At 48.8% G+C, this 70,230-nt stretch overlaps 2 protein-coding genes across 2 annotated transcripts in view; both read left to right on the top strand.

Moving 5' to 3' along the window:
* The first annotated feature begins 30,867 nt into the window (after positions 1-30,867).
* LOC128791869 (uncharacterized) lies at positions 30,868-37,407 on the top strand. Its single transcript, XM_053949785.1, has 13 exons — positions 30,868-33,008; positions 33,270-33,334; positions 33,449-33,634; positions 33,818-33,966; positions 34,224-34,371; positions 34,579-34,763; positions 34,846-34,983; positions 35,254-35,368; positions 35,541-35,678; positions 35,911-36,087; positions 36,213-36,368; positions 36,517-36,618; positions 36,980-37,407. The coding sequence occupies exons 1-13, from the start codon at positions 32,891-32,893 to the stop codon at positions 37,217-37,219; spliced, it is 1,917 nt and encodes a 638-aa protein (XP_053805760.1). The 5' UTR covers positions 30,868-32,890; the 3' UTR covers positions 37,220-37,407.
* Positions 37,408-66,826: 29,419 nt separating this feature from the next.
* LOC128791868 (uncharacterized) overlaps positions 66,827-70,230 on the top strand; it is a 4,830-nt gene continuing 1,426 nt past the window's right edge. The window contains exons 1-10 of the mRNA XM_053949784.1: positions 66,827-67,257; positions 67,519-67,583; positions 67,698-67,883; positions 68,067-68,215; positions 68,473-68,620; positions 68,828-69,012; positions 69,095-69,232; positions 69,503-69,617; positions 69,790-69,927; positions 70,160-70,230. The exon at positions 70,160-70,230 is cut by the window's right edge and continues 106 nt beyond it. Of these exons, the coding sequence (XP_053805759.1) occupies positions 67,140-67,257; positions 67,519-67,583; positions 67,698-67,883; positions 68,067-68,215; positions 68,473-68,620; positions 68,828-69,012; positions 69,095-69,232; positions 69,503-69,617; positions 69,790-69,927; positions 70,160-70,230 (1,313 nt within the window). The 5' untranslated portion in view covers positions 66,827-67,139. The remainder of the gene's footprint in view (positions 67,258-67,518; positions 67,584-67,697; positions 67,884-68,066; positions 68,216-68,472; positions 68,621-68,827; positions 69,013-69,094; positions 69,233-69,502; positions 69,618-69,789; positions 69,928-70,159) is intronic.

The raw sequence follows: 70,230 nt of genomic DNA, 5'->3' as shown, positions 1-70,230 counted from the left end.
AATTCACATCCCAGCAGAGAGCACTGCCTGCCCCATCTCAGCCTTGGCTGTCAGATGGTGCTGGATCCAAAGGGAAAAGATCCTCTGAAAGCTGGATATGAGGAAGAACCTCAAACCATCCTGAGTCTGACCATATGTTTCATTTTCTCCATGGCAGAAGCTCTCACTTCACCACTGAAATGTTTTTGAGGTTTGTTGGGTTTCTTCCCTGGTAACACCAAGTTCAAAACCCAATTTGGAATCTAAAGAAGTTTCACGTGCAACTGCTGATCCGGGACATTTTGCTTTGCAGCAATCCTGATGGATTGGCGTGCTTGAATTCAAAACTAATTTGGAATCAAAGCATCCCTGGGATGTATTTACACCCGGAGCACGAGTGCCAACAAGCACCGACCCGTGGAGGCTTTCGTCAACCAGGGCATGGATACAGTAGGGTTAGGGTAACTAGCTGCAGGTCTTGCACAAGCTGACACAAATAGCAGTGGAGAGGGTGTTCTGGAGCAGAGTCAGCTTCCATCTCCATCGCTGGCAGAGCTGGGATACTTCTTGCTCCCTCAAACCTTCAGCACTCCTTGGAGATGCTCAGGCAGCATCTCCACCTTATCCATCAGCCATGGCTTCTGCTCTTTTCCATCCTGTGCTGTCAGACCAGTCTGCTCAGGGGATGTGAGACCTCTGCGAAAGGTTGGGAAAGATGAGATTCAACAGAATCTTTGCTTGGAGACACCAAGCAAAAAGCCTCCTCACATGATTGCCGAGTGATCCTCAAGGAAAAAAATCCCATCGGGACCACACGGCTTCCATTTGCACTTCATGGAGTGTAATAGTTTCAAAATGAAACACCGATTCTCATTTCAAATGTTACTTCTTTTGAAGGGCTGACTCCTCTGTAAAGCATTGAAATGAGGCAGGCTGCCAGGGGATTTCAAAAAGAAGCAAGTTCTTCCAAAATAAAGCTCCAAAAGGGCACAGAACTTTTTGAGAGCATGCACATCCTGAGAGCATCTGGTCTCCAGCTCTCTCCCAGCATCCACCAGCAGTATCTGCAGGGAAAGCTGGGGAGAGCTGCTGTGGCTTTCAGAACCCAGCAGGACATACCCATTTTGTGCTCTCCAGCAAAATTTCTTCACCTCTCCCACTGATCCTAGCAAGGGGCTTTTAATCTCCCACCAAAGGTGCTCACTTCCCCTTCTCTCAAACACAGAGCAGTCCATTTCTGCAGAACTGAGCTCAGAAATCCTCCAGAATCTGTCTCCCATGGGACACACGTGACCCAGGGAGAAGGTCTGGAGCATGGAGAGAGCGGAGGAAACTCAAAGAGATATTGTCTGCCACCAAGGGACTGGTGGTGTGGAGCAGCTGGTGGTCACATCCAGCCCAGTCCTCACCATCCACAGCCAGGGGCCATGCTGTTGCTGTGGCTCTCCTCCTCCAAAGAGATCTCTGAACTCATCCTCACTCAAACTGCCAAGAACCGTTGGGACTGGGAGCAATCCCAAGAGAAAGCCAAGCACTTCCAGGTAGAGGACTCCAGGCCCATGCAACTGAAATGAGCAGGGCTAATGCCTTTATTAATGTTCAGCTCTTTATTAAAAAGATCAGCTGGGCACGGGGCTCGACGCAGAACTCGCCCCCGCGGTCGTAGCTTTCCCAGGCAGCCAAAAGGAAGGAGGCGTGCAGAGTCTGTCACTGGAGTCCTGAGCAGCAGCTGTCCTTTCTTCTTTCCTTGTGGCACAACGGTGGCCCAAGGACGAGGAGGCGTGGCGTGCAGAGTCTGTTGCTGAAGTCCAGAACAACAGCCGTCCCCGCTCCTTCCATGGTGGCAGCACCAGGGCTCTCTGTCTCTATCTCCCTGCTTCTCAGAGCCTAATATAGTCTGTTCTTTCTTAGGTGATGGAGACGGTTAAAAGTCAATCAGGGGATGTGTTTCCCTCTTCCTCAGCTAGGGCATTTGTCTAGACTCCTCTATTGTGTTCAGTTTTTTATTTTATCTCCTAAAAATACTCCCGTAATCCTAAGGGGTTTTTATTTGCATGTTAGTCCCAGAATGGCAGCGTGGAGGGGTGGAAGGCCAGTTATCTCCAGGTAGTTTAGAGAAAACAAACAGAGCAATTAGCTAATTAGCATTTCAATATCGGTACTTAGCTAGAGTTAGTAGGTTTTTTTTAGTGTTGCCATGGGAACTAGGAAGGCCCTGCCCGCGTCTCTGGGGAACACGTGGAAACTGTTCATTACAAATCCCTCCTCTATTTCTTTGATCGGGCTTAAGCCCGCATCAACTTACAGTCTTTGGCTTTTGAGGCCTAACTTCTTTTGGCTTTTTTATGCTTTTACTCATGTCTGATGGTAATTCTCGTGTCCTTTAGAAACCAAGTAAGACTTAATAATATTCTAATTAAATTTTTTTCAGTTAACTCCTTTGGCTAAAGGACACTTAGTCTTATTAAACAATTACCAAGTACTTAAGCCTTGACTACGGTACTTTAACTCAGAAACAGTTATTAACACCTTACTGTATATCAGCCTCTAGCAAGTCTTCTTTAAAGTTAATTTTAAGTCCTCTGGTTTCTTAATTACTGTCCATGCACAAGAGGAGGCGGGTGACACTGTTGTGTCTGGTCTGGCGTCTGGGGATGGCACTGGTCCTTTAACTCTGGTGACACAGGTCCAGCCTTTTTCTTGGGTCCGTACCACAGTGTGTGTGGTGAGTAGTACCTGGAAAGGTCCTTCGAATTTGGGGGTTAATGATGTCACAATGGTCTCTTTGATTCTGGAGGGTAACATTGGAGCCTCGGTTCCATGAGGTTCCATGATGTCACAATGGCCTCCTTGGTTATGGACGGTAACAATGGAGGCTTGGTTCCACGAGCTTCCATGATGTCACAATGGTGTCCGCGGTTCTGGACGGTAACACTGGAGCCTTGGTTCCACGAGGTTCCATGATGTCACATTGTTCTCCTTGGTTCTGGACGGTAACAATGGAGCCTTGGTCCCATGAGGTTCCATGATGTCACAGTGGTCTCCTAGATTTTGGAAAGTATCAATGGAGTCTTGATTCCACGAGGTTCCATGATGTCACAATGGTGTCCGTGGTTATGGACTGGAACAATGGAGCCTTGGTTCCACGAGGTTCCATGATGTCACAATGGTCTCCTTGGTTCAGGACGGTAACAATGGAGCCTTGGTTCCACGAGGTTCCCTGATGTCACAATGGTCTCCTAGGTTTTGGACGGTAACAATGGAGACTTGGTTCCACGAGGTTCCATTATGTCACAATGGTCTCCGCGATTATGGATTGGAACTATAGAGCCTTGGTTCCACAAGGTTCCATGATGTCACAATGGTTTCCGTGGTTCTGGACGGTAACAACGGAGCCTTGGTTCCATAAGGTTCCATGATATCACAATGGTCTCTTTGATTCTGGAGGTAACACTGGAGCCTCGGTTCCATGAGGTGCCATGATGTCACAATGGTCTCTGCGGTTATGGACGGTAACAATGGAGGCTTGGTTCCACGAGGTTCCATGATGTTACCGTGGTCTCTATGATTACGGACAGAAAGAATGGAGCCTTGGTTCCGCGAGGTTCCATGATGTCACAATGGTGTCCTAGATTTTGGACGGTAGCAATGGAGCCTTGATTCCATGAGGTTCCATGATGTCACAATGGTGTCCGCGGTTCTGGATGGTAACACTGGAGCCTTGGTTCCACGAGGTTCCATGATGTCACAATGGTCTCTTTGGTTCTGGACGGTAACAATGGAGCCTTGGTCCCATGAGGTCCCATGATGTCACAGTGGTCTCCGCGGTTATGGACTGGAACAATGGAGCCTTGGTTCCACAAGGTTCCATGATGTCACAATGGTCTCCTTGGATCCGGATGGTAACAATGGAGCTATGGTTTCACGAGGTTCCATGATGTCACAATTGTTTCCTCGGGTCGGGAGAGTAACAATGGAGCCTTGGTTCCATGAGGTTCCATGAAGTCACACAGGACTCCTTCGTTCTGGAGGGTAAAATGCAGCGCTGGTTCCACGCGGTTCCATGATGTCACAATGGTCTCTTTGGTTCTGGAGGGTAAAATGGAGCCTCGGTTCCATGAGGTTCCATGATGTCACAATGGTCTCCTTAGTTATGGACGGTAACAATGGAGCCTTGGTTCCACGAGCTTCCATGAGGTCAGAATGGCCTCTTTGGTTCTGGACGGTAACAATGGAGAATTGGTTACATGAGGTTCCATGATGTCACAATGGTCTCCTAGATTTTGAACGGTAACAATGGAGCCTTGGTTCCACGATGTTCCATGATGTCACAATGGTCTCTTTGTTTTTGGAGGGTAACTGTGGAGGCTTGGTTCCACGAGGTTCCATGATGTCACAATTGTTTCCTCAGTCCTGGAGAGTGACAATGGAGCCTTGGTTCCACGAGGTTCCGTGATGTCAGAATGGTCTCTTTTGATCTGGACTGTAACAATGGAGCCTTCGTTCCACGAGGTTCCATGATGTCACGATGGTCTCCTTGGTTCTGTCGGGTAACAATGCAGGGCTGGTTCCACAAAGTTCCATGATGTCACAATGGTCTCCTTGGATCTGGTTGGTAACAATGGAGCCTTGGTTCCACGAGGTTCCATGATGTCACAATGCTCTCCTCGGTTCTGGACGGTAACAATAGAGCCTTGGTTCCACGAGGTTCCATGATGTCACAATGGCCACCTTGATTTTGTACAGTAGCAATGGAGCCTTGGTTCCACGACGTTCCATGATGTCACAGTGGTCTCCACGGTTATGGACTGGAACAATGGAGCCGTGGTTCCACGAGGTTCCATGATGTCACAATGGTCTCCTTGGTTATGGAGGGTAACAATGGAGCCTTGGTTCCATGAGGTTCCCTGATGTCACAATGGTCTCCTTGGTTATGGACTGGAACAATGGAGCCTTGGTTCCACGAGGTTCCATGATGTCACAATGGTTTCCTTGGTTCTGGACGGTAACAATGGAGCCTTGGTTCCACAAGGTTCCATGATGTCACAATGGTTTCCGTGGTTCTGGACGGTAACAATGGAGCCTTGGTTCCACGAGGTTCCATGATGTCACAATGGTCTCTTTGATTCTGGAGGTAACACTGGAGCCTTGGTTCCACGAGGTTCCATGATGTCACAATGGTCTCTGCGGTTATGGACGGTAACAATGGAGGCTTGGTTCCACGAGGTTCCATGATGTCACAATGGTCTCTATGATTACGGACAGAAAGAATGGAGCCTTGGTTCCACGAGGTTCCATGATGTCACAATGGTCTCCTAGATTTTGGACGGTAGCAATGGAGCCTTGATTCCATGAGGTTCCATGATGTCACAATGGTCTCCGCGGTTCTGGATGGTAACAATGGAGCCTTGGTTCCACGAGGTTCCATGATGTCACAATGGTCTCTTTGGTTCTGGACGGTAACAATGGAGCCTTGGTCCCATGAGGTCCCATGATGTCACAGTGGTCTCCGCGGTTATGGACTGGAACAATGGAGCCTTGGTTCCACAAGGTTCCATGATGTCACAATGGTCTCCTTGGATCCGGATGGTAACAATGGAGCTATGGTTTCACGAGGTTCCATGATGTCACAATTGTTTCCTCGGGTCGGGAGAGTAACAATGGAGCCTTGGTTCCATGAGGTTCCATGAAGTCACACAGAACTTCTTCGTTCTGGAGGGTAAAATGCAGCGCTGGTTCCACGCGGTTCCATGATGTCACAATGGTCTCTTTGGTTCTGGAGGGTAAAATGGAGCCTCGGTTCCATGAGGTTCCATGATGTCACAATGGTCTCCTTAGTTATGGACGGTAACAATGGAGCCTTGGTTCCACGAGCTTCCATGATGTCACAATGGCCTCTTTGGTTCTGGACGGCAACAATGGAGAATTGGTTACATGAGGTTCCATGATGTCACAATGGTCTCCTAGATTTTGAACGGTAACAATGGAGCCTTGGTTCCACGATGTTCCATGATGTCACAATGGTCTCTTTGTTTTTGGAGGGTAACTGTGGAGGCTTGGTTCCACGAGGTTCCATGATGTCACAATTGTTTCCTCAGTCCTGGAGAGTGACAATGGAGCCTTGGTTCCACGAGGTTCCGTGATGTCACAATGGTCTCTTTTGATCTGGACTGTAACAATGGAGCCTTCGTTCCACGAGGTTCCATGATGTCACGATGGTCTCCTTGGTTCTGTCGGGTAACAATGCAGGGCTGGTTCCACAAAGTTCCATGATGTCACAATGGTCTCCTTGGATCTGGTTGGTAACAATGGAGCCTTGGTTCCACGAGGTTCCATGATGTCACAATGCTCTCCTCGGTTCTGGACGGTAACAATAGAGCCTTGGTTCCACGAGGTTCCATGATGTCACAATGGTCTGTCTAGTTCTGGACGGTAACAATGGAGGCTTGGTTCCACGAGGTTCCATGATGTCACAAAGGTCTCTATGATTCCGGAGGGAAAGAATGGAGCCTTGGTTCCACGAGGTTCCATGATGTCACAATGGCCACCTTGATTTTGTACAGTAGCAATGGAGCCTTGGTTCCACGAGGTTCCATGATGTCACAGTGGTCTCCGCGGTTATGGACTGGAACAATGGAGCCGTGGTTCCACGAGGTTCCATGATGTCACAATGGTCTCCTTGGTTATGGAGGGTAACAATGGAGCCCTGGTTCCATGAGGTTCCCTGATGTCACAATGGTCTCCTTGGTTATGGACTGGAACAATGGAGACTTAGTTCCACGAGGTTCCATTATGTCACAATGGTTTCCATGGTTCTGGACGGTAACAATGGAGCCTTGGTTCCACGTGGTTCCATGATGTCACAATGGTCTCTTTGGTTCTGGACCATAATAATGGAGTCTTGGTTCCATGAGGTTCCATCATGTCACAATGCTCTCCAAGATTCCGGACAGAAAGAATGGAGCCTTGGTTCCACGAGGTTCCATGATGTCACAATAGTCTCCTAGATTTTGGACGGTAGCAATGCAGACTTCGTTCCATGAGCTTCCATGATGTCACAATGGTCTCCTTGGTTATGGAGGGTAACAATGGAGGCTTGGTTCCATGAGGTTCCTTGATGTCACAATGGTCTCCATGATTCCAGATGGAAAGAATGGAGCCTTGGTTCCACGAGGTTCCATGATGTCACAAGAGACTCCTTCGTTTAGAGGGTAACAATGCAGCCCGGGTTCCATGAGGTTCCATGATGTCTCAATGGTCTCTTTGGTTGTGGAGGGTAACAATGGAGCATTGGTTCCATGAGGTTCCATGATGTTACAATGGTCTCCTTGGTTCTGGACGGTAACAATGGAGCCTTGGATACCCGAGCTTCCTTGATGTCACAATGGTTTCTTCGGTTATGGACGGTAACAATGGAGGATTGGTTCCATGAGGTTCCAGGATGTTCCAATGGTCTCCTTTGTTCCTGATGGTAACAATGGAGCCTTGGTTCCATGAGGTTCCATGATGTCACAATTGTTTCCTCGTTTCTGGAGAGTAACAATGGAGCCTTGCTTCCACGAGGTTCCATGATGTCACAATGGCCTCCTGGGTTCTGGACGGTAGGAATTGACCTCGGTTCCATGAGGTTCCATGGTGTCACAATGTTCTCCTTGGATCTGGATGGTGACAATGGAGCCTTGGTTCCACGAGGTTCCGTGATGTCACAATGGTCTCCTTTGATCTGGACTGTAAAGAATGGAGCCTTGGTTCCATGAGCTTCCATGATATCACAATTGTTTCCTCGTTTCTGGAGAGTAACAATGCAGCCTCGGTTCCACGAGGTTCCATGATGTCACAATGGCCTCCACGGTTCTGGATGGAAACAATGGAGCCTTGGTTCCACGAGGTTCCGTGATGTCACAATGGTCTCCTTTGGTCTGGACTGTAAGCAATGGAGCCTTGGTTCCGCGAGGTTCCATGATGTCACACGGGACTCCTTTGTTCTGGAGGGTAACAATGCAGCACTGGATCCACGAGGTTCCATGATGTCACAATGGTCTCCTTGGATCCGGGTGGTAACAACGGAGCCTTGGTTCCATGAGGTTCCATGATGTCACAATGCTCTCCTCAGTTCTGGACCGGTAAAAAGGGAGCCTTGGTTCCACGACATCCTGTGATGTCACAATGGCCTCCTCGGTTCTGGACGGTGGGAATGGAGCCTTGGTTCCATGAGGTTCCATGATGTCACAGTGGTCTCCTAGGTTCTGGATGGTAACAATGGAGCCTTGGTTCCATGCGGTTCCGTGATGTCACAAGGCTCTCCTTTGGACAGTAAACAATGGAGTCTTGGTTCCACGAGGTTCCATGATGTCACAATGGTCTCCTTGGATCCAGATGGTAACAATGGAGCCTTGGTTCCACGAGGTTCCATGATGTCACAATGGTCTCCTTGGTTATGGATGGTAACAATGGAGCCTTAGTTCCACAAGGTTCCATGATGTCACAATGGTCTCTTTGGTTCTCGAGGGTAAAATGGAGGCTCAGTTCCATGAGGTTCCATGATGTCACAATCGTCTCCTTGGTTATGGAGGGTAACAATGGCGCCTTGGTTCCATGAGGTTCCATGATGTCACAATGGTCTCCATGATTCCAGACGGAATGAATGGAGCCTTGGTTCCACGATGTTCCATGGTGTCACAATGATCTCTTTGGTTCTGGACAGTAAAAATGGAGCCTTGGTTCCATGAGGTTCCATGATGTCACAATGGTCTCCATGGTTCCGGACGGAACTAATGAAGCCTTGGTTCCACGACGTTCCATGATGTCACACGGGACTCCTTTGTTTTTGGAGGGTAACAATGGAGCCATGGTTCCACGAGGTTCCATGATGTCACAATTGTTTCCTTGGTTGTGGAGAGTAACAATGGAGGCTTGGTTCGACGAGGTTCCGTGATGTCACAATGGCCTCCTCTATTCTGGACGGTAGGAATGGAGTCTTGGTTCCACGAGGTTCCATGATGTCACAATGGCCTCCTCAGTTCTGGCTGGTAACAATGGAGCCTTGGTTCCGCGAGGTTCCATGATGTCACACGGGACTCCTTCGTTCTGGAGGGAAACAAGGCAGCGCTGGTTCCACGAGGTTCCATGGTGTCACAATGGTCTCCTTGGATCTGGACGGTAACAATGGAGCCGTAGTTCCACGAGTTTCCATGCTGTCTCAATGGTCTCTGTGATTCTGGACAGAAAGAATGGAGCCTTGGTTACACGCGGTTCCATGATGTCACAATGGTCTCTTTGGTTCTGGACGGTAACAATGGAGCCTTGGTTCCACGAGGTTCCAGGATGTCACATTGGCCTCCTCAGGCAGGGATGGTAACAATGCAGCCTTGGTTCCCCGAGGTCCCGTGATGTCACAATGGCCTCCTCGGTTCTGGATGGTAACAATGGAGCCTTGATTCCACGAGGTTCTGTGATGTCACAATGGTCTCCTTTGATCTGGACTGTAAACAAAGGAGGCTTGGTTCCACGAGGTTCCATGATGTCACAATGGTCTCCTAGATTTTGGAGAGTATCAATGGAGCCTTGATTCCACGAGGTTCCATGATGTCACAATGGTCTCCTGGGTTCTGGACAGTAACAATAGTGCCTTGGTTCCACAAGGTTCCATGATGTCACAATGTTTTCCTTGGTTGTGGACGGTAACAATGGAGCCTTGGTTCCACAAGGATCCATGATGTCACAATGGTTTCTTAGATTTTGGACAGTAGCAATGCAGCCTTGGTTCCATGAGGTTCCATGATGTCACAATGGTATCCGCGGTTATGGACTGGAACAATGCAGCGTTGGTTCCACAAACTTCCATGATGTCCCAATTGTCTCCTTGGCTCTGGACGGTAACAATGGAAACTTGGTTCCACAAGGTTCCATGATGTCACAATGGTCTCCGCGGTTCTGGACGGTAACAATGGAGCCTTGTTTCCACGAGGTTCAATGGTGTCACTATGTTCTCCTTGGCTCCGGACGGTAATAATGGAGCCTTGGTTCCACGAGGTTCCATGATGTCACTATCTTCTCGTTGGATCTGAACTGTAAACAATGGAGCCTTGGTTCCACGAGTTTCCATGATGTCACAATGCTCTCCTCAGTTCTGGACCGTAACAATGGAGTCTTGGTTCCATGAGGTTCCATGATGTCACAATGGTCTCCCCGGTTCTGGACGGTAACAATGGAGCCTTGGTTCCGCGAGGTTCCATGATGTCACAATGCTCTCCTAGATTTTGGACGGTAACAATGGAGCCTTGGTTCCACAAGGTTCCAAGATGTCACAATGGTCTCCTAGGTTATGGACGGTAATAATGGAGCCTTGGTTCCACGAGCTTCCATGATGTCATAATGGTCTCTTTGTTTCTGGACAGTAGGAAGGGAGGCTTTGTTCCACGAGGTTCCATGATGTAAAAAATTGTCTCTCTGATTCCGGACGGAAAGAATGGAGCCTTGATTTCACGAGGTTCCATGATGTCACAATGGTGTCCTAGATTTTGGACGGTAGCAATGGAGCCTTGATTCCACGAAGATCCATGATGTCACAATGGTGTCCGCAGTTATGGACTGGAACAATGGAGCCTTGGTTCCATGAGGTTCCATGATGTCACAATGGTCTCCTTGGTTCTGGACGGTAACAATGGAACCTTGTTTCCACTGGGTTCCGTGATGTCACAGTGGTCTCCGCGGTTATGGACTGGAACAATGGAGCCTTGGTTCCACAAGGTTCAATGATATCTCAGTGGTCTTCTCGGTTTCTAGACGGTAACAATGGAGGTTTGGTTCCACGAGGTTCCATGATATTACAATGGTCTCCTAGGTTATGGAACCTTGGTTCCACGAGGTTCCATGGTGTCACTATGTTCTCCTTGGTTCTGGACGGTAATAATGGAGCCTTGTTTCCACTGGGTTCCGTGATGTCACAGTGGTCTCCGCGGTTCTGGACGGTAACAATGGAGCCTTGTTTCCACAAGGTTCAATGGTGTCACTATGTTCTCCTTGGCTCCGGACGGTAATAATGGAGCTTTGGTTCCATGAGGTTCCATGATGTCACAATGGTCTCCATGCTTCCGGACGGAAAGAATGGAGCCTTGGTTCCACGAGGTTCCATGATGTCACATCGGTCTCCTAGATTTTGGACGGTAGCAATGCAGCCTTGGTTCCGTGTGATTCCATGATGTCACAATGACCTCCTTGGTTCTGGACGGTACGAATGGAGCCTTGGTTCCACGAGGTTTCATGATGTCACAATGGTCTCTGCGGTTATGGACCGTAATAATGGAGTCTTGGTTCCACGATGTTCCATGATGTCACAATGGTCTCCCCGGTTCTGGACAGTAACAATGGAGTCCTGGTTCCACAAGGTTCCATGATGTCACAATGGTCTCTTAGATTTTGGACAGTAGCAATGCAGCCTTGGTTCCATGAGGTTCCATGATGTCACAATGGTTTCCGCGGTTATGGACTGGAACAATGCAGCGTTGGTTCCACAAACTTCCATGATGTCCCAATTGTCTCCCTGGCTCTGGACGGTAACAATGGAAACTTGGTTCCACAAGGTTCCATGATGTCACAATGGTCTCCGCAGTTCTGGACGGTAACAATGGAGCCTTGTTTCCACGAGGTTCAATGGTGTCACTACGTTCTCCTTGGCTCCGGACGGTAATAATGGAGCCTGGGTTCCACGAGGTTCCATGATGTCACTATCTTCTCGTTGGATCTGAACTGTAAACAATGGAGCCTTGGTTCCACGTGGTTCCATGATGTCACAATGGTCGCTTTGGTAGTGGAGGGTAACGATGAAGCCTTGGTTCCACGAGTTTCCATGATGTCACAATGCTCTCCTCAGTTCTGGACGGTAACAATGGAGTCTTGGTTCCATGAGGTTCCATGATGTCACAATGGTCTCCCCGGTTCTGGACGGTAACAATGGAGCCTTGGTTCCGCGAGGTTCCATGATGTCACAATGCTCTCCTAGATTTTGGACGGTAACAATGGAGCCTTGGTTCCACAAGGTTCCATGATGTCACAATGGTCTCCTTGGTTATGGACGGTAATAATGGAGCCTTGGTTCCACGAGCTTCCATGATGTCACAATGGTCTCTTTGTTTTTGGACAGTAGGAAGGGAGGCTTTGTTCCACGAGGTTCCATGATGTAAAAAATTGTCTCTCTGATTCCGGACGGAAAGAATGGAGCCTTGATTTCACGAGGTTCCATGATGTCACAATGGTGTCCTAGATTTTGGACGGTAGCAATGGAGCCTTGATTCCACGAAGATCCATGATGTCACAATGGTGTCCGCAGTTATGGACTGGAACAATGGAGCCTTGGTTCCATGAGGTTCCATGATGTCACAATGGTCTCCTTGGTTCTGGACGGTAACAATGGAACCTTGGTTCCACGAGGTTCCATGGTGTCACTATGTTCTCCTTGGTTCTGGACGGTAATAATGGAGCCTTGTTTCCACTGGGTTCCGTGATGTCACAGTGGTCTCCGCGGTTATGGACTGGAACAATGGAGCCTTGGTTCCAAAAGGTTCAATGATATCTCAGTGGTCTTCTCGGTTTCTAGACGGTAACAATGGAGGTTTGGTTCCACGAGGTTCCATGATATTACAATGGTCTCCTAGGTTATGGACAGTAACACTGGAGGCTTGGTTCCATGAGGTTCCATGATGTCACATCGGTCTCCTAGATTTTGGACGGTAGCAATGCAGCCTTGGTTCCGTGTGGTTCCATGATGTCACAATGACCTCCTTGGTTCTGGACGGTACGAATGGAGCCTTGGTTCCACGAGGTTTCATGATGTCACAATGGTCTCTGCGGTTATGGACCGTAATAATGGAGTCTTGGTTCCACGATGTTCCATGATGTCACAATGGTCTCCCCGGTTCTGGACAGTAACAATGGAGTCCTGGTTCCACAAGGTTCCATGATGTCACAATGGTCTCTTAGATTTTGGACAGTAGCAATGCAGCCTTGGTTCCATGAGGTTCCATGATGTCACAATGGTATCCGCGGTTATGGACTGGAACAATGCAGCGTTGGTTCCGCAGGGTTCCATGATGTCCCAATTGTCTCCTTGGCTCTGGATGGTAACAATGGAACCTTGGATACACAAGGCTCCATGATGTCACAATGGTCTCCGCGATTATGGATTGGAACTATAGAGCCTTGGTTCCACAAGGTTCCATGATGTCACAATGGTTTCCGTGGTTCTGGACGGTAACAACGGAGCCTTGGTTCCATAAGGTTCCATGATATCACAATGGTCTCTTTGGTTCTGGAGGTAACACTGGAGCCTCGGTTCCATGAGGTGCCATGATGTCACAATGGTCTCTGCGGTTATGGACGGTAACAATGGAGGCTTGGTTCCACGAGGTTCCATGATGTTACCGTGGTCTCTATGATTACGGACAGAAAGAATGGAGTCTTGGTTCCGCGAGGTTCCATGATGTCACAATGGTGTCCTAGATTTTGGACGGTAGCAATGGAGCCTTGATTCCATGAGGTTCCATGATGTCACAATGGTGTCCGCGGTTCTGGATGGTAACACTGGAGCCTTGGTTCCACGAGGTTCCATGATGTCACAATGGTCTCTTTGGTTCTGGACGGTAACAATGGAGCCTTGGTCCCATGAGGTCCCATGATGTCACAGTGGTCTCCGCGGTTATGGACTGGAACAATGGAGCCTTGGTTCCACAAGGTTCCATGATGTCACAATGGTCTCCTTGGATCCGGATGGTAACAATGGAGCTATGGTTTCACGAGGTTCCATGATGTCACAATTGTTTCCTCGGGTCGGGAGAGTAACAATGGAGCCTTGGTTCCATGAGGTTCCATGAAGTCACACAGGACTCCTTCCTTCTGGAGGGTAAAATGCAGCGCTGGTTCCACGCGGTTCCATGATGTCACAATGGTCTCTTTGGTTCTGGAGGGTAAAATGGAGCCTCGGTTCCATGAGGTTCCATGATGTCACAATGGTCTCCTTAGTTATGGACGGTAACAATGGAGCCTTGGTTCCACGAGCTTCCATGAGGTCAGAATGGCCTCTTTGGTTCTGGACGGTAACAATGGAGAATTGGTTACATGAGGTTCCATGATGTCACAATGGTCTCCTAGATTTTGAACGGTAACAATGGAGCCTTGGTTCCACGATGTTCCATGATGTCACAATGGTCTCTTTGTTTTTGGAGGGTAACTGTGGAGGCTTGGTTCCACGAGGTTCCATGATGTCACAATTGTTTCCTCAGTCCTGGAGAGTGACAATGGAGCCTTGGTTCCACGAGGTTCCGTGATGTCAGAATGGTCTCTTTTGATCTGGACTGTAACAATGGAGCCTTCGTTCCACGAGGTTCCATGATGTCACGATGGTCTCCTTGGTTCTGGCGGGTAACAATGCAGGGCTGGTTCCACAAAGTTCCATGATGTCACAATGGTCTCCTTGGATCTGGTTGGTAACAATGGAGCCTTGGTTCCACGAGGTTCCATGATGTCACAATGCTCTCCTCGGTTCTGGACGGTAACAATAGAGCCTTGGTTCCACGAGGTTCCATGATGTCACAATGGTCTGTCTAGTTCTGGACGGTAACAATGGAGGCTTGGTTCCACGAGGTTCCATGATGTCGCAAAGGTCTCTATGATTCCGGAGGGAAAGAATGGAGCCTTGGTTCCACGAGGTTCCATGATGTCACAATGGCTACCTTGATTTTGTACAGTAGCAATGGAGTCTTGGTTCCACGACGTTCCATGATGTCACAGTGGTCTCCGCGGTTATGGACTGGAACAATGGAGCCGTGGTTCCACGAGGTTCCATGATGTCACAATGGTCTCCTTGGTTATGGAGGGTAACAATGGAGCCTTGGTTCCATGAGGTTCCATGATGTCACAATGGTCTCCTTGGTTATGGACTGGAACAATGGAGACTTAGTTCCACGAGGTTCCATTATGTCACAATGGTTTCCATGGTTCTGGACGGTAACAATGGAGCCTTGGTTCCACGTGGTTCCATGATGTCACAATGGTCTCTTTGGTTCTGGACCATAATAATGGAGTCTTGGTTCCATGAGGTTCCATCATGTCACAATGCTCTCCAAGATTCCGGACAGAAAGAATGGAGCCTTGGTTCCACGAGGTTCCATGATGTCACAATAGTCTCCTAGATTTTGGACGGTAGCAATGCAGACTTCGTTCCATGAGCTTCCATGATGTCACAATGGTCTCCTTGGTTATGGAGGGTAACAATGGAGGCTTGGTTCCATGAGGTTCCTTGATGTCACAATGGTCTCCATGATTCCAGATGGAAAGAATGGAGCCTTGGTTCCACGAGGTTCCATGATGTCACAAGAGACTCCTTCGTTTAGAGGGTAACAATGCAGCCCGGGTTCCATGAGGTTCCATGATGTCTCAATGGTCTCTTTGGTTGTGGAGGGTAACAATGGAGCATTGGTTCCATGAGGTTCCATGATGTTACAATGGTCTCCTTGGTTCTGGACGGTAACAATGGAGCCTTGGATACCCGAGCTTCCTTGATGTCACAATGGTTTCTTCGGTTATGGACGGTAACAATGGAGGATTGGTTCCATGAGGTTCCAGGATGTTCCAATGGTCTCCTTTGTTCCTGATGGTAACAATGGAGCCTTGGTTCCATGAGGTTCCATGATGTCACAATTGTTTCCTCGTTTCTGGAGAGTAACAATGGAGCCTTGCTTCCACGAGGTTCCATGATGTCACAATGGCCTCCTGGGTTCTGGACGGTAGGAATGGAGCCTCGGTTCCATGAGGTTCCATGGTGTCACAATGTTCTCCTTGGATCTGGATGGTAACAATGGAGCCTTGGTTCCACGAGGTTCTGTGATGTCACAATGGTCTCCTTTGATCTGGACTGTAAAGAATGGAGCCTTGGTTCCATGAGCTTCCATGATATCACAATTGTTTCCTCGTTTCTGGAGAGTAACAATGCAGCCTCGGTTCCACGAGGTTCCATGATGTCACAATGGCCTCCACGGTTCTGGATGGAAACAATGGAGCCTTGGTTCCACAAGGTTCCGTGATGTCACAATGGTCTCCTTTGATCTGGACTGTAAGCAATGGAGCCTTGGTTCCGCGAGGTTCCATGATGTCACACGGGACTCCTTTGTTCTGGAGGGTAACAATGCAGCACTGGATCCACGAGGTTCCATGATGTCACAATGGTCCCCTTGGATCCGGGTGGTAACAACGGAGCCTTGGTTCCATGAGGTTCCATGATGTCACAATGCTCTCCTCAGTTCTGGACCGGTAAAAAGGGAGCCTTGGTTCCACGACATCCTGTGATGTCACAATGGCCTCCTCGGTTCTGAACGGTGGGAATGGAGCCTTGGTTCCATGAGGTTCCATGATGTCACAGTGGTCTCCTCGGTTCTGGATGGTAACAATGGAGCCTTGGTTCCATGCGGTTCCGTGATGTCACAAGGCTCTCCTTTGGACAGTAAACAATGGAGTCTTGGTTCCACGAGGTTCCATGATGTCACAATGGTCTCCTTGGATCCAGATGGTAACAATGGAGCCTTGGTTCCACGAGGTTCCATGATGTCACAATGGTCTCCTTGGTTCTGGATGGTAACAATGGAGCCTTGGTTCCACAAGGTTCCATGATGTCACAATGGTCTCCATGATTCCAGACGGAATGAATGGAGCCTTGGTTCCACGATGTTCCATGGTGTCACAATGATCTCTTTGGTTCTGGACAGTAAAAATGGAGCCTTGGTTCCATGAGGTTCCATGATGTCACAATGGTCTCCATGGTTCCGGACGGAACTAATGAAGCCTTGGTTCCACGACGTTCCATGATGTCACACGGGACTCCTTCGTTTTTGGAGGGTAACAATGGAGCCATGGTTCCACGAGGTTCCATGATGTCACAATTGTTTCCTTGGTTGTGGAGAGGAACAATGGAGGCTTGGTTCGACGAGGTTCCGTGATGTCACAATGGCCTCCTCTATTCTGGACGGTAGGAATGGAGTCTTGGTTCCACGAGGTTCCATGATGTCACAATGGCCTCCTCAGTTCTGGCTGGTAACAATGGAGCCTTGGTTCCACGAGGTTCCATGATGTCACACGGGACTCCTTCGTTCTGGAGGGAAATAAGGCATCGCTGGTTCCACGAGGTTCCATGGTGTCACAATGGTCTCTTTGTTTTTGGAGGGTAACTGTGGAGGCGTAGTTCCACGAGTTTCCATGATGTCTCAATGGTCTCTGTGATTCTGGACAGAAAGAATGGAGCCTTGGTTCCACGCGGTTCCATGATGTCACAATGGTCTCTTTGGTTCTGGACGGTAACAATGGAGGCTTGGTTCCACGAGGTTCCAGGATGTCACATTGGCCTCCTCAGGTAGGGATGGTAACAATGCAGCCTTGGTTCCCCGAGGTCCCGTGATGTCACAATGGCCTCCTCGGTTCTGGATTGTAACAATGGAGCCTTGATTCCACGAGGTTCTGTGATGTCACAATGGTCTCCTTTGATCTGGACTGTAAACAAAGGAGGCTTGGTTCCACGAGGTTCCATGATGTCACAATGGTCTCCTAGATTTTGGAGAGTATCAATGGAGCCTTGATTCCACAAGGTTCCATGATGTCACAATGGTCTCCTGGGTTCTGGACAGTAACAATAGTGCCTTGGTTCCACAAGGTTCCATGATGTCACAATGTTTTCCTTGGTTGTGGACGGTAACAATGGAGCCTTGGTTCCACAAGGATCCATGATGTCACAGTGGTCACTGCGGTTATGGACTGGAAAAATGGAGCCTTGGTTCCAGAAGGTTCCATGATGTCACAATCGTCTCCTCGGTTCTAGATGGAAATAATGGAGACTTCGTTCCATGTGGTTCCATGATGTCACAATAGTCTCCTAGGTTATGGACGGTAACAATGGAGGCTTGGTTCCATGAGGATCCATGATGTCACAATAGTCTCTATGGTTCTGTACGGTAACAATGGAGCCTCGGTTCCACGATGTTCCACGATGTCACAATGGTCTCCATGATTGCAGATGGAAAGAATGGAGCCTTGGTTCCACGAGGTTCCATGATGTCACATCGGTCTCCTAGATTTTGGACGGTAGCAATGCAGCCTTGGTTCCATGAGGTTCCATGATGTCACAATGGTCTCTGCGGTCATGGAGAGTAACAATGGAGCCTTGGTTCCACAAGGTTCCATGATGTCACAATGGTGTCCTTTGTTCCAGACAGTTAAAAATGGAGCCTTGGTTCCACGAGTTTCCATGACGTCAGAATGATCTTCTCGGTTCTGGACTGTAACAATGGAGCGTTGGTTCCACGTGGTTCCATGATGTCACAATGGTCTCCGCGGTTATGGACTGGAACAATGGAGCCTTGGTTCTATGAGGTTCCGTGATGTCAGAATGGTCTTCTTGGTTCTGGACGGTAACAATGGAGACTTGGTTCCACGTGGTTCCATGATGTCACATTGGTCTCTTTGGGTCTTGGCGGTAAGAATGGAGGTTTAGTTCCACAAGGTTCCATGATGTCACAATGGTCTCTTTGTTTTTTGGAGGGCAACAATGGAGGCTTGGTTCCACGTGGTTCCATGATGTCACAATGGTCTCCGCGGTTATGGACTGGAATAATGGGGCCTTGGTTCCACGAGGTTCCCTGATGTCACAATGGTCTCCTAGATTTTGGACGGTAGCCATGGAACCTTGGTTCCATGAGGTCCCATGGTGTCACTATGTTCTCCTTGGTTCTGGACGGTAATAATGGAGCCTTGTTTCCACTGGGTTCCGTGATGTCACAGTGGTCTCCGCGGTTATGGACTGGAACAATGGAGCCTTGGTTCCACAAGGTTCAATGATATCTCAGTGGTCTTCTCGGTTTCTAGACGGTAACAATGGAGGTTTGGTTCCACGAGGTTCCATGATATTACAATGGTCTCCTAGGTTATGGACAGTAACACTGGAGGCTTGGTTCCATGAGGTTCCATGATGTCACAATGGTCTCCATGCTTCCGGACGGCAAGAATGGAGCCTTGGTTCCACGAGGTTCCATGATGTCACATCGGTCTCCTAGATTTTGGACTGCAGCAATGCAGCCTTGGTTCCGTGTGGTTCCATGATGTCACAATGACCTCCTTGGTTCTGGACGGTACGAATGGAGCCTTGGTTCCACGAGGTTTCATGATGTCACAATGGTCTCCCCGGTTCTGGACAGTAACAATGGAGTCCTGGTTCCACAAGGTTCCATGATGTCACAATGGTCTCTTAGATTTTGGACAGTAGCAATGCAGCCTTGGTTCCATGAGGTTCCATGATGTCACAATGGTATCCGCGGCTATGGACTGGAACAATGCAGCATTGGTTCCACAAGGTTCCATGATGTCCCAATTGTCTCCTTGGCTCTGGACGGTAACAATGGAAACTTGGTTCCACAAGGTTCCATGATGTCACAATGGTCTCCGCGGTTCTGGATGGTAACAATGGAGCCTTGTTTCCACGAGGTTCATTGGTGTCACTATGTTCTCCTTGGCTCCGGACGGTAATAATGGAGCCTTGGTTCCACGAGGTTCCATGATGTCACTATCTTCTCGTTGGATCTGAACTGTAAACAATGGAGCCTTGGTTCCACGTGGTTCCATGATGTCACAATGGTCGCTTTGGTAGTGGAGGGTAAAGATGAAGCCTTGGTTCCACGAGTTTCCATGATGTCACAATGCTCTCCTCAGTTCTGGACGGTAACAATGGAGTCTTGGTTCCATGAGGTTCCATGATGTCACAATGGTCTCCCCGGTTCTGGACGGTAACAATGGAGCCTTGGTTCCGCGAGGTTCCATGATGTCACAATGCTCTCCTAGATTTTGGACAGTAACAATGGAGCCTTGGTTCCACAAGGTTCCATGATGTCACAATGGTCTCCTTGGTTATGGACGGTAATAATGGAGCCTTGGTTCCACGAGCTTCCATGATGTCACAATGGTCTCTTTGTTTCTGGACAGTAGGAAGGGAGGCTTTGTTCCACCAGGTTCCATGATGTAAAAAATGGTCTCTCTGATTCTGGACGGAAAGAATGGAGCCTTGATTTCACGAGGTTCCATGATGTCACAATGGTGTCCTAGATTTTGGACGGAGGCAATGGAGCCTAGATTCCACGAAGATCCATGATGTCACAATGGTGTCCACAGTTATGGACTGGAACAATGGAGCCTTGGTTCCACGAGGTTCCATGATGTCACAATGGTCTCCTTGGTTCTGGACGGTAATAATGGAGCCTTGTTTCCACTGGGTTCCGTGATGTCACAGTGGTCTCCGCGGTTATGGACTGGAACAATGGAGCCTTGGTTCCACAAGGTTCAATGATATCTCAGTGGTCTTCTCGGTTTCTAGACGGTAACAATGGAGGTTTGGTTCCACGAGGTTCCATGATATTACAATGGTCTCCTAGGTTATGGACAGTAACACTGGAGGCTTGGTTCCATGAGGTTCCATGATGTCACAATGGTCTCCATGCTTCCGGACGGCAAGAATGGAGCCTTGGTTCCACGAGGTTCCATGATGTCACATCGGTCTCCTAGATTTTGGACGGTAGCAATGCAGCCTTGGTTCCGTGTGGTTCCATGATGTCACAATGACCTCCTTGGTTCTGGACGGTACGAATGGAGCCTTGGTTCCATGAGGTTTCATGATGTCACAATGGTCTCTGCGGTTATGGACCGTAATAATGGAGTCTTGGTTCCACGATGTTCCATGATGTCACAATGGTCTCCCCGGTTCTGGACAGTAACAATGGAGTCCTGGTTCCACAAGGTTCCATGATGTCACAATGGTCTCTTAGATTTTGGACAGTAGCAATGCAGCCTTGGTTCCATGAGGTTCCATGATGTCACAATGGTATCCGCGGTTATGGACTGGAAAAATGCTGCGTTGGTTCCGCAAGGTTCCATGATGTCCCAATTGTCTCCTTGGCTCTGGACGGTAACAATGGAACCTTGGTTCCACAAGGTTCCATGATGTCACAATGGTCTCCGCGGTTCTGGACGGTAACAATGGAGCCTTGTTTCCACGAGGTTCAATGGTGTCACTATGTTCTCCTTGGCTCCGGACGGTAATAATGGAGCCTTGGTTCCACGAGGTTCCATGATGTCATAATGGTCTCCGCGGTTCTGGTCGGTAACAATGGAGCCTTGGTTCCACGAGGTTCCATGATGTCACAATGATCTCCTTGGTTATGGACGGTAACAATGGAGCCTTGGTTCCATGCGGTTTCATGATGTCACAATGTTCTTCTTGGGTCTTGCTGTGGTTTGATATGGTAGTGAATTTTTTGTTCAGTAAGTTGGGTCAAACTATTTAGTGGTAAGGTTTGCATATTGTTACTTGCAGTGACTACTGAAAGTATGGACACGCTTTTGGGAACACAGAGGGTTAGAATTAAGAACTTCTAGGGGAACTCTCTCTTTCCTTCTGGTTAGAGAGTGCAGACTCTCTCTGGTTTAGCTATAGGCTGGGTGGGGGAGGGGAAGCTATGTGGCTTTGTGTAAGCTGAGGGGACTGAAGGTTTGGAACTGAGCTGGCTTTTGCGGACAGAAGGGTGGAGAGAAACGGAGATGCTTTTGTCTTTCCCTTCTAGAGGGAAAGAGACAGAGATCTTGACGGCACCTGGAAAGAGGAGAAGGAGAAAGAGGGGGGATGATGCTCAGCGTGGGAATGGAGAATGCTGGACAGAGATTTCAGCTGTCTAGGGAGTCAGAACTTTTAACCCTTTCCTGGGAAATGAGGGCTTTGTAAAATATTACCCCTCCTCGGTTTGTAGTAGAAGAGAGACAGTCTAGGCCTTGAGATGTTAGAAAAAGAAATTTTGAGGTGGGAGGAGATGATGGAGGTAGCTTTTAGCTAGACTTTTCTTGTTAGCCGTAGACTAAACCAAATTTTCCTGCAATAGAGACTGCATTTTAGGGGGATGCAGTGGTGACCCAAGGAGACCTGCTTCAGCAACCACCAGCACAAGAATAGCAAGAACAGAAGAAAGCTAAAGAGAGAATGGTGATGGCCTGTGTCTTCAGGAAGAAGACGATCTCTGTTCCTGGATCCTTGGCCCCAGGGGAAACTTGGGGGGACTGTGGTCCCAAGATGAGAAGCTGAACGTTGTCTCTTTTGCTCCATAGCAAAGCATCCTTAAAGGAGCCCTATGGGCAGTCGGTCTGAAACAAAAACTTTAAGAAATTTAGAGATTTTAGAGGAGCTAAGATTTTAGTTAGAGACAAGTTTTACTAGAGTTAATTAAAATAAAAAGATTCTGTAAGTGGGCCTTGATGAAGTTAAGAGTTAGTAGTTAACTAAGAATTGATTGCTTGTCAACACAATGTTTAGTGAGCTGGGTTTATAATGAAGAATATAGAAACTGACAAATAGCTTTTAGGAACGTAAGACAATTGTGGGCCTCCTCTGTTCTGAAACCAATTGAAGACAAGGAATGGGAGTTCTACCAAGGTTCATTTACCATATTTGCATTGAAAAGGTAGAAAGGTCAGAATGAGGAAGACTTCATTGACTTCCTCATTTTGGGACCCCTCCCCATGAAAGGGACCACCAACCCATTTCAAGGAACAAACTACGCATGCTTAATAGCTTTTGAAATGATTAGCATAGGAAGCGAGGAATGGGATGTACCAAAATGATGAATATGTCTTTGTATTTTAAATATTCAATTCTTGTGTGGATAAAAGGACTCTGTAATCATTGGAAAGGTGCAGTGTGTATTTGGGAGCTATCCCGCACGCTGTCCGGCGTCGCAATAAACATACACTTTCTAACTTTAAAACTGTTAGAGAGTTTTTGTCCGTGTCAGTTGGATATTGGTGCTAGATCAATATCCATATTTCTTTAATCAATCATTTTGGTGAGCCAGCCAGGAGAGCTGCTTTCTATGGCCGTGGGGCCAGTGGGCTCCGGGACCCCTCTGGGCGCCCACCCAGGAATTTCTGGGAAGGGGGATCCTGTGATCTCACTGACTACCCGGGGAAAGACCAGAACCTGCTGGAACTACGGACAAAAGGTATGTGTATTTTTGGGGAAAGGTACCTTATTATATGAACAGTTAATAGGACACGAGAGACGTCTCGTATCAGTAGTCTGGTAACCCGTGTCCAGTAGTGGGGACCCAGAGTTTGGTGGTCCGTGTCTCATAGAGGAGACAACGGCACCAGGGATTGTTGGTCTGTGTCTCGTAGTGGAGACGACAGCTGTGGTGTTGTGAATTTGGATTGAAGCAGGAGTAACTGGTTTCAGCTTGGAATTTAAAGGTGCACCTTAGTAATCAATAATTTAAGTGGTTAGTCCAAATTTTTTGGGACGCAAAGGGTCCCGCTGTGGGTTTCAGACAATTTTGGTTGTGACCCCGAGCACTGTGTGTGTGTGTGTTGCAATTGGATCCGTGTTTGTTTGGTGGGTTTGTGATTTTGTGTATTTATGTTGTGGAAAACTATTTGTGTATTGTATTTGTTGTGGTTTGCAAGAGTTTGTGTTGCGAGCATTATAATTTGTGTGATTTGTTGTATGTTATATTAACCTTTGTAAGCGTTTTTAATGAGTTTTGTGAGTCTAAAGTTGTTAAAGGTTTGTGAAATCCCTGCATGCTTTGCAGAGCGATATTGACTTTGTTTGGGAGAGAAGACTGGTTTAAAGTATTTGTATTGAATTTAGATTGTGTGTTAGAGGGGAATTAAGCTGTGTGTGAGCTTAGACAGCATGCATTTTAGGCTGTGAGATTTTATTTGATATGTTGTAGGGTGAGAAAGACTTTGTCAGTTAAATTTGTTTGTTTTAGTTAGAGAGCGGAGTGAAAAGCCCAAACTATTCCTGATACAGTCATTTGTTTCCTGAGTAACCAGAGGAGAGTTCAGGCTCTGTAACCTCAGGATACATTTTTCAACTAACCCCCTGGAAAATTTAAGTTTGGCAAGTGTTTATTGGTAACTTACCCCCTTTTGTGGAGAGATTTGTGCTGTGCTCCGGTTGGAGTTTGTGTGATTTTTAGCAAGATCCTGTTAAAACTTTTGTTGAATGTGTTTGGGGTCATGAAAAAGCCCCTGCCTGTTTTCTTTTTGATTTAATGGGTGATTGATAACCTGCAACTTGGAGTGTTTAACTACATTGTGTGTTACATTGTGTGCTTTTTTATTTAATGAAAGAGAATTTTTTTCCCATTTTTCCTTTTTGTATAAGTTTTTTTTTTTTTCCTCAACAGCTGCTGCTCTGAACCCTGTTTTAGAAGGGCTGCTAACTTTTTTTTTTTTTTGAGAAGAAAATTAATTAACAAGATGCTTTACCCCTTTTGTTTGCTAGCTTAGCTATATGACCAGGACCAGGAGGCACAGGAACCGAGAGCCTGGTTCAGAGGTATTCCCTTGCCCAAAGAAAGATTGCTGCTGTAATCCGTGGATTGTGTTTCGGTGTGCAGTCTGTCAGGACTCGTGGGTCCGAAAAGGGTATAGGTGGCTAATACCTAAGACTGGAATTTGTGCTCTCTGTTATACAAAGGAGCAAGAGGCTACACAGAAAGTTATACGAATTTTGTTGGCAACTGGTCAAGAGGTCCCTGGTAGCAGTAAATATTTGAGTTGTTAGAAAACGGGGTTTCAGGTTCCTTGAAGAAACCGGTGGAAATTCTTAGAGTTGAGTGTGGCCAGTATATTTTTGTACCAGAGGGATACCAGGTGAAGCTTAAGAACTGGGATAAGATCAAAAGGCATTTTGAAAAGGAAAATCCTAAACATGGGGGCAAATGAGAGCAAAGAGATTCCCAGAGGAAGCCCTTTAGGGTGTATCTTAACACACTGGAAAGAGCTAGTGGGCTATGGTGGTAGTGAAACTAAAAGGGAACTTGTCAAATTTTCTACGCAGTGGTGGCCACTCTATAGACTCGATAGGGGAGTGAAATGGCCAGCAAATGGTACGCTAGACTATGAGACTCTATTACAGTTGATGCTTTTCCTTAGGCGTGAACAGAAGTGGCAAGAGGTGACTTATGCTGATATGTTTTTCAGTTTGCGAAATCACCCTGAGTGGCAAAGGGATTGTGGAATTGGGCCACCATCTGATCCACTGGTACTGGCTCTTGAAAAAGATAATAAAGCTAACAGGGAAAAGCTCAAACGGTGTTGTAGCACATGTTCAATAAATCAAAGCTGCTCGCACCCAAGTAAAGCGTATCCAATAGAGATCTTAGAACAAGAGACAGTAGAGACACTTTTACCAACCCCTAGAAACCAGGGGAGAGGGAGGGTGGAGGAGAGCGCAGAAGAGACCGTAGGAAAACAAGTAAAATCAGAACCCTCACCAACCTCAGCCTCCCCTAACTCACCTTCTGGTTCATCTGCCCGGGGAAAAACAATAATTGAAGAAAGGGTTTCCCCACCAACTCCTAAATCAAGGGAGTCCTCGAGGCTTTATCCACTGTTGTGGATGTTGGTGAACTTAATGGGAAGAATGATGATGTCTAATTTTATTTCAGAAGGCTGAATGATTTTTTTATTATAATTATGTTATAGTACATTAATATGTTACATAAAAGAGGATATTAAATACTACATGCTACTTTCTCTAATTATCATATTTAACTAACTTACAACTTGTGATCTTGTTCTCTAGAGCTTAGACACAGGTGGATCTGATTGGCCATCAGGCCCAAAAAATCCACCATGGTTTAACTAAGCGCTCACTCTGGGTAAACAATTTTCTAAACACATTCTACAAGAGAAAAACAAGGAGCAGAAATATAAATTGTTTTCTCTTTTATTTTTCTCTGTATACTTTAATAAAAAATCTTAAGAGAGAGAGAAATGTACTTACCACAATCCACCGTTGCCTAGTAGTGATAGTGAATGGGATGAATCTGGACCAAGCCCCGAGCCTTCCCCACAAGGTCCAATAGCGTCAAGGACCAGAAGGCAAACCAGAATGAACCTACCCCCACAAACAACTAAAAAGCAACCTAAAAGAGTCATACAAGCACCCTTAAGGCAAGCTATGACCTCTGATGGGGAACCAAGGATAATTAAGGTCCCGTTTTTCTCAATGGATTTGGAAGCTTGGGAAAAGACTGCTAAAGGTTATCGGAATGACCCGATAGGGGTTGCCAAAAGGTTTCAGTTTATGGTTAAGCAGCATTTACCTGATTGGGCAAATATACAGTTACTACTTGATGCCTTAACAGAAACAGAGAAGCAGTTGATTTTGAAGGCAGCCAAGGACTTAGCTGAAGATGCTTGTGTGCCAGCACAAGAGGATATTAAAGATGTATTTCCTCTCCAGGACCCGATGTGGGATCCCAATGAACCGGAAGAATTAGCACAGCTTAAAAGATATCAAGACTTTATAGTGAAAGGACTAGAACGAGCAATTCCTAAGACCATAAACTGGTCAGCCTTATATGCTGTGAAACAAGGTCCCTCTCAAAAACCTTCTGAATTTTTAGGTCACCTGCGGGACGCGATGCGGAGGTATACCACCCTGGACCCTGGATCGGATGAAGGAATACAACAACTAATACATTTATTTTTAGGACAATCCACAGGAGATATTAGGCGGAAACTTCAGAAGATCCGGGGCCCAAACAGCCGAGACTTGGAGACTATTGGATGAAGCCTGGAGAGTCCTTAGTAATTGGGAGGAAGGATATAAACAAGGGATGAAGAAATTAGTAGCAGTAGTAAGGGAGGAAAGAAAGGAGAAGCGTGAGCAAGACCCGCCAAGACAAGGACCACCCCAACTGGGAAAAGATCAATGTGCATTTTTCAAGAAATTTGGACACTGGAAAAACCAGTGCCCGGAACGAAGAAGGGGTGATGAACAGAGAAAAAGCGATTGGGGGGGAGAAAGGGTGGCTGCTCATGCAAAGGAGGACTGAGGATCGGAGGGCCCTACCCTAGGGAACCCTCTGGTTCTAGTCAAACTGGGGAATAAAGAAAAAGAAGTAGAATTTTTAGTGGACACAGGGGCAACATTTTCAGTGTTGAATAAGGCCCTAATACCTCTAACAAATGATGATGTTATGGTGAAGGGGGCTTCTGAAGGGGGCTTATGGTCAATCTGAAAGAGCTTATTTTTGCAAACCATTAAAGTAGAAATTGGGAAAGCAATGGGGAATTCACCGATTTTTTATATATGCCTAACGCTCCATCTGCACTTTTGGGCAGAGATCTGCTGGAGCAGCTAGATGCAAAAATAATACTTAAAAATTGAGAGATTAGCTTGGAGGTAAAAGACCAACAATACGTGGAGTTGTTAAGCCTAATGTTAATAACCAAGGAGATTGAAACTGTAAGTAAAGAAGAGAAAAACTTCAAGAAAATAATGGATCAAGTATTCCCTGGGGTATGGGCTTCTAATATACCAGGGAGAGCAAAGAATGCATTACCTATACAAATCAAGCTCAAGGAAGGGGAATGACCAGTGAGGGTTAAACAATACCCCCTGAAGAAAGAAGACAGAGAAGGGATTAGCCCAATTATAGAAAACTTTTTGCAAATAGGACTGTTAAAAGAGTGTCAATCTGATTTTAATACTCCTATTTTGCCAGTAAAGAAGCCTGATGGGTCATACAGGTTAGTACAAGACTAAAGGGGCTGTTAACAGAATAACTGAAGACTTGTATCCAGTAGTTGCTAACCCTTATACCTTGTTAACTCATTTAACACCTGAACTAATCTGGTTTACCATTTTAGATTTGAAGGATGCTTTCTTTTGCCTCCCTCTCCATGAAGCCAGCCAGAAAATTTTTGCATTTGAATGGGAAAACCCCAAAACTGGACAGAAGAATCAGCTCACATGGTGTGTACTACCACAGGGATACAAGAACTCCCCCACTATATTTGGGGAACAGCTTGCCAGGGACTTAAGAGTCTTGGGAACCTCCACCAGGAGAAGGGCAGTTGCTCCAGTACGTGGACGACCTCCTGATAGCCACCCAGACCCAGGAAACATGCGTGGACTGGACGGTAAGCCTCCTAAACTTTTTGGGCCTGCAGGGGTATCAAGTATCCCAGAAGAAAGCCCAGATGGTGAGGCAAACAGTCATTTACCTGGGTTACGAAGTGAGTGCTGGACAAAGGACCTTGGGCCAGGATCGCAAAGAGGCAATATGCCAGACCCCGAGACCTCAGACAGTGAAAGAACTGAGAACCTTTCTAGGCATGACGGGGTGGTGCAGGCTATGGATTTATAACTATGGGTTACTTGTTAAGCCTTTATATGCCCTGATCACGGAAGGGAGCAGCGATCTCCAGTGGACAAGAGAAACAACCCAAGCCTTCGATCAACTAAAGAAGGCCCTCATGTCAGCTCCAGCTTTAGGACTTCCAGACGTGAGTGAACCATTTTTCTTGTTTCCCCATGAAAAGCAAGGGATTGCCTTAGGAATATTAGCACAGAACTTGGGCCTGTATCGGAGAGCAGTGGCTTATCTCTCCAAACAGCTGGATACGGCAGCTAAAGGATGGCCAGGGTGTCTCAGAGCTGTTGCAGCACTGGCAGTGAACATCCAGGAAGCGTGCAAATTCACCCTGGGCCAGAAGATGACTGTGCTAGTGTCCCACACAGTTGTCCCTTGAGGCAAAAGGGGGACATTGGCTCTCTCCACAGAGGTTTCTGAAGTACCAAGCTGTACTAGTAGAACAAGATGATGTTGAAATTGTGGTAACTAACATTATGAATCCATAAAGTTTCCTTTCTCAGCAGGAGTATGGGAGAACCAGTGATCCATGACTGTCTGGAAAACATTGAAGCCACCTACTCCAGCCACCCGGATCTGAAGGCCACCCCACTCGAAGGTGCTGAGGCTTGGTTTACTGATGGAAGCAGCTATGTCATCAGTGGAAAAAGGCACGCTGGATATGCGGTTACCACAAGCAGAGAGGTAATAGAGTCTGGACCCTTATCAGCAAACACCTCTGCACAGCAGGCTGAAATAATTGCCTTAACTCGAGCCTTAGAGCTGGCGAAAGGAAAGGAGATTAATATCTACACGGACTCAAGGTATGCATTCGGGGTGGTTCATGCACATGGAGAGAAGGCTATTGGAGAGAGAGAAGGCTATTGAATTCGCAAGGAAAGAATATTAAACGTGCACAAGAAATATTGAGACTACTAGATGCAGTACAACTACCTGAGAAAGTAGCCATCATGCACATTAAGGCACACCAAAAAGTGAGCTCTGAATTGGAAGAAGGGAATATGCTGGCGGACAGAGAGGCAAAAGCCGCAGCCAAAGGTGAGGTATTTGAGGAGACAGTGGAAGCAACATTGATCCCAGATGGAAAAATTTCTATTGAAGGTAAGCCACTGTACAATAAAAAGGATAAGAAACTTATTAAGGCAGAAAAAGCAAATTATAATCAAGAAGGATGGGCTGTAACAGAGGAAGGGAGACTTATAGTGCCTTCCTATTTGTTGGGGTCATTAGTGCAGAAAGAACATGAAAAGACACATTGGGGAACAGATGCCCTGTATAACCATCTGAAAGGAAAAATTATAGCTAGGAAACTACAGGGTACAGTAATACAAGTAACTCGTCAGTGTAGCCTTTGCCTCCAAACTAATCCCAAAAACATTACAAAGCCTAAAGTTGGACAAATTGGGAAAGGTTGTGGACCTGGGCAGCAGTGGCAAATCGATTTCACAGAATTACCCAGAAAGGGGGGATATCGTTACCTCCTGGTATTGACTGATACCTTTTCAGGTCGGCCAGAAGCTTTTCCTACTAGGACAGCTAAAGCACGAGAGGTAACCAAAGCATTGTAGCAAGAAATAATACCGAGGTTTGGAGTTCCAGCCACCATATCCTCAGATAGAGGGCCACATTTTATTTCCAAAATTGTGCAACAGATTAGCCACCACCTGGGGATAGACTGGGAGCTACATACCCCATATCATCCTCAATCGAGTGGCCAAGTAGAAAAGATGAATCATTTGATTAAACAACAAATTGTGAGACTGGGACAAGAGGCAAACCTACCTTGGCCCCAGGCTCTCCCATTAGCATTATTGCGAATCCGGACAAAACCAAGGACAAAAGAAAAACTGAGCCCCTTTGAAATATTATATGGAAGGCCATATGCAGTTCAGGAAGGAACCACACCGACACAAGTAGGGGAGGAAACCCTACATAAGTATATGGTAGCCCTGAATAAACAACTGAGGGAAGTTCAAAAATATGTGGCTGGAGCACAAAACAGAGAATTAGATGGACCAGTACACGATGTACAACCTGGGGATTATGTATATGCTAAGTCTTTTGCAGAAAAAACCTTGGAACCGCAGTGGGAAGGACCATGCCAGGTGCTCCTCACCACCTTTACTGCAATCAATATCAAAGAACAGAAGGCCTGGATCCATCACTCCCGAGTGAAGAAAGCCCCTGAGGGAGTCTGGAAAGTGACACCAGGCGACAACGAACTGAAGCTGAAGCTCACCTGGAACAGCAAATAAATGGACCTATAGAAATCATGGACATAATGGAGAAGGTCGTAACTATTACAGCCACGGCTATAGTTGTAACAGGAGCCCCATACAATGCCACGCAGGTACAAGGTAACTGGAATATACCGGTGCCAAGGAAGGGCCTACAATCCCCACTCTCGTAAGGCCCTAAACGAGATTCTAAAGGTCACAAATGCACATTTGTGGGAAGGGAGAAATGTTTGAGGATGTAATTATACGACAAGGTGGTGTCTGTCTCAGGACAGCATGCCCCACCGTAATGATAGACAACCTAAGCATGAATGAGACTCAGTTTAATTTATGTGTCTAACTTTGTCAAAATTGAGGAATGTGACTTCTCCTACTGGGCACCTGTAGTATCACACCAATATAGGAAAGCCACTTTAGTTACTGTACAAAAAAATAGTGCCTGTGCCCATAGGAATGAATTTGACTTTAGTTGCTCAGTTGTTAAAACATCAAGAACTGAGAGAAATTTTGAAAGGGATTAGAGATGCAGGGAAAAAGACTTTAATCACTATACACCATGACACAGAAACCATCAAAAGAGTTTTTAAACTATTTGAGGAACACTTGTCTCGTCATTGGTGGCATGTGCTTTTTGGATGGTCACCAACAGCAACCGGCATACTTAATACTTTAATTCATCCTATCATTGTGTTGCTTATTTTAGTTAGTATAAGCTTGATTTTGTTTATTGTGATACTTGTTTGGAATTAGAAGATGATACGAGGAATGACGGCCCTAAGTTCCTTATCAAAATCATATGGTTTAGTCTTGAGAAACGGTAGGCACATGTCTTGGGCAGATGAAGAGAAATCTATATATTGAGTAAAAGAATTTACTCATTTCAAAGAAGAAGTGGGGAATGAAACATAAACTTTAAGAGATTTAGAGATTCTAGAGGAGCTAAGATTTTAGTTAGAGATAAGCCTTACTAGAGTTAATTAAAATAAAGGGATTCTGTAAGTAGGCCTTGATGAAGTTAAGAGTTAGTAGTTAACTAAGAATTGATTGCTTGTCAACACAGTGTTTAGTGAGCTGAGTTTATAATGAAGACTATAGAAACTGACAAATAGCTTTTAGGAACATAAGACAATTGTGGGCCTCCTCTCTTCTGAAACCAATTGAAGACAAGGAATGGGAGTTCTACCAAGGTTCATATTTGCATTGAAAAGGTAGAAAGGTCAGAATGAGGAAGACTTCATTTACTTCCTCATTTTGGGACCCCTCTCTATGAAAGGGACCACCGACCCATTTCAAGGAACAAACTACACATGCTTAATAGCTTTTGAAATGATTAGCATAGGAAGCGAGGAATGGCATGTACAAAAATGATGAATATGTCTTTGTATTTTGGGTATTCAATTCTTGTGTGGATAAAAGGACTCTGTAATCATTGGAAAGGTGCGGTGGGTATTTGGGAGCTATCCCGCACGCTGTCCGGCGTCACAATAAACATACACTTTCTAACTTTAAAACTGTTAGAGAGGTTTTTGTCCGTCACAGTTGGATATTGGTGCTAGATCAATATCCATATTTCTTTAATAAATCAGCACACCAAAGAATGGCCTTCTTTTTGCCTCTGTATAGTGCTATGTTTCCAAAGTGACTTTCAATGGAATGTGTTAAGGCAAATTAATTGCTGCTTGTAGATGGGAACAAACTTCCAAATCCTTCACGTTCTCCGGCAATCGCTATTAATTTGAGAAGTTTGCAAATGTTGGAAACTCCTTCAGTTGTGCAATGAGAAGTAAAGCCTTTAAGAATTGAGGATTCTTAAATGCCCTGATCCCGCAGAGCAGGGCAGGGTTTGCTGGTGGTTTGAGCTGTTCCTAAAGATCCTGTCGGGCTGTCTTACACACTTGGAGCTAGGGATTCCTTCCAAGCTGGGCCATTTTGGGGGGGCTGGGGGCAGCCCCAGGGCAGGTGACAGTGTGTGCAAGGTCCCTTTGTGACACGCTGCAGCATGGTCAGCCTGGAATGGAACAGGACAGGGTGTCCAAGGGCCCTCCCTTTGTGACACGTGGTGACATAGGAGCTGGCGGTGACAAGAGCACGCCACAGTGCTTGGTGCACGCATCAGGACAGGACAGAACTGAGTAGTGCTGTGAGGAGCCCCCCCACAGCGTGCTCATTTGTGTCTGACCCAGCAATTTTCCAAGGCGTTATTCCTGCAGCTGACCTCGCGGCCAGACTGTGGGACTTGGTGATCAGAATCATTTACGAGGAGTCTCCTGTCATTGTGGCAGGAGCCCTCCAGACCACAGTGCAGGACTTGCTGTCCTGCAGCCTTCCTGAGGCTCCTCTGTCTCAGGTGCCTTCAAGGCTCAACTGCAATTGTTGACTTGGATATATCCTGAGACATCTCTCTAGAAGGTGCCTTCAAGGCTAGCTGGTGGAATGGCGGGCAGATTTCTCAGCCTGTGCAAAGTGTTCAGGAGGGGAAAAAAGAAAGGCCCTGGAGCTGCCCCAGCACAACAGCCTGAAGAGCCAGAGCAGAGCCAGACACTGCAGGATGGTGAGTGGCAGAGTGGGGCCACAGGGCTGATGCCTGCAGCCAGCTTGACCCCATCCTATCCCATCCTATTCCATCCCATCCCAGCCCATCCCATCCCATCCCATCACCTGGGGACATGCCCATGGACAGGACAGAACAGGGGCCGTGCTCCATCCCCTGGGGCATCCCGGGGCTCTCCCTGCCTGGGGAGCGCAGGGCTGGGCTGTGTTCTCCGGCCTCTCCCGCAGCCCCTCAGCTCTGGCTGCGCTCGCTCTTTGCCAGATGCAGCCCTGGACCGGACACAGGAGCGGGAACCCACCCGTGGCCGCTTCCACAGAACCCTGAAGGTACCAGCAGCCATCCCCACCTGGGCTGGGCCTGCTGTCACTGCTCAGCCCAGCACCACATTTGGAGCACTCCATGGAACACTCCGGGCTTCCCTGTCCTTTGTTCTCCTGCAGATGTTCCGGAGGTTCCTGCGCATTCGGCGTAGAAAGACCTCAGTGAATGAGGATGTGGCCATCACAAGCACCAAAACGAGGGAGACTCAGGGCCTCACAAATACTGGTACCACGCCTGCTCCAACTATGATTCCTGCTCCCACTATGGATTTTTTCAAAGAGACTGCTGTTCCTCCTCAGCAGCGGGTAAGCAGCCGGGGGCCAGGCCTGGAGGCCTCCCAGGATGGTGTGTCCCCTCAAGCCACGGTCACTGGGCCCCTCAGCCTTTGAGGCCAGCACAGTGTGGCGGGAACAGAAGCACTTCTTGGGGGAAGCTGGGCAAGTTTCTCCCTTGGACAGTGCTCCAAGTCTCCCCCATGTCTCCTCCAGGTGCCAGCCAAGGTGAAGGACATCCACCAGAGTCTCCTGTCCCACGTCTCTGCGGATGCCAGGCTGCAAAGGGACATTGTGAGGCTGGCTGAAGAACACCCTGCTGACGTGGTGCTGACCCTCCTGCGCTGTGCCCCAACATGTGACAGGTACGGGGCCCACGAGTCTTCAGAGCTCAGGGCTCAGCAGCTTTTAGGGCCCGTGGCCCTGCACAGCCTGTCCAATGGGGTCTGCCAGACAGGCAGAGAGGCCCAGGACCCTCGGGCCCCTCTGTTTCCTGAGCCTGCTGCCAGTGCTCCTTCCCTGCCCTTCAGGGCACCGGGGCTCTGTCACCTGGGCCCCCACAGCTGCACAGGGCATGGTGCTGTGACTGAGATGCCCCTGACACAGAGCTCCCATCCCACAGAGCAGCTGCAATGATGTGGAGAGCCATAGCCTCATCGGGACCAGCAGTGGAGAAAGTGCTGCCAACACTGCTCTGTGTGATGGAGAACTGGCCACAGCACAGAATGTGCACCTCCGATGGGGACAACGAGGCTGTTTTTGCCCTGGCTGTGAGTTTCTGGACCTGGCCTCTGCTCGCCCCCAGGTCACCTTTCCAGCAGCATTCCATCCTCTCCGTGCCTCTGGCGCTGGGCTGAAACCGGGGCTAGGGGCAGGCTCAGGGGGCACCAGGCCCGCTGCTCCCCCTGCCTCTGCCCTTGGGCCCTGCCCATGGACACCTCGGCACTGAGCGCTGCCTTGGGCTGCTTCTTTTGCAGGCAACTCTGGTGATCTGGGTGATTGTGCCTGTGTACAACAAGGCGACGATCCCTTTTACTGGGCGATTGTTTGTGGCTCTGCTCTTCCATGTTGCCATCACCACACAGCAGATGCCACCAGAGGAAGTTGCTAACTTCTGGAGAGCGTGCCGGGAGGAACAACGCCTTCCCAGCAAGCCCAACAGGTCCCAGTCCTCCTGTCCTTCCCGTGCCCTTGTGGCCAGTGCCAGTGCTCCCAGTGTGACCTGGGCTTTGCTCTGCATACAGGTTTGCAGTGCAGGCCATGAAGGCTCTGCTCTACCGACTGCCGAGTGACAAGGTGGTGATGGCTATGGAGCGCAAGCGTGGCTGGGACACGCTGCTGCGTGCTCACACCCAGCACTATGCCGTGGGTCTGCTGGCCAGGTGAGACCCCCCTCTCCCCACTGCCCCCGGCATTTGTGCCCTGTCTCCAGGTGCCACTCACAGTCCCTGTGGTCATGGGCCAGAGGGCCTTGTCACCGAGGAACAGCCGAGCAGACTGGAAAAGGCTGGGAAAGGAGGGTGCCCAGAAAGGGCTGCCTCACAACGCACCCACATCCCCTCCAGGGATGCTGGGGAAAGACCGGACCTCTGTGACTCAGTCCTGGGAGTGGATTGGTCTCCCCACCTCAGCGCCTTTTTCCCCCCTGCCAGGGAGATGCGCCGTGTCTCGATCCTTTTCTGTTCTTGCATCGCACCCCACGTGCTCTGGCACCTCAGCAGGGAGGAGCCATGCTGGGATCTGCCTGCCCTGGCATTCCTTGTGGAGGTGAGCCTGTTGGTCAGCGCTGCCTCGCTCAGCTGCCTCCCAGCTCCCTGCCCTCTCATAGCCACAGCTGCCTGGGACAGTGCCCATGCCCTGTGCTGCTGCCTGGGCCCAGCCCTGTGCGCTTCTGGGCTCCTGCCGGCCGGCTCCCCTGTCACTGCCCTGTGCCTTTCAGGTCCTGGATTGCCTGGACTTGAGTAAATGTGGTGGCAGCGTCCTGAACATCATGTCAGGGCACCTCCAGAGTGAATGCAGTCAGAGGCGTCGCCTGGCACTCAGAGGCCTCGTGGTGCCCAGCAAGGATCCCTCGATGGTGAGAAGGGGGCAGCGGCTGAAGCTGCGCCGGGCAAAGCAGCCCCTTGGGCTGGCAGGGCTTCAGGAGCTGAGGCAGCTACTCCCAGCTCTCCTGCCTCACCTGCCCCAGTGCTTTGGGACAGGCCTTTGGCCTGTGGGCCCTGCAGCAGCAGGGTGGGGTTGCAGTGCCAGGGCGGTGTTGGCCATGCAGCCGTCCATGGCTTCCCAGCACAGCCTTGTGTTCCACACAGGCCGGAAGGATGTGCAGTCTGTCTTGCAGCCTTCTGGAGCTGCTGAGGGATGCAGATGGAGAGGTGGTCAGCATGAGCCTCCGTGTGCTCACGAATGTGCTCCCGCACCACGGCATCCTGCGATCCAGCATCATTGCCCCAAAGCTGGCTGAGGTGCTCCTGCTGCTCTTTGACCACGTAAGGTTCTGCATCCTGAGCCACAGGCATCAGGTGCTTCCCAGAAACTTTGTGCCCTGTGGATTTTCAGGCCTTTGCCCAGGTGGGCCTGGAGTAGCTGGTGTAGGTCTTTTCCTTTCCTCTAGAAAAACAGCCACGTGCAGTTGCTCTGCATTCAGCTCTTCTGTAAGCTGATGGAATTGGTAGTGGATGAGGGGAAAAAGCCCCTGAAGACAATTGTGAACAAGAGCCTGTACACACTTTTAATCTACTGCCATGATGACAACTGGCACGTGGCAAAGGTGAGCATTTCTATGATGCTGGGAGGGGGCTCGGCTGCCTCCTGCCCTGGCGCCTGGCGGGCTGCAGCCTCCTCCAGGCCTTGGCACAGGGACACAGGTCTTGTGCCCTGGGCTGTGGGGCCATCTCTGGGTCTCTGCTGCTCTCCAGGCCTCTCGGGAAACGCTGCATTGTGCGGCCAAGTTCCTGATGAGGAGAGATCTCGAACAGCTGGTGGAGAAGGAGCAGCTGTCAAAGTTTGTCAAGTGCCTGGTAAGAACGGCCTGGAAGGCCCAGCCTCAGCCTGGAGAAGCCCCCTGAGCGCGGTGCTCAGTGTGTGGGCTGGCAGCTGTGCTCCTGCCCGCTGCTGCAGCCAGAGGCCGCGCGGGCTCTTCTCCAGGCTCCCGCGGCCCCGAGCCGGGTGCCGATGGAGCCCCGGCCCGGCGGGGCTGCAGGGCGGCCCCGCGGCTCCCCGGGCAGCAGCCGGCCCTCTGCCCCCTCCAGAGCCCGGCGCCAGCGGCTGCTGGCCGGGCCTCAGGGCTGTGCGGCCAGGGGAGGCCGGGGCTGGGCGCAGGGAGCGGCCGGCCCAGGGGCTGAACCCACGCCAACTCTTCCCTCCTGCCGCTCTCTCCAGCTGGCAGAGGACGGGAGCCGAGCAGCAGAGCACCTGCGCCCTAACACTGAAATTCACGCCAAGTTAGCCCTAAGAGCTGAAGAACTGGGGTCATCCTCTGGATCCAGGCAATCAGTGTCCCAAGAACAGCACCAGGAGACACTGAAGAGCACATCACCTCTTAGTGCTGCTCGCGCTCCAGGCAGAGCTGACGCTGGGCACAATTCTTGTGGCTTCAGCCCTCTCCCTGCCTCTACATAGCTCCCTCCCTCTAGATAGCTCCCTCCCTCCAGCCCTCAGACACTGTCCGTCCCCTTTTTTTCCCTCCACTCTTCCTGTCTTTTGACAGCTCCATTCCTCTAGCCCTCAGACCCTGCCCATTCCCTTTTTTTACCTCCCCGCTCATCCCTTTGTTTCATCTTCCATTAATAAAGAGTTTGGCTTTTTCACTTTGCCTCCGTCTCTGTGGAGATGAAACGACACCAATCCCAAGCCCTGGGACACACAGACCCCTGCTGCCCTTCTCTTCCACACCGTCTTTTGTGCACACACACAGAGGAACGAGGGCAGATCAGGCTGGAAAGGTGCCTGTGCTGAAGCTGCAGTTCCACAGCACTGTGGAGCTGCAGATCTTGCTGAGCACCCTGGAGCCCCTGGAATTTGGAAGAGCCAACCTGAGGATGCTCTGAAGCCAGCTGTGAGGGATTCCATGGCAAGCACCCACGGAGGGCAAAGGAGCTTGGAATGCTGGAAGGTTTCAAGAATAGCTTCCTGAAAGCACAGCAGTGCTCCATCCCTGCACAGCATGAGGAAGAGGACAGAACCAGCGACCATCCGGGCTTAACAGGGAGCTTTAGGTGTGCCTAAGAGCAAATGAAGCAGCAGCGCGGTGCCCGAGACTGGGACGCGCCACCGTGCCAGTGCCTGGAGCGCTGTCAGGCAGTGCCGGGATCCAGGGTGTGGTTCTGGTCTCCAGAGGTGAGGAATGGCAGCCCCAGGCTCAGAGCCAGTCAGAAAACCAACCAAGTGAGCCCACAGAGAGGGCACCCTTCCAGTTTCTCTTGGGCATGGCTGCAAAACAGCCCCTGCTGCTTCTTCCTCCGCCTGTGTTTGGGCTGTGCTGCTGGCAGAGGCAGCCAGGTTGTGCTCTGCCTTCCAAAGCCTGTTGGGAGCGGGCATGAAAAGCGCTGCGTGCACAGCGGAGAGTCCTGGAAGGTGCTGGTAAGAGCGTCCTGCGGGAACAGGGCTCTGGTCTGTGGCCGGGAACAGCCTGGTTTTGGTGCCGTGAGCGCAGGCAGGAGTTGAGGCAGGTGAAGAGGCAGTGAGCAGCTTGTGTTTGTAGAGGGCCTGGGGCTGCACGTCTGAACCTCCACCTGGAAACGCACTTGGGGGAATAGGAGCGAGAGCTGGAGTGCCTGGCCTGAAAGGACATGAAGTCCTTCAGCCTTGCCAGCGTTCCTTAAGGCTGTGTTGGTGTTCCCCAGAAAAGCTGCGCCTTTGGGAAAACGCCTTTGGAGGAAAGGGGCTTGCTTCTCAGGGAAAGCGCTTCCCAGGGAGCTCCCAGTGAGGCAGGTGCAAGTGGGCACCGGCGGAGGCGCGGTCGCAGCGCTCACGGGCCGGGGGCGGCGGGCGGGAGACGAGTGGCGTCGGAAAGTGCAGGACTGAGTGTAAAGAACAGGCAAACTCCAGCTCCTTCCCCTGCCACAGGAGCTGCTGCCCTTTGGGAAGCTTTGCTCTCCATCTGCATCTCCTTCCCACACCAGGACCGCGTCCATCTGTTTCCCGCCAGGAAAACATGGTGCTCACCTGGTGGAAGCCCAAGTAGTCCCGCACGGTAGGGGAGATGTAGAAGATGCAGCCGTCTCCAGTCACGGCGATGACAAATCCATTGAGTGCCTGAATGCAAAAGTTTGGTCCAAACTTACTCTGCCCAGCTTCAATCCCGCTGCTGAAGGATGAAATCCCCCAGCTGTTTCTTCAGCATCCAGGGACAGGAAGGGACCTTCTTCCTCAACAAGGAGCCCCACAAAGAAGGACAGCACTTGGTAACCATGCAAGATTCAGTTCTGTGGAGTTTCTTCTTCTCAGCACAAGCAATGATCCAAGCTGGACTGACCACTTTCTCCAAACCTCCCATGCAACCCCCTCTCACTGCAGGGCTGCTCCTGCATCAGGAGGGACCAGATAAGGAGAGGTTTCATGGAGGATCTGGAGTCCTTCTTTCCAGCTGCGAATAGCTACACTCTCCTAGGGCTGTGCTTTGGACACTACGATCCTTGTGGGTCCCTTCCAGCTCTGCATATTCTATGATTCTGGTGACCATTTCAGGCTGATTTTCCCCAAAAGCAAAGCACTGCACTAGATAGTAATTCATACCCCCTGTTCTTCACTGTGGTGTGTTTAATTTATTAGCGAATGGAAGGAGAGAAATTAGGGAAAGAACACCCGAAATGGAAACCTAGCGTACAGATCCAGCTTGCTGAGGGACCAGTCCCTTCCCTTTGTGTGCTGCAGCCCCCCTGAGGGGTCCCAAGTCAGAGATTTCTGCAAATCACAGTATATGCTTAACATTATCTTTGTGGAGAGGAAAAAAAAAGCCACCAGACAGCTCAGCGGGGGGATTTCTGTCACAGGAACACCTCATGAGCTCTCCAGGTGCCTTCAGTCACCCCAGCCTGCCAATGCTCTGATGGTGATGGCTCAACAAATTCCCATCATATGGTCCAAGTCCAAAGCCCTGGGGAGTGCTCAGGAGATGCTGGGGCTGGGGCAGTCACGGGCTCTCTCCTGGCATCCAGCTGCTCCTCTGTGACCATCACACTGGCACACAGCTGGGACCTCGTGTGGTCCAAGATTCACTGCCAAAAGTCACACTGAGCTCCCAGGAGTCACTGCCTCACCAAAATCCCACATGCAGGCTCCTGCTGGGGGTCTGCTCACACTGCCTGCTGCCTGGAGGGCTCTGCAGGAGCAGGGCTGAAGTGACCAAAGCCAGGCTTAAAGAGAGCCAAGCATTCATCTGCTGGTGTGTGGAGAGGTGGGAGAAGAGGACTGAAGGCCCAGAAAGCCTATAGGAGAGCGGGAGAAGGTGGTGAGGCCCTGGCACAGGGTGCCCAGAGAAGCTGTGGTTCCCCTGGATCCCTGGAAGTGCCCAAGGCCAGGCTGGATGGGGCTTGGAGCAACCTGGGATAGTGCAAGGTGCCTGTGCCCATGGCAGCTCATCACAAGATGAGCTTTAAGGTCCCTTCCCACCCAAACCATTCTGGGATTCTGTGAAAGGCCAGGCATGGGAGATGCCAAGAACACAGAGTGATTGAAGGTCTTGCACAGACTGGTCCTGCAGCCCCAGTAAGCATGTTCCTCAGCTGATGTGCCCAGATGCTTGTTCAGCAGTCAGCCTGTCCATGGGACCTTCCATGCCAGGCCCTTCCAGCTGACATTTATAGATGGCAGCCCAAAGCAGCAGCACTGTGGGAGGCTGATTCACCAGGCCCTCGTGCTCCGAGCTTCACTGTCAGCTGTTTCATGAGACGCACGTGGCCTTTCTACAAAACATAGCTCTCATTTCCCACTGGTTTTGTCCAGCACTGTTGTCCAACATCCAACTGCTCTTCTTTTCTCCCCCAAAACCTACAGACTGAAGCTGGGCTTTTCCCATCCTAGGCAGGCTGTGAACTCATCCCTATGGAGCTCACACAACACCCCAGGTAAGGCAAGGAGTTCCTGGGGGATGTTTTGCCCCACAGCTCTCAACATTCTCCTCTTGGCCTTTGCTAATGAACCAAGCCAGCACCTTGGGAACTACTCAGGGATCAATCCTTACACCACCATATGACATCCCTGAACCTCTTGGTTGGGATGGAGCTTGTGTCCATGAGATGTAACATAATCAAAGGGGCAGCAAATTGCTGTGGGATGAGAGGGAATGGTGGGAATGGGGATCTGGACCCACCCCAGCCAGGCAGTGCCACTGGTCTCTGTCCCCAGGAACTCATTGCCTGCAGGAATCACAGGGAAGCAGCTCTAGGCAAGGCAGGGTCTCCTCCTGCTCCAAGGATGTGACCACAAGCTCCAGAGAAGCTTGGGGAGACCCCAGATGACCAAGCCACAGCACCATACCTGCAGCAGCAGCTCCTCCTCAGGAAACAGCTCCCTGTCACCCTGCGGCTCCGTCCATCTGTCCCCTCCTGGGGGTCTGGGCTGATCCACGCAGTAGCCAACCTTTGGAGCTGTAGCTGCAAGTGAGAAGGCAAGAAATCAGTGTGGAAGAGGCAAGGCAGGAGCCTCCCACTCCTCCTTCCCACCCCAGGGCTGCTCATGCAGCTACTGGATGCTGTGGACCCAGCACAGCGTGGAGGAAGGTGTGACCATCAGTGGGAACTGGCACAGAGCCCACTTACAGAGCCATGCCCAGCTTGCCCGAGGCTTCCTCCTCGAGGAAGAGATTCTTTCCCCTGCTTGACCTCATTGCTGGAAACCTCACTCCTGCCAGGGTGTGAGGCAGAGATGCAAAGGACAGAGGGGGGCTGAGTGCTTCTGTGCTGCCCAGGCTGGAGAACACCACCCAACATAGCCAGGAGGCTTCTGGTTAGAGCCTGGTGGAGCCGGGGTTGGCTTCAAGCCACCCCACCGGGGTGCTCTGTCTGCTCTGCTGCCCTTCAGGGTTAGAGAATGACAGAAACAACCCTTCCCAAAGCCCCTCAGATGCCCTCAAAGCACCCATACTTTTTCTCCCATACATCTTTTCTCCCTTCCACCTTTGGCTGCCTGGAAGCAGATCAAGAGCTGGCGGCCATGGTACTCCCAGTGACACCTGAGAGCTCTCGGCTCCCAGGACTTGCTGCCATGACCTCCCTAGGCTGATTCAGGAGCTGCATCATGCTTCAGCACTGGACGCCTTCAAGGCAACACCCCTGGGTGCAGCCAGCATGAAACCTCCTGCTGCCCTGCTCGTGGGACCTCAAGCATCACAGGACTCCCACAGAACCAGTTGTTCAGGGAACAGGAATGAGGACAGGGGCTCCCAGGCAAATCTCCAGCATGATCCTTTATCTGCTGATTAACATTGAAAAAACTCAAGCCAAGCTCAGCTGCCAGCTAAAGGATGATTTTCAAGACATGTTTTTGTGCCAGCTCACACAAAAAAAGGAAAATCACAGAAAAGCTCAAAGCAGCTCCTGTGTAGGAGCCACCCCACCTCTGCCACCACCAGCAGCAGCTCATGCAGCTCCCTGAGGTCCGACTGAGTTGACACACCCCGTGTAATTCACATCCCAGCAGAGAGCACTGCCTGCCCCATCTCAGCCTTGGCTGTCAGATGGTGCTGGATCCAAAGGGAAAAGATCCTCTGAAAGCTGGATATGAGGAAGAACCTCAAACCATCCTGAGTCTGACCATATGTTTCATTTTCTCCATGGCAGAAGCTCTCACTTCACCACTGAAATGTTTTTGAGGTTTGTTGGGTTTCTTCCCTGGTAACACCAAGTTCAAAACCCAATTTGGAATCTAAAGAAGTTTCACGTGCAACTGCTGATCCGGGACATTTTGCTTTGCAGCAATCCTGATGGATTGGCGTGCTTGAATTCAAAACTAATTTGGAATCAAAGCATCCCTGGGATGTATTTACACCCGGAGCACGAGTGCCAACAAGCACCGACCCGTGGAGGCTTTCGTCAACCAGGGCATGGATACAGTAGGGTTAGGGTAACTAGCTGCAGGTCTTGCACAAGCTGACACAAATAGCAGTGGAGAGGGTGTTCTGGAGCAGAGTCAGCTTCCATCTCCATCGCTGGCAGAGCTGGGATACTTCTTGCTCCCTCAAACCTTCAGCACTCCTTGGAGATGCTCAGGCAGCATCTCCACCTTATCCATCAGCCATGGCTTCTGCTCTTTTCCATCCTGTGCTGTCAGACCAGCCTGCTCAGGGGATGTGAGACCTCTGCGAAAGGTTGGGAAAGATGAGATTCAACAGAATCTTTGCTTGGAGACACCAAGCAAAAAGCCTCCTCACATGATTGCCGAGTGATCCTCAAGGAAAAAAATCCCATCGGGACCACACGGCTTCCATTTGCACTTCATGGAGTGTAATAGTTTCAAAATGAAACACCGATTCTCATTTCAAATGTTACTTCTTTTGAAGGGCTGACTCCTCTGTAAAGCATTGAAATGAGGCAGGCTGCCAGGGGATTTCAAAAAGAAGCAAGTTCTTCCAAAATAAAGCTCCAAAAGGGCACAGAACTTTTTGAGAGCATGCACATCCTGAGAGCATCTGGTCTCCAGCTCTCTCCCAGCATCCACCAGCAGTATCTGCAGGGAAAGCTGGGGAGAGCTGCTGTGGCTTTCAGAACCCAGCAGGACATACCCATTTTGTGCTCTCCAGCAAAATTTCTTCACCTCTCCCACTGATCCTAGCAAGGGGCTTTTAATCTCCCACCAAAGGTGCTCACTTCCCCTTCTCTCAAACACAGAGCAGTCCATTTCTGCAGAACTGAGCTCAGAAATCCTCCAGAATCTGTCTCCCATGGGACACACGTGACCCAGGGAGAAGGTCTGGAGCATGGAGAGAGCGGAGGAAACTCAAAGAGATATTGTCTGCCACCAAGGGACTGGTGGTGTGGAGCAGCTGGTGGTCACATCCAGCCCAGTCCTCACCATCCACAGCCAGGGGCCATGCTGTTGCTGTGGCTCTCCTCCTCCAAAGAGATCTCTGAACTCATCCTCACTCAAACTGCCAAGAACCGTTGGGACTGGGAGCAATCCCAAGAGAAAGCCAAGCACTTCCAGGTAGAGGACTCCAGGCCCATGCAACTGAAATGAGCAGGGCTAATGCCTTTATTAATGTTCAGCTCTTTATTAAAAAGATCAGCTGGGCAGGGGGCTCGACGCAGAACTCGCCCCCGCGGTCGTAGCTTTCCCAGGCAGCCAAAAGGAAGGAGGCGTGCAGAGTCTGTCACTGGAGTCCTGAGCAGCAGCTGTCCTTTCTTCTTTCCTTGTGGCACAACGGTGGCCCAAGGACGAGGAGGCGTGGCGTGCAGAGTCTGTTGCTGAAGTCCAGAACAACAGCCGTCCCCGCTCCTTCCATGGTGGCAGCACCAGGGCTCTCTGTCTCTATCTCCCTGCTTCTCAGAGCCTAATATAGTCTGTTCTTTCTTAGGTGATGGAGACGGTTAAAAGTCAATCAGGGGATGTGTTTCCCTCTTCCTCAGCTAGGGCATTTGTCTAGACTCCTCTATTGTGTTCAGTTTTTTATTTATATTCCTTTTTATCTCCTAAAAATACTCCCGTAATCCTAAGGGGTTTTTATTTGCATGTTAGTCCCAGAATGGCAGCGTGGAGGGGTGGAAGGCCAGTTATCTCCAGGTAGTTTAGAGAAAACAAACAGAGCAATTAGCTAATTAGCATTTCAATATCGGTACTTAGCTAGAGTTAGTAGGTTTTTTTTAGTGTTGCCATGGGAACTAGGAAGGCCCTGCCCGCGTCTCTGGGGAACACGTGGAAACTGTTCATTACAAATCCCTCCTCTATTTCTTTGATCGGGCTTAAGCCCGCATCAACTTACAGTCTTTGGCTTTTGAGGCCTAACTTCTTTTGGCTTTTTTATGCTTTTACTCATGTCTGATGGTAATTCTCGTGTCCTTTAGAAACCAAGTAAGACTTAATAATATTCTAATTAAATTTTTTTCAGTTAACTCCTTTGGCTAAAGGACACTTAGTCTTATTAAACAATTACCAAGTACTTAAGCCTTGACTACGGTACTTTAACTCAGAAACAGTTATTAACACCTTACTGTATATCAGCCTCTAGCAAGTCTTCTTTAAAGTTAATTTTAAGTCCTCTGGTTTCTTAATTACTGTCCATGCACAAGAGGAGGCGGGTGACACTGTTGTGTCTGGTCTGGCGTCTGGGGATGGCACTGGTCCTTTAACTCTGGTGACACAGGTCCAGCCTTTTTCTTGGGTCCGTACCACAGTGTGTGTGGTGAGTAGTACCTGGAAAGGTCCTTCGAATTTGGGGGTTAATGATGTCACAATGGTCTCTTTGATTCTGGAGGGTAACATTGGAGCCTCGGTTCCATGAGGTTCCATGATGTCACAATGGCCTCCTTGGTTATGGACGGTAACAATGGAGGCTTGGTTCCACGAGCTTCCATGATGTCACAATGGTGTCCGCGGTTCTGGACGGTAACACTGGAGCCTTGGTTCCACGAGGTTCCATGATGTCACATTGTTCTCCTTGGTTCTGGACGGTAACAATGGAGCCTTGGTCCCATGAGGTTCCATGATGTCACAGTGGTCTCCTAGATTTTGGAAAGTATCAATGGAGTCTTGATTCCACGAGGTTCCATGATGTCACAATGGTGTCCGTGGTTATGGACTGGAACAATGGAGCCTTGGTTCCACGAGGTTCCATGATGTCACAATGGTCTCCTTGGTTCAGGACGGTAACAATGGAGCCTTGGTTCCACGAGGTTCCATGATGTCATAATGGTCTCCTAGATTTTGGACGGTAGCAATGGAGCCTTGGATACACAAGGCTCCATGATGTCACAATGGTCTCCGCGATTATGGATTGGAACTATAGAGCCTTGGTTCCACAAGGTTCCATGATGTCACAATGGTTTCCGTGGTTCTGGACGGTAACAACGGAGCCTTGGTTCCATAAGGTTCCATGATATCACAATGGTCTCTTTGATTCTGGAGGTAACACTGGAGCCTCGGTTCCATGAGGTGCCATGATGTCACAATGGTCTCTGCGGTTATGGACGGTAACAATGGAGGCTTGGTTCCACGAGGTTCCATGATGTTACCGTGGTCTCTATGATTACGGACAGAAAGAATGGAGCCTTGGTTCCGCGAGGTTCCATGATGTCACAATGGTGTCCTAGATTTTGGACGGTAGCAATGGAGCCTTGATTCCATGAGGTTCCATGATGTCACAATGGTGTCCGCGGTTCTGGATGGTAACACTGGAGCCTTGGTTCCACGAGGTTCCATGATGTCACAATGGTCTCTTTGGTTCTGGACGGTAACAATGGAGCCTTGGTCCCATGAGGTCCCATGATGTCACAGTGGTCTCCGCGGTTATGGACTGGAACAATGGAGCCTTGGTTCCACAAGGTTCCATGATGTCACAATGGTCTCCTTGGATCCGGATGGTAACAATGGAGCTATGGTTTCACGAGGTTCCATGATGTCACAATTGTTTCCTCGGGTCGGGAGAGTAACAATGGAGCCTTGGTTCCATGAGGTTCCATGAAGTCACACAGGACTCCTTCGTTCTGGAGGGTAAAATGCAGCGCTGGTTCCACGCGGTTCCATGATGTCACAATGGTCTCTTTGGTTCTGGAGGGTAAAATGGAGCCTCGGTTCCATGAGGTTCCATGATGTCACAATGGTCTCCTTAGTTATGGACGGTAACAATGGAGCCTTGGTTCCACGAGCTTCCATGAGGTCAGAATGGCCTCTTTGGTTCTGGACGGTAACAATGGAGAATTGGTTACATGAGGTTCCATGATGTCACAATGGTCTCCTAGATTTTGAACGGTAACAATGGAGCCTTGGTTCCACGATGTTCCATGATGTCACAATGGTCTCTTTGTTTTTGGAGGGTAACTGTGGAGGCTTGGTTCCACGAGGTTCCATGATGTCACAATTGTTTCCTCAGTCCTGGAGAGTGACAATGGAGCCTTGGTTCCACGAGGTTCCGTGATGTCAGAATGGTCTCTTTTGATCTGGACTGTAACAATGGAGCCTTCGTTCCACGAGGTTCCATGATGTCACAATGGTCTCCTTGGTTCTGGCGGGTAACAATGCAGGGCTGGTTCCACAAAGTTCCATGATGTCACAATGGTCTCCTTGGATCTGGTTGGTAACAATGGAGCCTTGGTTCCACGAGGTTCCATGATGTCACAATGCTCTCCTCGGTTCTGGACGGTAACAATAGAGCCTTGGTTCCACGAGGTTCCATGATGTCACAATGGTCTGTCTAGTTCTGGACGGTAACAATGGAGGCTTGGTTCCACGAGGTTCCATGATGTCGCAAAGGTCTCTATGATTCCGGAGGGAAAGAATGGAGCCTTGGTTCCACGAGGTTCCATGATGTCACAATGGCCACCTTGATTTTGTACAGTAGCAATGGAGCCTTGGTTCCACGACGTTCCATGATGTCACAGTGGTCTCCGCGGTTATGGACTGGAACAATGGAGCCGTGGTTCCACGAGGTTCCATGATGTCACAATGGTCTCCTTGGTTATGGAGGGTAACAATGGAGCCTTGGTTCCATGAGGTTCCCTGATGTCACAATGGTCTCCTTGGTTATGGACTGGAACAATGGAGACTTAGTTCCACGAGGTTCCATTATGTCACAATGGTTTCCATGGTTCTGGACGGTAACAATGGAGCCTTGGTTCCACGTGGTTCCATGATGTCACAATGGTCTCTTTGGTTCTGGACCATAATAATGGAGTCTTGGTTCCATGAGGTTCCATCATGTCACAATGCTCTCCAAGATTCCGGACAGAAAGAATGGAGCCTTGGTTCCACGAGGTTCCATGATGTCACAATAGTCTCCTAGATTTTGGACGGTAGCAATGCAGACTTCGTTTCATGAGCTTCCATGATGTCACAATGGTCTCCTTGGTTATGGAGGGTAACAATGGAGGCTTGGTTCCATGAGGTTCCATGATGTCACAATGGTCTCCATGATTCCAGATGGAAAGAATGGAGCCTTGGTTCCACGAGGTTCCATGATGTCACAAGAGACTCCTTCGTTTAGAGGGTAACAATGCAGCCCGGGTTCCATGAGGTTCCATGATGTCTCAATGGTCTCTTTGGTTGTGGAGGGTAACAATGGAGCATTGGTTCCATGAGGTTCCATGATGTTACAATGGTCTCCTTGGTTCTGGACGGTAACAATGGAGCCTTGGATACCCGAGCTTCCTTGATGTCACAATGGTTTCTTCGGTTATGGACGGTAACAATGGAGGATTGGTTCCATGAGGTTCCAGGATGTTCCAATGGTCTCCTTTGTTCCTGATGGTAACAATGGAGCCTTGGTTCCATGAGGTTCCATGATGTCACAATTGTTTCCTCGTTTCTGGAGAGTAACAATGGAGCCTTGCTTCCACGAGGTTCCATGATGTCACAATGGCCTCCTGGGTTCTGGACGGTAGGAATGGAGCCTCGGTTCCATGAGGTTCCATGGTGTCACAATGTTCTCCTTGGATCTGGATGGTAACAATGGAGCCTTGGTTCCACGAGGTTCCGTGATGTCACAATGGTCTCCTTTGATCTGGACTGTAAAGAATGGAGCCTTGGTTCCATGAGCTTCCATGATATCACAATTGTTTCCTCGTTTCTGGAGAGTAACAATGCAGCCTCGGTTCCACGAGGTTCCATGATGTCACAATGGCCTCCACGGTTCTGGATGGAAACAATGGAGCCTTGGTTCCACGAGGTTCCATGATGTCACAATGGTCTCCTTTGATCTGGACTGTAAGCAATGGAGCCTTGGTTCCGCGAGGTTCCATGATGTCACACGGGACTCCTTTGTTCTGGAGGGTAACAATGCAGCACTGGATCCACGAGGTTCCATGATGTCACAATGGTCTCCTTCGATCCGGGTGGTAACAACGGAGCCTTGGTTCCATGAGGTTCCATGATGTCACAATGCTCTCCTCAGTTCTGGACCGGTAAAAAGGGAGCCTTGGTTCCACGACATCCTGTGATGTCACAATGGCCTCCTCGGTTCTGGACGGTGGGAATGGAGCCTTGGTTCCATGAGGTTCCATGATGTCACAGTGGTCTCCTCGGTTCTGGATGGTAACAATGGAGCCTTGGTTCCATGCGGTTCCGTGATGTCACAATGCTCTCCTTTGGACAGTAAACAATGGAGTCTTGGTTCCACGAGGTTCCATGATGTCACAATGGTCTCCTTGGATCCAGATGGTAACAATGGAGCCTTGGTTCCACGAGGTTCCATGATGTCACAATGGTCTCCTTGGTTATGGATGGTAACAATGGAGCCTTAGTTCCACAAGGTTCCATGATGTCACAATGGTCTCTTTGGTTCTCGAGGGTAAAATGGAGGCTCAGTTCCATGAGGTTCCATGATGTCACAATCGTCTCCTTGGTTATGGAGGGTAACAATGGCGCCTTGGTTCCATGAGGTTCCATGATGTCACAATGGTCTCCATGATTCCAGACGGAATGAATGGAGCCTTGGTTCCACGATGTTCCATGGTGTCACAATGATCTCTTTGGTTCTGGACAGTAAAAATGAAGCCTTGGTTCCACGACGTTCCATGATGTCACACGGGACTCCTTCGTTTTTGGAGGGTAACAATGGAGCCATGGTTCCACGAGGTTCCATGATGTCACAATTGTTTCCTTGGTTGTGGAGAGGAACAATGGAGGCTTGGTTCGACGAGGTTCCGTGATGTCACAATGGCCTCCTCTATTCTGGACGGTAGGAATGGAGTCTTGGTTCCACGAGGTTCCATGATGTCACAATGGCCTCCTCAGTTCTGGCTGGTAACAATGGAGCCTTGGTTCCACGAGGTTCCATGATGTCACACGGGACTCCTTCGTTCTGGAGGGAAACAAGGCAGCGCTGGTTCCACGAGGTTCCATGGTGTCACAATGGTCTCTTTGTTTTTGGAGGGTAACTGTGGAGGCGTAGTTCCACGAGTTTCCATGATGTCTCAATGGTCTCTGTGATTCTGGACAGAAAGAATGGAGCCTTGGTTCCACGCGGTTCCATGATGTCACAATGGTCTCTTTGGTTCTGGACGGTAAAAATGGAGCCTTGGTTCCACGAGGTTCCAGGATGTCACATTGGCCTCCTCAGGTAGGGATGGTAACAATGCAGCCTTGGTTCCCCGAGGTCCCGTGATGTCACAATGGCCTCCTCGGTTCTGGATGGTAACAATGGAGCCTTGATTCCACGAGGTTCTGTGATGTCACAATGGTCTCCTTTGATCTGGACTGTAAACAAAGGAGGCTTGGTTCCACGAGGTTCCATGATGTCACAATGGTCTCCTAGATTTTGGAGAGTATCAATGGAGCCTTGATTCCACGAGGTTCCATGATGTCACAATGGTCTCCTGGGTTCTGGACAGTAACAATAGTGCCTTGGTTCCACAAGGTTCCATGATGTCACAATGTTTTCCTTGGTTGTGGACGGTAACAATGGAGCCTTGGTTCCACAAGGATCCATGATGTCACAGTGGTCACTGCGGTTATGGACTGGAAAAATGGAGCCTTGGTTCCAGAAGGTTCCATGATGTCACAATCGTCTCCTCGGTTCTAGATGGAAATAATGGAGACTTCGTTCCATGTGGTTCCATGATGTCACAATAGTCTCCTAGGTTATGGACGGTAACAATGGAGGCTTGGTTCCATGAGGATCCATGATGTCACAATAGTCTCTATGGTTCTGTACGGTAACAATGGAGCCTCGGTTCCACGATGTTCCACGATGTCACAATGGTCTCCATGATTGCAGATGGAAAGAATGGAGCCTTGGTTCCACGAGGTTCCATGATGTCACATCGGTCTCCTAGATTTTGGACGGTAGCAATGCAGCCTTGGTTCCATGAGGTTCCATGATGTCACAATGGTCTCTGCGGTCATGGAGAGTAACAATGGAGCCTTGGTTCCACAAGGTTCCATGATGTCACAATGGTGTCCTTTGTTCCAGACAGTTAAAAATGGAGCCTTGGTTCCACGAGTTTCCATGACGTCAGAATGATCTTCTCGGTTCTGGACTGTAACAATGGAGCGTTGGTTCCACGTGGTTCCATGATGTCACAATGGTCTCCGCGGTTATGGACTGGAACAATGGAGCCTTGGTTCTATGAGGTTCCGTGATGTCAGAATGGTCTTCTTGGTTCTGGACGGTAACAATGGAGACTTGGTTCCACGTGGTTCCATGATGTCACATTGGTCTCTTTGGGTCTTGGCGGTAAGAATGGAGGTTTAGTTCCACAAGGTTCCATGATGTCACAATGGTCTCTTTGTTTTTTGGAGGGCAACAATGGAGGCTTGGCTCCACGTGGTTCCATGATGTCACAATGGTCTCCGCGGTTATGGACTGGAATAATGGGGCCTTGGTTCCACGAGGTTCCCTGATGTCACAATGGTCTCCTAGATTTTGGACGGTAGCCATGGAACCTTGGTTCCACGAGGTTCCATGGTGTCACTATGTTCTCCTTGGTTCTGGACGGTAATAATGGAGCCTTGTTTCCACTGGGTTCCGTGATGTCACAGTGGTCTCCGCGGTTATGGACTGGAACAATGGAGCCTTGGTTCCACAAGGTTCAATGATATCTCAGTGGTCTTCTCGGTTTCTAGACGGTAACAATGGAGGTTTGGTTCCACGAGGTTCCATGATATTACAATGGTCTCCTAGGTTATGGACAGTAACACTGGAGGCTTGGTTCCATGAGGTTCCATGATGTCACAATGGTCTCCATGCTTCCGGACGGCAAGAATGGAGCCTTGGTTCCACGAGGTTCCATGATGTCACATCGGTCTCCTAGATTTTGGACTGCAGCAATGCAGCCTTGGTTCCGTGTGGTTCCATGATGTCACAATGACCTCCTTGGTTCTGGACGGTACGAATGGAGCCTTGGTTCCACGAGGTTTCATGATGTCACAATGGTCTCCCCGGTTCTGGACAGTAACAATGGAGTCCTGGTTCCACAAGGTTCCATGATGTCACAATGGTCTCTTAGATTTTGGACAGTAGCAATGCAGCCTTGGTTCCATGAGGTTCCATGATGTCACAATGGTATCCGCGGTTATGGACTGGAACAATGCAGCGTTGGTTCCACAAGGTTCCATGATGTCCCAATTGTCTCCTTGGCTCTGGACGGTAACAATGGAAACTTGGTTCCACAAGGTTCCATGATGTCACAATGGTCTCCGCGGTTCTGGACGGTAACAATGGAGCCTTGTTTCCACGAGGTTCAATGGTGTCACTATGTTCTCCTTGGCTCCGGACGGTAATAATGGAGCCTTGGTTCCACGAGGTTCCATGATGTCACTATCTTCTCGTTGGATCTGAACTGTAAACAATGGAGCCTTGGTTCCACGTGGTTCCATGATGTCACAATGGTCGCTTTGGTAGTGGAGGGTAAAGATGAAGCCTTGGTTCCACGAGTTTCCATGATGTCACAATGCTCTCCTCAGATCTGGACCGTAACAATGGAGTCTTGGTTCCATGAGGTTCCATGATGTCACAATGGTCTCCCCGGTTCTGGACGGTAACAATGGAGCCTTGGTTCCGCGAGGTTCCATGATGTCACAATGCTCTCCTAGATTTTGGACGGTAACAATGGAGCCTTGGTTCCACAAGGTTCCATGATGTCACAATGGTCTCCTAGGTTATGGACGGTAATAATGGAGCCTTGGTTCCACGAGCTTCCATGATGTCATAATGGTCTCTTTGTTTCTGGACAGTAGGAAGGGAGGCTTTGTTCCACGAGGTTCCATGATGTAAAAAATTGTCTCTCTGATTCCGGACGGAAAGAATGGAGCCTTGATTTCACGAGGTTCCATGATGTCACAATGGTGTCCTAGATTTTGGACGGTAGCAATGGAGCCTTGATTCCACGAAGATCCATGATGTCACAATGGTGTCCGCAGTTATGGACTGGAACAATGGAGCCTTGGTTCCATGAGGTTCCATGATGTCACAATGGTCTCCTTGGTTCTGGACGGTAACAATGGAACCTTGGTTCCACGAGGTTCCATGGTGTCACTATGTTCTCCTTGGTTCTGGACGGTAATAATGGAGCCTTGTTTCCACTGGGTTCCGTGATGTCACAGTGGTCTCCGCGGTTATGGACTGGAACAATGGAGCCTTGGTTCCACAAGGTTCAATGATATCTCAGTGGTCTTCTCGGTTTCTAGACGGTAACAATGGAGGTTTGGTTCCACGAGGTTCCATGATATTACAATGGTCTCCTAGGTTATGGACAGTAACACTGGAGGCTTGGTTCCATGAGGTTCCATGATGTCCCAATTGTCTCCTTGGCTCTGGACGGTAACAATGGAAACTTGGTTCCACAAGGTTCCATGATGTCACACTGGTCTCCGCGGTTCTGGACGGTAACAATGGAGCCTTGGTTCCACAAGGTTCAATGGCGTCACTATGTTCTCCTTGGCTCCGGACGGTAATAATGGAGCTTTGGTTCCATGAGGTTCCATGATGTCACAATGGTCTCCATGCTTCCGGACGGAAAGAATGGAGCCTTGGATCCACGAGGTTCCATGATGTCACATCGGTCTCCTAGATTTTGGACGGTAGCAATGCAGCCTTGGTTCCGTGTGGTTCCATGATGTCACAATGACCTCCTTGGTTCTGGACGGTACGAATGGAGCCTTGGTTCCACGAGGTTTCATGATGTCACAATGGTCTCTGCGGTTATGGACCGTAATAATGGAGTCTTGGTTCCACGATGTTCCATGATGTCACAATGGTCTCCCCGGTTCTGGACAGTAACAATGGAGTCCTGGTTCCACAAGGTTCCATGATGTCACAATGGTCTCTTAGATTTTGGACAGTAGCAATGCAGCCTTGGTTCCATGAGGTTCCATGATGTCACAATGGTATCCGCGGTTATGGACTGGAACAATGCAGCGTTGGTTCCACAAGGTTCCATGATGTCCCAATTGTCTCCTTGGCTCTGGACGGTAACAATGGAAACTTGGTTCCACAAGGTTCCATGATGTCACAATGGTCTCCGCGGTTCTGGACGGTAACAATGGAGCCTTGTTTCCACGAGGTTCAATGGTGTCACTATGTTCTCCTTGGCTCCGGACGGTAATAATGGAGCCTGGGTTCCACGAGGTTCCATGATGTCACTATCTTCTCGTTGGATCTGAACTGTAAACAATGGAGCCTTGGTTCCACGTGGTTCCATGATGTCACAATGGTCGCTTTGGTAGTGGAGGGTAACGATGAAGCCTTGGTTCCACGAGTTTCCATGATGTCACAATGCTCTCCTCAGTTCTGGACGGTAACAATGGAGTCTTGGTTCCATGAGGTTCCATGATGTCACAATGGTCTCCCCGGTTCTGGACGGTAACAATGGAGCCTTGGTTCCGCGAGGTTCCATGATGTCACAATGCTCTCCTAGATTTTGGACAGTAACAATGGAGCCTTGGTTCCACAAGGTTCCATGATGTCACAATGGTCTCCTTGGTTATGGACGGTAATAATGGAGCCTTGGTTCCACGAGCTTCCATGATGTCACAATGGTCTCTTTGTTTCTGGACAGTAGGAAGGGAGGCTTTGTTCCACCAGGTTCCATGATGTAAAAAATGGTCTCTCTGATTCTGGACGGAAAGAATGGAGCCTTGATTTCACGAGGTTCCATGATGTCACAATGGTGTCCTAGATTTTGGACGGAGGCAATGGAGCCTAGATTCCACGAAGATCCATGATGTCACAATGGTGTCCACAGTTATGGACTGGAACAATGGAGCCTTGGTTCCACGAGGTTCCATGATGTCACAATGGTCTCCTTGGTTCTGGACGGTAATAATGGAGCCTTGTTTCCACTGGGTTCCGTGATGTCACAGTGGTCTCCGCGGTTATGGACTGGAACAATGGAGCCTTGGTTCCACAAGGTTCAATGATATCTCAGTGGTCTTCTCGGTTTCTAGACGGTAACAATGGAGGTTTGGTTCCACGAGGTTCCATGATATTACAATGGTCTCCTAGGTTATGGACAGTAACACTGGAGGCTTGGTTCCATGAGGTTCCATGATGTCACAATGGTCTCCATGCTTCCGGACGGCAAGAATGGAGCCTTGGTTCCACGAGGTTCCATGATGTCACATCGGTCTCCTAGATTTTGGACGGTAGCAATGCAGCCTTGGTTCCGTGTGGTTCCATGATGTCACAATGACCTCCTTGGTTCTGGACGGTACGAATGGAGCCTTGGTTCCATGAGGTTTCATGATGTCACAATGGTCTCTGCGGTTATGGACCGTAATAATGGAGTCTTGGTTCCACGATGTTCCATGATGTCACAATGGTCTCCCCGGTTCTGGACAGTAACAATGGAGTCCTGGTTCCACAAGGTTCCATGATGTCACAATGGTCTCTTAGATTTTGGACAGTAGCAATGCAGCCTTGGTTCCATGAGGTTCCATGATGTCACAATGGTATCCGCGGTTATGGACTGGAAAAATGCTGCGTTGGTTCCGCAAGGTTCCATGATGTCCCAATTGTCTCCTTGGCTCTGGACGGTAACAATGGAACCTTGGTTCCACAAGGTTCCATGATGTCACAATGGTCTCCGCGGTTCTGGACGGTAACAATGGAGCCTTGTTTCCACGAGGTTCAATGGTGTCACTATGTTCTCCTTGGCTCCGGACGGTAATAATGGAGCCTTGGTTCCACGAGGTTCCATGATGTCATAATGGTCTCCGCGGTTCTGGTCGGTAACAATGGAGCCTTGGTTCCACGAGGTTCCATGATGTCACAATGATCTCCTTGGTTATGGACGGTAACAATGGAGCCTTGGTTCCATGCGGTTTCATGATGTCACAATGTTCTTCTTGGGTCTTGCTGTGGTTTGATATGGTAGTGAATTTTTTGTTCAGTAAGTTGGGTCAAACTATTTAGTGGTAAGGTTTGCATATTGTTACTTGCAGTGACTACTGAAAGTATGGACACGCTTTTGGGAACACAGAGGGTTAGAATTAAGAACTTCTAGGGGAACTCTCTCTTTCCTTCTGGTTAGAGAGTGCAGACTCTCTCTGGTTTAGCTATAGGCTGGGTGGGGGAGGGGAAGCTATGTGGCTTTGTGTAAGCTGAGGGGACTGAAGGTTTGGAACTGAGCTGGCTTTTGCGGACAGAAGGGTGGAGAGAAACGGAGATGCTTTTGTCTTTCCCTTCTAGAGGGAAAGAGACAGAGATCTTGACGGCACCTGGAAAGAGGAGAAGGAGAAAGAGGGGGGATGATGCTCAGCGTGGGAATGGAGAATGCTGGACAGAGATTTCAGCTGTCTAGGGAGTCAGAACTTTTAACCCTTTCCTGGGAAATGAGGGCTTTGTAAAATATTACCCCTCCTCGGTTTGTAGTAGAAGAGAGACAGTCTAGGCCTTGAGATGTTAGAAAAAGAAATTTTGAGGTGGGAGGAGATGATGGAGGTAGCTTTTAGCTAGACTTTTCTTGTTAGCCGTAGACTAAACCAAATTTTCCTGCAATAGAGACTGCATTTTAGGGGGATGCAGTGGTGACCCAAGGAGACCTGCTTCAGCAACCACCAGCACAAGAATAGCAAGAACAGAAGAAAGCTAAAGAGAGAATGGTGATGGCCTGTGTCTTCAGGAAGAAGACGATCTCTGTTCCTGGATCCTTGGCCCCAGGGGAAACTTGGGGGGACTGTGGTCCCAAGATGAGAAGCTGAACGTTGTCTCTTTTGCTCCATAGCAAAGCATCCTTAAAGGAGCCCTATGGGCAGTCGGTCTGAAACAAAAACTTTAAGAAATTTAGAGATTTTAGAGGAGCTAAGATTTTAGTTAGAGACAAGTTTTACTAGAGTTAATTAAAATAAAAAGATTCTGTAAGTGGGCCTTGATGAAGTTAAGAGTTAGTAGTTAACTAAGAATTGATTGCTTGTCAACACAATGTTTAGTGAGCTGGGTTTATAATGAAGAATATAGAAACTGACAAATAGCTTTTAGGAACGTAAGACAATTGTGGGCCTCCTCTGTTCTGAAACCAATTGAAGACAAGGAATGGGAGTTCTACCAAGGTTCATTTACCATATTTGCATTGAAAAGGTAGAAAGGTCAGAATGAGGAAGACTTCATTGACTTCCTCATTTTGGGACCCCTCCCCATGAAAGGGACCACCAACCCATTTCAAGGAACAAACTACGCATGCTTAATAGCTTTTGAAATGATTAGCATAGGAAGCGAGGAATGGGATGTACCAAAATGATGAATATGTCTTTGTATTTTAAATATTCAATTCTTGTGTGGATAAAAGGACTCTGTAATCATTGGAAAGGTGCAGTGTGTATTTGGGAGCTATCCCGCACGCTGTCCGGCGTCGCAATAAACATACACTTTCTAACTTTAAAACTGTTAGAGAGTTTTTGTCCGTGTCAGTTGGATATTGGTGCTAGATCAATATCCATATTTCTTTAATCAATCATTTTGGTGAGCCAGCCAGGAGAGCTGCTTTCTATGGCCGTGGGGCCAGTGGGCTCCGGGACCCCTCTGGGCGCCCACCCAGGAATTTCTGGGAAGGGGGATCCTGTGATCTCACTGACTACCCGGGGAAAGACCAGAACCTGCTGGAACTACGGACAAAAGGTATGTGTATTTTTGGGGAAAGGTACCTTATTATATGAACAGTTAATAGGACACGAGAGACGTCTCGTATCAGTAGTCTGGTAACCCGTGTCCAGTAGTGGGGACCCAGAGTTTGGTGGTCCGTGTCTCATAGAGGAGACAACGGCACCAGGGATTGTTGGTCTGTGTCTCGTAGTGGAGACGACAGCTGTGGTGTTGTGAATTTGGATTGAAGCAGGAGTAACTGGTTTCAGCTTGGAATTTAAAGGTGCACCTTAGTAATCAATAATTTAAGTGGTTAGTCCAAATTTTTTGGGACGCAAAGGGTCCCGCTGTGGGTTTCAGACAATTTTGGTTGTGACCCCGAGCACTGTGTGTGTGTGTGTTGCAATTGGATCCGTGTTTGTTTGGTGGGTTTGTGATTTTGTGTATTTATGTTGTGGAAAACTATTTGTGTATTGTATTTGTTGTGGTTTGCAAGAGTTTGTGTTGCGAGCATTATAATTTGTGTGATTTGTTGTATGTTATATTAACCTTTGTAAGCGTTTTTAATGAGTTTTGTGAGTCTAAAGTTGTTAAAGGTTTGTGAAATCCCTGCATGCTTTGCAGAGCGATATTGACTTTGTTTGGGAGAGAAGACTGGTTTAAAGTATTTGTATTGAATTTAGATTGTGTGTTAGAGGGGAATTAAGCTGTGTGTGAGCTTAGACAGCATGCATTTTAGGCTGTGAGATTTTATTTGATATGTTGTAGGGTGAGAAAGACTTTGTCAGTTAAATTTGTTTGTTTTAGTTAGAGAGCGGAGTGAAAAGCCCAAACTATTCCTGATACAGTCATTTGTTTCCTGAGTAACCAGAGGAGAGTTCAGGCTCTGTAACCTCAGGATACATTTTTCAACTAACCCCCTGGAAAATTTAAGTTTGGCAAGTGTTTATTGGTAACTTACCCCCTTTTGTGGAGAGATTTGTGCTGTGCTCCGGTTGGAGTTTGTGTGATTTTTAGCAAGATCCTGTTAAAACTTTTGTTGAATGTGTTTGGGGTCATGAAAAAGCCCCTGCCTGTTTTCTTTTTGATTTAATGGGTGATTGATAACCTGCAACTTGGAGTGTTTAACTACATTGTGTGTTACATTGTGTGCTTTTTTATTTAATGAAAGAGAATTTTTTTCCCATTTTTCCTTTTTGTATAAGTTTTTTTTTTTTTCCTCAACAGCTGCTGCTCTGAACCCTGTTTTAGAAGGGCTGCTAACTTTTTTTTTTTTTTGAGAAGAAAATTAATTAACAAGATGCTTTACCCCTTTTGTTTGCTAGCTTAGCTATATGACCAGGACCAGGAGGCACAGGAACCGAGAGCCTGGTTCAGAGGTATTCCCTTGCCCAAAGAAAGATTGCTGCTGTAATCCGTGGATTGTGTTTCGGTGTGCAGTCTGTCAGGACTCGTGGGTCCGAAAAGGGTATAGGTGGCTAATACCTAAGACTGGAATTTGTGCTCTCTGTTATACAAAGGAGCAAGAGGCTACACAGAAAGTTATACGAATTTTGTTGGCAACTGGTCAAGAGGTCCCTGGTAGCAGTAAATATTTGAGTTGTTAGAAAACGGGGTTTCAGGTTCCTTGAAGAAACCGGTGGAAATTCTTAGAGTTGAGTGTGGCCAGTATATTTTTGTACCAGAGGGATACCAGGTGAAGCTTAAGAACTGGGATAAGATCAAAAGGCATTTTGAAAAGGAAAATCCTAAACATGGGGGCAAATGAGAGCAAAGAGATTCCCAGAGGAAGCCCTTTAGGGTGTATCTTAACACACTGGAAAGAGCTAGTGGGCTATGGTGGTAGTGAAACTAAAAGGGAACTTGTCAAATTTTCTACGCAGTGGTGGCCACTCTATAGACTCGATAGGGGAGTGAAATGGCCAGCAAATGGTACGCTAGACTATGAGACTCTATTACAGTTGATGCTTTTCCTTAGGCGTGAACAGAAGTGGCAAGAGGTGACTTATGCTGATATGTTTTTCAGTTTGCGAAATCACCCTGAGTGGCAAAGGGATTGTGGAATTGGGCCACCATCTGATCCACTGGTACTGGCTCTTGAAAAAGATAATAAAGCTAACAGGGAAAAGCTCAAACGGTGTTGTAGCACATGTTCAATAAATCAAAGCTGCTCGCACCCAAGTAAAGCGTATCCAATAGAGATCTTAGAACAAGAGACAGTAGAGACACTTTTACCAACCCCTAGAAACCAGGGGAGAGGGAGGGTGGAGGAGAGCGCAGAAGAGACCGTAGGAAAACAAGTAAAATCAGAACCCTCACCAACCTCAGCCTCCCCTAACTCACCTTCTGGTTCATCTGCCCGGGGAAAAACAATAATTGAAGAAAGGGTTTCCCCACCAACTCCTAAATCAAGGGAGTCCTCGAGGCTTTATCCACTGTTGTGGATGTTGGTGAACTTAATGGGAAGAATGATGATGTCTAATTTTATTTCAGAAGGCTGAATGATTTTTTTATTATAATTATGTTATAGTACATTAATATGTTACATAAAAGAGGATATTAAATACTACATGCTACTTTCTCTAATTATCATATTTAACTAACTTACAACTTGTGATCTTGTTCTCTAGAGCTTAGACACAGGTGGATCTGATTGGCCATCAGGCCCAAAAAATCCACCATGGTTTAACTAAGCGCTCACTCTGGGTAAACAATTTTCTAAACACATTCTACAAGAGAAAAACAAGGAGCAGAAATATAAATTGTTTTCTCTTTTATTTTTCTCTGTATACTTTAATAAAAAATCTTAAGAGAGAGAGAAATGTACTTACCACAATCCACCGTTGCCTAGTAGTGATAGTGAATGGGATGAATCTGGACCAAGCCCCGAGCCTTCCCCACAAGGTCCAATAGCGTCAAGGACCAGAAGGCAAACCAGAATGAACCTACCCCCACAAACAACTAAAAAGCAACCTAAAAGAGTCATACAAGCACCCTTAAGGCAAGCTATGACCTCTGATGGGGAACCAAGGATAATTAAGGTCCCGTTTTTCTCAATGGATTTGGAAGCTTGGGAAAAGACTGCTAAAGGTTATCGGAATGACCCGATAGGGGTTGCCAAAAGGTTTCAGTTTATGGTTAAGCAGCATTTACCTGATTGGGCAAATATACAGTTACTACTTGATGCCTTAACAGAAACAGAGAAGCAGTTGATTTTGAAGGCAGCCAAGGACTTAGCTGAAGATGCTTGTGTGCCAGCACAAGAGGATATTAAAGATGTATTTCCTCTCCAGGACCCGATGTGGGATCCCAATGAACCGGAAGAATTAGCACAGCTTAAAAGATATCAAGACTTTATAGTGAAAGGACTAGAACGAGCAATTCCTAAGACCATAAACTGGTCAGCCTTATATGCTGTGAAACAAGGTCCCTCTCAAAAACCTTCTGAATTTTTAGGTCACCTGCGGGACGCGATGCGGAGGTATACCACCCTGGACCCTGGATCGGATGAAGGAATACAACAACTAATACATTTATTTTTAGGACAATCCACAGGAGATATTAGGCGGAAACTTCAGAAGATCCGGGGCCCAAACAGCCGAGACTTGGAGACTATTGGATGAAGCCTGGAGAGTCCTTAGTAATTGGGAGGAAGGATATAAACAAGGGATGAAGAAATTAGTAGCAGTAGTAAGGGAGGAAAGAAAGGAGAAGCGTGAGCAAGACCCGCCAAGACAAGGACCACCCCAACTGGGAAAAGATCAATGTGCATTTTTCAAGAAATTTGGACACTGGAAAAACCAGTGCCCGGAACGAAGAAGGGGTGATGAACAGAGAAAAAGCGATTGGGGGGGAGAAAGGGTGGCTGCTCATGCAAAGGAGGACTGAGGATCGGAGGGCCCTACCCTAGGGAACCCTCTGGTTCTAGTCAAACTGGGGAATAAAGAAAAAGAAGTAGAATTTTTAGTGGACACAGGGGCAACATTTTCAGTGTTGAATAAGGCCCTAATACCTCTAACAAATGATGATGTTATGGTGAAGGGGGCTTCTGAAGGGGGCTTATGGTCAATCTGAAAGAGCTTATTTTTGCAAACCATTAAAGTAGAAATTGGGAAAGCAATGGGGAATTCACCGATTTTTTATATATGCCTAACGCTCCATCTGCACTTTTGGGCAGAGATCTGCTGGAGCAGCTAGATGCAAAAATAATACTTAAAAATTGAGAGATTAGCTTGGAGGTAAAAGACCAACAATACGTGGAGTTGTTAAGCCTAATGTTAATAACCAAGGAGATTGAAACTGTAAGTAAAGAAGAGAAAAACTTCAAGAAAATAATGGATCAAGTATTCCCTGGGGTATGGGCTTCTAATATACCAGGGAGAGCAAAGAATGCATTACCTATACAAATCAAGCTCAAGGAAGGGGAATGACCAGTGAGGGTTAAACAATACCCCCTGAAGAAAGAAGACAGAGAAGGGATTAGCCCAATTATAGAAAACTTTTTGCAAATAGGACTGTTAAAAGAGTGTCAATCTGATTTTAATACTCCTATTTTGCCAGTAAAGAAGCCTGATGGGTCATACAGGTTAGTACAAGACTAAAGGGGCTGTTAACAGAATAACTGAAGACTTGTATCCAGTAGTTGCTAACCCTTATACCTTGTTAACTCATTTAACACCTGAACTAATCTGGTTTACCATTTTAGATTTGAAGGATGCTTTCTTTTGCCTCCCTCTCCATGAAGCCAGCCAGAAAATTTTTGCATTTGAATGGGAAAACCCCAAAACTGGACAGAAGAATCAGCTCACATGGTGTGTACTACCACAGGGATACAAGAACTCCCCCACTATATTTGGGGAACAGCTTGCCAGGGACTTAAGAGTCTTGGGAACCTCCACCAGGAGAAGGGCAGTTGCTCCAGTACGTGGACGACCTCCTGATAGCCACCCAGACCCAGGAAACATGCGTGGACTGGACGGTAAGCCTCCTAAACTTTTTGGGCCTGCAGGGGTATCAAGTATCCCAGAAGAAAGCCCAGATGGTGAGGCAAACAGTCATTTACCTGGGTTACGAAGTGAGTGCTGGACAAAGGACCTTGGGCCAGGATCGCAAAGAGGCAATATGCCAGACCCCGAGACCTCAGACAGTGAAAGAACTGAGAACCTTTCTAGGCATGACGGGGTGGTGCAGGCTATGGATTTATAACTATGGGTTACTTGTTAAGCCTTTATATGCCCTGATCACGGAAGGGAGCAGCGATCTCCAGTGGACAAGAGAAGCAACCCAAGCCTTCGATCAACTAAAGAAGGCCCTCATGTCAGCTCCAGCTTTAGGACTTCCAGACGTGAGTGAACCATTTTTCTTGTTTCCCCATGAAAAGCAAGGGATTGCCTTAGGAATATTAGCACAGAACTTGGGCCTGTATCGGAGAGCAGTGGCTTATCTCTCCAAACAGCTGGATACGGCAGCTAAAGGATGGCCAGGGTGTCTCAGAGCTGTTGCAGCACTGGCAGTGAACATCCAGGAAGCGTGCAAATTCACCCTGGGCCAGAAGATGACTGTGCTAGTGTCCCACACAGTTGTCCCTTGAGGCAAAAGGGGGACATTGGCTCTCTCCACAGAGGTTTCTGAAGTACCAAGCTGTACTAGTAGAACAAGATGATGTTGAAATTGTGGTAACTAACATTATGAATCCAGTTTCCTTTCTCAGCAGGAGTATGGGAGAACCAGTGATCCATGACTGTCTGGAAAACATTGAAGCCACCTACTCCAGCCACCCGGATCTGAAGGACACCCCACTCGAAGGTGCTGAGGCTTGGTTTACTGATGGAAGCAGCTATGTCATCAGTGGAAAAAGGCACGCTGGATATGCGGTTACCACAAGCAGAGAGGTAATAGAGTCTGGACCCTTATCAGCAAACACCTCTGCACAGCAGGCTGAAATAATTGCCTTAACTCGAGCCTTAGAGCTGGCGAAAGGAAAGGAGATTAATATCTACACGGACTCAAGGTATGCATTCGGGGTGGTTCATGCACATGGAGAGAAGGCTATTGGAGAGAGAGAAGGCTATTGAATTCGCAAGGAAAGAATATTAAACGTGCACAAGAAATATTGAGACTACTAGATGCAGTACAACTACCTGAGAAAGTAGCCATCATGCACATTAAGGCACACCAAAAAGTGAGCTCTGAATTGGAAGAAGGGAATATGCTGGCGGACAGAGAGGCAAAAGCCGCAGCCAAAGGTGAGGTATTTGAGGAGACAGTGGAAGCAACATTGATCCCAGATGGAAAAATTTCTATTGAAGGTAAGCCACTGTACAATAAAAAGGATAAGAAACTTATTAAGGCAGAAAAAGCAAATTATAATCAAGAAGGATGGGCTGTAACAGAGGAAGGGAGACTTATAGTGCCTTCCTATTTGTTGGGGTCATTAGTGCAGAAAGAACATGAAAAGACACATTGGGGAACAGATGCCCTGTATAACCATCTGAAAGGAAAAATTATAGCTAGGAAACTACAGGGTACAGTAATACAAGTAACTCGTCAGTGTAGCCTTTGCCTCCAAACTAATCCCAAAAACATTACAAAGCCTAAAGTTGGACAAATTGGGAAAGGTTGTGGACCTGGGCAGCAGTGGCAAATCGATTTCACAGAATTACCCAGAAAGGGGGGATATCGTTACCTCCTGGTATTGACTGATACCTTTTCAGGTCGGCCAGAAGCTTTTCCTACTAGGACAGCTAAAGCACGAGAGGTAACCAAAGCATTGTAGCAAGAAATAATACCGAGGTTTGGAGTTCCAGCCACCATATCCTCAGATAGAGGGCCACATTTTATTTCCAAAATTGTGCAACAGATTAGCCACCACCTGGGGATAGACTGGGAGCTACATACCCCATATCATCCTCAATCGAGTGGCCAAGTAGAAAAGATGAATCATTTGATTAAACAACAAATTGTGAGACTGGGACAAGAGGCAAACCTACCTTGGCCCCAGGCTCTCCCATTAGCATTATTGCGAATCCGGACAAAACCAAGGACAAAAGAAAAACTGAGCCCCTTTGAAATATTATATGGAAGGCCATATGCAGTTCAGGAAGGAACCACACCGACACAAGTAGGGGAGGAAACCCTACATAAGTATATGGTAGCCCTGAATAAACAACTGAGGGAAGTTCAAAAATATGTGGCTGGAGCACAAAACAGAGAATTAGATGGACCAGTACACGATGTACAACCTGGGGATTATGTATATGCTAAGTCTTTTGCAGAAAAAACCTTGGAACCGCAGTGGGAAGGACCATGCCAGGTGCTCCTCACCACCTTTACTGCAATCAATATCAAAGAACAGAAGGCCTGGATCCATCACTCCCGAGTGAAGAAAGCCCCTGAGGGAGTCTGGAAAGTGACACCAGGCGACAACGAACTGAAGCTGAAGCTCACCTGGAACAGCAAATAAATGGACCTATAGAAATCATGGACATAATGGAGAAGGTCGTAACTATTACAGCCACGGCTATAGTTGTAACAGGAGCCCCATACAATGCCACGCAGGTACAAGGTAACTGGAATATACCGGTGCCAAGGAAGGGCCTACAATCCCCACTCTCGTAAGGCCCTAAACGAGATTCTAAAGGTCACAAATGCACATTTGTGGGAAGGGAGAAATGTTTGAGGATGTAATTATACGACAAGGTGGTGTCTGTCTCAGGACAGCATGCCCCACCGTAATGATAGACAACCTAAGCATGAATGAGACTCAGTTTAATTTATGTGTCTAACTTTGTCAAAATTGAGGAATGTGACTTCTCCTACTGGGCACCTGTAGTATCACACCAATATAGGAAAGCCACTTTAGTTACTGTACAAAAAAATAGTGCCTGTGCCCATAGGAATGAATTTGACTTTAGTTGCTCAGTTGTTAAAACATCAAGAACTGAGAGAAATTTTGAAAGGGATTAGAGATGCAGGGAAAAAGACTTTAATCACTATACACCATGACACAGAAACCATCAAAAGAGTTTTTAAACTATTTGAGGAACACTTGTCTCGTCATTGGTGGCATGTGCTTTTTGGATGGTCACCAACAGCAACCGGCATACTTAATACTTTAATTCATCCTATCATTGTGTTGCTTATTTTAGTTAGTATAAGCTTGATTTTGTTTATTGTGATACTTGTTTGGAATTAGAAGATGATACGAGGAATGACGGCCCTAAGTTCCTTATCAAAATCATATGGTTTAGTCTTGAGAAACGGTAGGCACATGTCTTGGGCAGATGAAGAGAAATCTATATATTGAGTAAAAGAATTTACTCATTTCAAAGAAGAAGTGGGGAATGAAACACAAACTTTAAGAGATTTAGAGATTCTAGAGGAGCTAAGATTTTAGTTAGAGATAAGCCTTACTAGAGTTAATTAAAATAAAGGGATTCTGTAAGTAGGCCTTGATGAAGTTAAGAGTTAGTAGTTAACTAAGAATTGATTGCTTGTCAACACAGTGTTTAGTGAGCTGAGTTTATAATGAAGACTATAGAAACTGACAAATAGCTTTTAGGAACATAAGACAATTGTGGGCCTCCTCTCTTCTGAAACCAATTGAAGACAAGGAATGGGAGTTCTACCAAGGTTCATATTTGCATTGAAAAGGTAGAAAGGTCAGAATGAGGAAGACTTCATTTACTTCCTCATTTTGGGACCCCTCTCTATGAAAGGGACCACCGACCCATTTCAAGGAACAAACTACACATGCTTAATAGCTTTTGAAATGATTAGCATAGGAAGCGAGGAATGGCATGTACAAAAATGATGAATATGTCTTTGTATTTTGGGTATTCAATTCTTGTGTGGATAAAAGGACTCTGTAATCATTGGAAAGGTGCGGTGGGTATTTGGGAGCTATCCCGCACGCTGTCCGGCGTCACAATAAACATACACTTTCTAACTTTAAAACTGTTAGAGAGGTTTTTGTCCGTCACAGTTGGATATTGGTGCTAGATCAATATCCATATTTCTTTAATAAATCAGCACACCAAAGAATGGCCTTCTTTTTGCCTCTGTATAGTGCTATGTTTCCAAAGTGACTTTCAATGGAATGTGTTAAGGCAAATTAATTGCTGCTTGTAGATGGGAACAAACTTCCAAATCCTTCACGTTCTCCGGCAATCGCTATTAATTTGAGAAGTTTGCAAATGTTGGAAACTCCTTCAGTTGTGCAATGAGAAGTAAAGCCTTTAAGAATTGAGGATTCTTAAATGCCCTGATCCCGCAGAGCAGGGCAGGGTTTGCTGGTGGTTTGAGCTGTTCCTAAAGATCCTGTCGGGCTGTCTTACACACTTGGAGCTAGGGATTCCTTCCAAGCTGGGCCATTTTGGGGGGGCTGGGGGCAGCCCCAGGGCAGGTGACAGTGTGTGCAAGGTCCCTTTGTGACACGCTGCAGCATGGTCAGCCTGGAATGGAACAGGACAGGGTGTCCAAGGGCCCTCCCTTTGTGACACGTGGTGACATAGGAGCTGGCGGTGACAAGAGCACGCCACAGTGCTTGGTGCACGCATCAGGACAGGACAGAACTGAGTAGTGCTGTGAGGAGCCCCCCACAGCGTGCTCATTTGTGTCTGACCCAGCAATTTTCCAAGGCGTTATTCCTGCAGCTGACCTCGCGGCCAGACTGTGGGACTTGGTGATCAGAATCATTTACGAGGAGTCTCCTGTCATTGTGGCAGGAGCCCTCCAGACCACAGTGCAGGACTTGCTGTCCTGCAGCCTTCCTGAGGCTCCTCTGTCTCAGGTGCCTTCAAGGCTCAACTGCAATTGTTGACTTGGATATATCCTGAGACATCTCTCTAGAAGGTGCCTTCAAGGCTAGCTGGTGGAATGGCGGGCAGATTTCTCAGCCTGTGCAAAGTGTTCAGGAGGGGAAAAAAGAAAGGCCCTGGAGCTGCCCCAGCACAACAGCCTGAAGAGCCAGAGCAGATCCAGACACTGCAGGATGGTGAGTGGCAGAGTGGGGCCACAGGGCTGATGCCTGCAGCCAGCTTGACCCCATCCTATCCCATCCTATTCCATCCCATCCCAGCCCATCCCATCCCATCCCATCACCTGGGGACATGCCCATGGACAGGACAGAACAGGGGCCGTGCTCCATCCCCTGGGGCATCCCGGGGCTCTCCCTGCCTGGGGAGCGCAGGGCTGGGCTGTGTTCTCCGGCCTCTCCCGCAGCCCCTCAGCTCTGGCTGCGCTCGCTCTTTGCCAGATGCAGCCCTGGACCGGACACAGGAGCGGGAACCCACCCGTGGCCGCTTCCACAGAACCCTGAAGGTACCAGCAGCCATCCCCACCTGGGCTGGGCCTGCTGTCACTGCTCAGCCCAGCACCACATTTGGAGCACTCCATGGAACACTCCGGGCTTCCCTGTCCTTTGTTCTCCTGCAGATGTTCCGGAGGTTCCTGCGCATTCGGCGTAGAAAGACCTCAGTGAATGAGGATGTGGCCATCACAAGCACCAAAACGAGGGAGACTCAGGGCCTCACAAATACTGGTACCACGCCTGCTCCAACTATGATTCCTGCTCCCACTATGGATTTTTTCAAAGAGACTGCTGTTCCTCCTCAGCAGCGGGTAAGCAGCCGGGGGCCAGGCCTGGAGGCCTCCCAGGATGGTGTGTCCCCTCAAGCCACGGTCACTGGGCCCCTCAGCCTTTGAGGCCAGCACAGTGTGGCGGGAACAGAAGCACTTCTTGGGGGAAGCTGGGCAAGTTTCTCCCTTGGACAGTGCTCCAAGTCTCCCCCATGTCTCCTCCAGGTGCCAGCCAAGGTGAAGGACATCCACCAGAGTCTCCTGTCCCACGTCTCTGCGGATGCCAGGCTGCAAAGGGACATTGTGAGGCTGGCTGAAGAACACCCTGCTGACGTGGTGCTGACCCTCCTGCGCTGTGCCCCAACATGTGACAGGTACGGGGCCCACGAGTCTTCAGAGCTCAGGGCTCAGCAGCTTTTAGGGCCCGTGGCCCTGCACAGCCTGTCCAATGGGGTCTGCCAGACAGGCAGAGAGGCCCAGGACCCTCGGGCCCCTCTGTTTCCTGAGCCTGCTGCCAGTGCTCCTTCCCTGCCCTTCAGGGCACCGGGGCTCTGTCACCTGGGCCCCCACAGCTGCACAGGGCATGGTGCTGTGACTGAGATGCCCCTGACACAGAGCTCCCATCCCACAGAGCAGCTGCAATGATGTGGAGAGCCATAGCCTCATCGGGACCAGCAGTGGAGAAAGTGCTGCCAACACTGCTCTGTGTGATGGAGAACTGGCCACAGCACAGAATGTGCACCTCCGATGGGGACAACGAGGCTGTTTTTGCCCTGGCTGTGAGTTTCTGGACCTGGCCTCTGCTCGCCCCCAGGTCACCTTTCCAGCAGCATTCCATCCTCTCCGTGCCTCTGGCGCTGGGCTGAAACCGGGGCTAGGGGCAGGCTCAGGGGGCACCAGGCCCGCTGCTCCCCCTGCCTCTGCCCTTGGGCCCTGCCCATGGACACCTCGGCACTGAGCGCTGCCTTGGGCTGCTTCTTTTGCAGGCAACTCTGGTGATCTGGGTGATTGTGCCTGTGTACAACAAGGCGACGATCCCTTTTACTGGGCGATTGTTTGTGGCTCTGCTCTTCCATGTTGCCATCACCACACAGCAGATGCCACCAGAGGAAGTTGCTAACTTCTGGAGAGCGTGCCGGGAGGAACAACGCCTTCCCAGCAAGCCCAACAGGTCCCAGTCCTCCTGTCCTTCCCGTGCCCTTGTGGCCAGTGCCAGTGCTCCCAGTGTGACCTGGGCTTTGCTCTGCATACAGGTTTGCAGTGCAGGCCATGAAGGCTCTGCTCTACCGACTGCCGAGTGACAAGGTGGTGATGGCTATGGAGCGCAAGCGTGGCTGGGACACGCTGCTGCGTGCTCACACCCAGCACTATGCCGTGGGTCTGCTGGCCAGGTGAGACCCCCCTCTCCCCACTGCCCCCGGCATTTGTGCCCTGTCTCCAGGTGCCACTCACAGTCCCTGTGGTCATGGGCCAGAGGGCCTTGTCACCGAGGAACAGCCGAGCAGACTGGAAAAGGCTGGGAAAGGAGGGTGCCCAGAAAGGGCTGCCTCACAACGCACCCACATCCCCTCCAGGGATGCTGGGGAAAGACCGGACCTCTGTGACTCAGTCCTGGGAGTGGATTGGTCTCCCCACCTCAGCGCCTTTTTCCCCCCTGCCAGGGAGATGCGCCGTGTCTCGATCCTTTTCTGTTCTTGCATCGCACCCCACGTGCTCTGGCACCTCAGCAGGGAGGAGCCATGCTGGGATCTGCCTGCCCTGGCATTCCTTGTGGAGGTGAGCCTGTTGGTCAGCGCTGCCTCGCTCAGCTGCCTCCCAGCTCCCTGCCCTCTCATAGCCACAGCTGCCTGGGACAGTGCCCATGCCCTGTGCTGCTGCCTGGGCCCAGCCCTGTGCGCTTCTGGGCTCCTGCCGGCCGGCTCCCCTGTCACTGCCCTGTGCCTTTCAGGTCCTGGATTGCCTGGACTTGAGTAAATGTGGTGGCAGCGTCCTGAACATCATGTCAGGGCACCTCCAGAGTGAATGCAGTCAGAGGCGTCGCCTGGCACTCAGAGGCCTCGTGGTGCCCAGCAAGGATCCCTCGATGGTGAGAAGGGGGCAGCGGCTGAAGCTGCGCCGGGCAAAGCAGCCCCTTGGGCTGGCAGGGCTTCAGGAGCTGAGGCAGCTACTCCCAGCTCTCCTGCCTCACCTGCCCCAGTGCTTTGGGACAGGCCTTTGGCCTGTGGGCCCTGCAGCAGCAGGGTGGGGTTGCAGTGCCAGGGCGGTGTTGGCCATGCAGCCGTCCATGGCTTCCCAGCACAGCCTTGTGTTCCACACAGGCCGGAAGGATGTGCAGTCTGTCTTGCAGCCTTCTGGAGCTGCTGAGGGATGCAGATGGAGAGGTGGTCAG

This window comes from Vidua chalybeata, chromosome 8, assembly GCF_026979565.1.
Source record: "Vidua chalybeata isolate OUT-0048 chromosome 8, bVidCha1 merged haplotype, whole genome shotgun sequence".
NCBI classification, from domain to species: Eukaryota; Metazoa; Chordata; class Aves; order Passeriformes; family Viduidae; genus Vidua; species Vidua chalybeata.
The sequence above is the reverse complement of the archived record's forward strand: the minus strand, read 5'-3'. Positions and strand labels throughout refer to the sequence as shown.

Coding starts and splice junctions, on each gene's coding strand:
- LOC128791869 (XM_053949785.1), top strand. CDS start 32,891: ATGGCGGGCAGATTTCTCAGCCTGTGCAAAGTGTTCAGGAGGGGAAAA. Junction 34,764..34,845: donor CTTCCCAGCAAGCCCAACAG/GTCCCAGTCCTC, acceptor CTCTGCATACAG/GTTTGCAGTGCAGGCCATGA. Junction 35,679..35,910: donor CCAGCAAGGATCCCTCGATG/GTGAGAAGGGGG, acceptor TGTTCCACACAG/GCCGGAAGGATGTGCAGTCT.